The sequence below is a fragment of the Adiantum capillus-veneris genome, chromosome 29, assembly GCF_014529385.1.
Source record: "Adiantum capillus-veneris isolate H3 chromosome 29, ASM1452938v2, whole genome shotgun sequence".
NCBI lineage: Eukaryota > Viridiplantae > Streptophyta > Polypodiopsida > Polypodiales > Pteridaceae > Adiantum > Adiantum capillus-veneris.
This window is the reverse complement of record NC_140959.1, coordinates 21,753,990-21,826,078: the sequence shown is the minus strand read 5'-3', so window position 1 is coordinate 21,826,078 and position 72,089 is coordinate 21,753,990. Positions and strand designations below refer to the sequence as shown.

The window sequence follows — 72,089 nt, the reverse complement described above, 5'->3', positions numbered from 1 at the left end:
TTCCATATAGTACATGGGACACTCCTCAAGCATGTCGACTCCATAGGTGATACTAGAGTCTATGTCCTCTTCGCAATCTACATAAGTACTAGATGACTCGCAACCTATTTGGTTCATAGGTGTAACTCTTGGATGAGGGGGTTGCGGTCCTAGCACTGGAGGTGGAAACGGTGTGGTTTGGACCACATTTTGGGTTCTAGGGACCATGTGCTGTAATGGCAACTGTTGCTCCATGGGTGGGGTAGGCATCAATGCAAGAACCCGAGGTGAGTCTGCCCAAGCTATAGGCGGTCTATTTTCCATGATGCATTTAAGCATTAGGCAATCCTTCGCTTGATGGCCATACCTACCACACACGTTACAAGTCCCGTTAAACTTTACTCTGAAAGTAGGGCATTCACTCGTAGTATGTGGGCCCAAGCAAATTGAGCACCATTGCTACTCCCTTCTTGGATACATATGAGTGTTTTGTGGAGCACGATTACCCCTAAGGCTTTCTTGGATGGCCTTGGTGAGATCTGCCAAAGTCATCTCAGATATCGTTTGCTCTTTCACGATTGGCTTTATCTTCATTGGCTCATGCCCTGATTCTTGCGAGCTACTAGACTTCGGCTTGGCAGACACTCTTTCTCCTGCAATCATTAAATTATCCTCCAATTGGATTGCATTCATGGTGACTACTTCCCAAGTAGTGATACCTCTAATGACTAGGCCATTATAAATACTTTCATGTCGTAGTCCCCTAATGAATCTATCGAGCAATTGGTTGTTGTTGAATCGCTCGTTTGGATTGCATCGAGAATTCAAATTCTTTAGGCGACTAATGAAGTCTCTCACAGATTCACCTTCTTCTTGTTGGGCTTTCTGGAGCTGAGAGGCTACACCCCAAAGTACTCCCTCTCGTATGTATTCTTTTAAGAACAGTCTCCTAAGAGTAGAGTAGATCGTTTTCTCTTCTACTCTTAAGGTTTTATACCAATCTCCAGCCTTTCCGCTTAGGGTCAAACTCAAAGCCCTACACTTATGTAGCTCATTGTGCTCTTCCAAGGAATCGCACACATGTTCAAAGACTTCCATATGCTTTCTAGCATCTCCGTCTCCACTAATTTCTGTGTGAGCTTAGCTACTTGAACTGCCTTGCTCCTAGGCTCTCTATCAGGTGCACTACGCATGTTTTCCGCAATAGAGCGATCGATAGTTTGAGCAAATGCTGCCAAATCTCCTATTTGAGCAGGTATAATGGGTGTATGTGCTCCTGGAACCACATGTGAGATGGGAGTTGGCCTTGGCCTTGGCATACGCGCGGCTCTTGGGTCCCATGTTTCGTATGGTGGTGTACCAGACGGTGGACCAAAGTTTACAGGCGTGGCCCTAGGCATAGGGGGTGCCTGATATGGCATGTTATTATTAAATGGCATGGCTCCACTTGTATAAGAGCTTGGATAATTCCATTGTGGATTGTAAGCTCTTGGAATAATTGGAGGTGTAGGAGCTACATGAGGCTGAGGTACGACAGGTGCACATGATTGATACATACATGTAGGTATAGTTGGGGGTACTGTGCTACTAGGCATTGGCGCAGTATTAACAAATGAACTCCATGGTGTACTTCTTGTCATGCTCACCACTGGGATATGCATGGTAGCAGTAGTGTCATTAAGAGAAAGATGAGCTATATCTGGGAAGGTAAAGCTACCACTTGTGGGCTCAGATTGTACTGATGCTCCTGGCGAAACAACATATGGAGGATCAATGGGGCTCACTGAGGGAGTCTCCATTTGTGATAGAGTTGGTTGGTTGGCCTTTCCCATATCCAAGAATCTCATTAAGCCTGTTGAAGGCATGTTGATCCCTGTGTTCCGTCTTTCTAACTCGACAATCCTATGGAGGACATCACAGACTTTCTATTGTTGCTCATCTATGCTAGCAGCACCCGATGTGGATTGTAGAACATCTAACCAACCCACATGATAGGTGTGTCCTGTGTACCGATCAGTTAAAGCTTCCGCTTGTAGGTCATACTCCCAATTTTCGTTTAGGATATCCCATCTAGGCCTGGCGTGCTGGAGGTTTCCCTCAAGGTGGAAGCATTATTGCTCCCCATCGCTTGCCCCTCCGTGACTGCTACCTTGGGAGCACTCGGTTGCTCGGCTGGCATGATTGTTGTCATAGGAGCCTTTGCTTTCAGGGCTCGACTTTGTTCTAGCCTTCGTAGGTTCTCAATTTCCCTCTCCCTTGTTGCTTGCATATAGCGTTCGATCTCTTGCACTTCGGCAAGACTCCTACCATCGGGTAGTAGAACCTCAGAGGGAGATAGTCCTAAAGGATCAGGAGGTGCAGTGGATGGAACATGCACATGCACACTCTCAAGAAGCATAGGGTCTATTTTAGGCATGAATGACGAATTTACTTCCCCACTCCCTTCATTTATTTCATTAACCGCATGTTCGGAGCGAGTAGCTCTACTAAGGGTCTCTTTTAAGCGGCTAAACACGCTGGACCCGGGCCGTGAGCCCATGGCATGCATGTCTTGACTTGAACTATCAGGGTTTGGTGTAGGATACCCCTCCATGACTTCGTAGTCAGAGGAAGAATCACTAGACACGATATGAGGATCTTGGGTCGCGCTACCTTGAGTCCCGGCCGAAGGTCCAGAACCTAGGGTGGAGGAATAATGGGTGCCCCAAATGTGGAGATCCTTTCAGTGATACAGGTTTTGGAGCGAGCCCCCGACATCCCCATAGTTTCGGCATTGACATAGGATGTATGTTTATGCGGTTAGTGCAGTATTGGTGTGCATCTGCTGACCCACCATTTTTGGCATTGTTGTCATCTTTATGTGTATGCCTTTGACAGTGTTCAGTTGGTCAGAGACACTCTTCTAGAGTTGGAGACATTGACAGTGACAGTTCTTTGAGATTTTATCTTGCCGGTTTAGCCACTTTGATCAGCATTTCAGTTATTGTACACATTTTTTTTGGGTTCAGAAGTCAGTTTTGCAGGGGAGACTCTGCCGAAATTTTTCAGGTTTTCTATCATCTTGTTTAGTGCAGCGGATCTATTACTTTTGTTCCTTGTCAAGTGATGGCTTCATCATTGAAGAACTCTTTGTTCAACATTGAGAAGTTAGATGGCACTAACTTCCCATTTTGGAAGGAACAAATTTACAATGTCTTAGTACAGAAGAAGCAGATCCGGCCGATAAAGATGAAAGGGATAAAGCCTGAGGATATGGATGAGTATGATTGGCAGGATTTGGATGAGCTTGCCAGGTCCACCATCATGCTGACTTTGTCAAAGAATGTGTACTTCAATGTGAACATGGAAAAGACTAGTTATGAGTTGTGGAAGAAGTTATGTGACCTGTATGAGAAGCAAAGTGCAGCATCACAGGTTTATTGGCTGAAAAAGTTAGTTGATTTGAAGATGGATGAGGGGACACCCATGTGCAACCATCTCAATGAGTTCAACACAATTTTCAGTCCGCTTTCTGCGCAGGGAGTCAATTTCGATAATTCGGTCAAAGCAATGTTCTTGCTAGTTACGTTGCCAGAAAGTTGGGATACTTTTTGCAGAGCCATAAGTAAATCAACACATCCTGATGGTTTAACATGTGGTGATGTTGAGGGCAGTTTGCTTACTAAAGAGGTTAGCATGAAGAATCTTGATACTTCTCCTGGTACTAGCAATGCTCTCATTGTTCGTGATCGATCACAAGAAAAGGGCAAGCAGAATCAGAGAGGAAAATCTCGTAGCAAATCACGTGGCCGAAAAGACATTGAGTGCTATCATTGTCACAAAAAGGGTCATATGAAGAAAGACTGTCGAAAGTGGAAACAAGAGAAAGGTAAAAACAAGAAGTTGGAAGAAGGCAAGACTAAGGAAAACAGTATAAAGATTGAAGAGATCAACAATGTTTTTGTTGAAGATTCTGATGGAGACATTTATTTCACATCTGCCATGGATTCAACATTTTTGGTTGCCACTGATGACTATGATTTACAGGATTGGGTTATTGACTCAGATGCATCGTTTCATGTGACTCCTCACAGAGAGTGGTTCAGTACATATGATGCAGTCCGTAAAAGTCGTGTTCATCTTGGCAATGATTTTGCTTGCGACATAGTTGGTGTCGACGATGTGCAACTAAAATTTTAGAATGGTTCTTCATTCATGCTCAAGAATGTGAGACATTTGCCGAAGCTTACCAAAAGCTTAATTAGTACAGGACAATTGGATGACAAAGGATATTATTGCACATTTGGTGATAGTTCGTGGAAGCTCACCAAATGTTCTTTAGTGGTAGCACATGGTTCAAAGTTTGGGACTTTTTACATGCTACATGTATCCAATGTTAAAAACCATGTAATTTGTGTAACCAAGCAGCCAAGTGTTTTTTTGTGGCATCGTCGGTTAGGACATATGTCTCAAAAGGGAATGAAAATCTTATCTCGTTTTGGTTATGTGCCTGGCTTCAATTTCTCAGACTTTTCAGTTTGTGAGCATTGTCTTTATGGTAAACAAACACAGTCACCACACAAAAGGAAAGCACTCTGAAAAGTGAGCCATTAGAGTTAGTGTATAGTGATGTGTGTGGACCTATGCCTAACGTATCCATGGGAGGCTCATTGTACTTTGTTACATTCATTGATGACTTTTCAAGGAAAGTGTGGGTATATCCTCTCAGGAAGAAGGATGAAGTTCTTTCAAAATTTCAGAATTTTGTGGCATTAGTGGAGAATCAGTCTAGCAAGAAAGTCAAGTGCTTAAGGTCAGACAATGGTGGTGAGTATGTCACTAAAGCCTTTCAGAATTTTTGTGATTCCAAAGGCATGAAAAGAGAGTTGACTGCTCCATATAACCCTCCACAAAATGGTGTTGCTGAGAGGATGAACCGTACCATACAAGAGAAGTTACGTAGCATGTTGTCTAATGTAGAGTTGCCTAATGGATTTTGGGCAGAAGCGTTAGCAATTGTTGTCCATCTTATTAATAGATCTCCTAACAAGGCTTTAGATGAGAAGGTACATGAAGAGCTTTGGTCTGGGGAGCCACCTTCTTACAAGCATCTTAGAGTATTTGGCTGTGAAGTATATTGTCATGTTCCAAAGGAGTTCGAAGCAAGTTGTCTCTTAAGTCAAAGAATGCATATTTCTTGGTTATGGCAATCCTGGCGAGATGGGATTTCGGTTTTGGGATCCTGAAGCTAAAAAGATAGTTTGCAGTAATGACGTATACTTCAATGAAGAAAGATGCATAAAAAGCATGTGCATACAGTGGAGGTTAGGAGAGTTATCTTCCAAGAAGATGGAATTGTCCACAATAGGGCTGAAGTGCCTAATGTCAGACAACAAGTACATAATCCTCCTGCAGTACAAGATGTTGCTAAGGGACAACCGGCTTAAGCAGTTATTAGAAGGTCTACAAGAGTTTCAAGGCCTCCTGATAGATTTACTCTCTCATTGGACTACATTATGTTGACAGATTGCGGAGAGCCTTCCTGCTATAAGAAAGCCATGTCAATGGATGACAAGGCAAAGTAAGAGAAAGCTATGCAATCAGAAATGGACTCATTGCATAAGAATCAAACCTGGAAGTTGGTTCGGTTGCATAAAGGTAAAAAGGCATTACCATGCAAATGGGTGTACAAGCAGAAAATTACACCTCATGATAATAAACCCAAGTACAAGGCACGACTTGTTGCTAAAGGATTTGAGCAACAGGGTATTGACTTTGATGAGATCTTTTCTCCGGTTGTCAAGATGACTACTCTGCGGTGTGTACTTGCCTTGGTTGCTAAAGACGCCATGGAACTTAACTAGATGGATGTCAAGACAACATTCTTGCATGGTGATCTTCAAGAAGAAGTTTATATGCAGCAGCCAGAAGGTTTTGTTGAGAAGGGAAATGAAGACTTGGTGTGTCATTTAGAAAAGACTCTTTACGGTCTAAAACAGTCATCAAGGGAATGGTATCGTAAATTCTACTCGTTCATGATCTCTCAAGGCTACAACCATAGCGATATGGACCATTGCCTCTACACTAAGCGAGCTAAAGATGGTAGTTTGCTGATTTTGGTCCTTTATGTGGATGATATGTTAATTGCCGGGAAATGCAGGGATGAGATTTCAGCCTTGAAGTCAGAGTTACATGCAAACTTTGAAATGAAAGACATGGGTGAAGCAAGCCATATCCTTGGCATGCGCATTAAGCGAGACAGATGCAAGAAATTGGTCTATTTGTCTCAATCTGAGTACATTGCTAAAGTGCTCAAGCGTTTCAATATGGAGAAGGGGAAGGCATTGAGTACTCCATTGCCTCCATATGTGAAACTTTTTAAAAAAGATTGCCCTAAGTCTGAAGAGAAAAAGGCTGAAATGGCACAAGTGCCTTATTCATCTGCAGTTGGGAGTTTGATGTATGCTATGATTGCTACATGTCTTGATATTGCTTTTGCAGTGGGAGTTGTTAGCAAATATATGTCAAATCCAGGCAAGAAACATTGGGAGGCAGTGAAAGGGGTTATGCGATATTTGAATGGTATAAAAGACATGTGCATTTGCTTTGGAAGAAAGGAAGCATGTGTAATTGGTTACACAGATGCAGATTATGCAGGAGACTTGGACAAGAGAAGGTCCACTTTAGGATATGTTTTTGAATTCGCTGGAGGTGCAGTTTCATGGCGATCTCGTTTGCAAGATTGTGTTACCTTGTCTACTAAAGAGGTTGAATATGTTGCAGCTTCTGAAGCTTGCAAGGAAGCTATATGGCTTGGTCGGCTGGTGGGAGACTTGGGAATCAATGTTGAGATGCCTGTGCTACATTGTGATAGCCAAAGTGCTATACAATTGGCAAAGAATCCAGTGTTTCATGCAAAGACAAAGCATGTGGATGTGAAGTTTTTTCACTTCATTCGTGAGGTGCTTGAGGACAAGCGATTGCAACTTGCCAAGATTCACACCTCTGAAAACCCTGTGGATCTTCTAACAAAGGGCTTATCTTCAGAGCGGTTTGCACATTGTCGGGCACTCATGGGCATTGGGTAGATGATCATGGTCATTGTCTACCTGTATTGTATATATATACACATATATATATATATATATATATATATATATATATATATATATATATATATATATATATATATATATATATATATATATATATATATATATATATATATATATATATACATTGTCACCCCAGCTTAAAGGCACATTGTCCTTTAAGTTGGAGGTTGTTGGGGTGGTAAAGCCCAATGTGCCGCGCCTAAGTGTTGGGCGGCCAGAGACTACCGGGAACTAACACTGACCATTCATTCTACATAAAACAATAAGGACTCGTAACCCTAACACTATTGTGTTTGGACCCCACCCAAATCTTTGTCTCCTCTCTTCTTCTCTCTTCTCCATTGTTGCACACGCACACACGCTCTCGCACGCGCACTTCACTAAAAACAACAAAAGCCTCCCTAACCCAACACAACACTAAGGGTTTCTTTTAGAAAGCCAAAAACTCCCTAGCAGCCCATTGCCAAAAGTTGAGAAGCAAAATTAAAAGTTGAGTTGAAAGGTACACGGCAGGCAATAGTGTAGAAAAATCAAGACTTCATACAAAAGCATATCAAACAAAAACTCCGTAGTATCCCATTACCAAAAGTTGAGTAGCAAAATTAAAAGGTGAGTGGAAAGCTACAGGACAAGCAATAGTCAATCTTCAAGCAAGTCGTGTCTGACAGATCAAAGAGTATTAAACCTATATATTGACATGTTGTCAAGACACTCAAACTCTAACCAAAATAATTAAACTTAATCTCTTGAAATTTGTTTCCAATGCCAATTCCATTTAAAGGGCAATTTCACTTTTTGATTTGTTTGGATTCATATTCTCATATCTCTCCTCCTCATTAAGTTTAGTTTATATTCTACATCTTAACCTCCATACGTATGCATTTGGTTGGATTATGCATACAAGACTATGGGTAGGGCACGGCTTCCATTCCTTATAATTTCTAGGGAGACACAGTGCAACACAGTGTTGACTCTCCACCACACTTTTGTATGGCACTTTTGTGTGACGTACACTATATGTTGTACATTTTCACTCTATGCCTCATTGCATGAAAAAATGTTTAACTATTCACATTATTTGTATATAGCATAACACAAACAACGTCCTCTGCCTTGGTCACTCGAACAACACCCGTACACAATTAGCAAGTCAATAGTGTACTTCAATTTTTAGAGTCCGCTAATGCTTTTTTGTATTTTCAATTTGCTGAGGCTTCGTTTAGTTTAGTTTAACTACATGTTTTCCTCACTAGTAGACACTCAATGTCAGTCATTGTATGTGTTTGATAAATACACATGCACTTCTTTTTTTACATCTCGATAATGTATTCTTATATATTGCATTAGCAACATGCTTAATTTTTCTACTTTAGTGTTAGATGCTTGATGTCAATCGACGTATCTCATGTTATGTTCTCAACTTTCATGTTCGAAGTTTTTCAATTTGAGGACTGCAAAAGGGAGATCTTTTCATTTTTTGTGGAATTTTACTAGATAGAGCATATGCACTTTTGTATTCATGGCTCTTGAAGCTTCATACAATTTTCAGTCTAAAGGAAGGTCGTCATGCTCTTCTCAAGGCTTATCATCCATCTCTCTCTCTCTCTCTCTCTCTCTTTCTCTCTCTCTAGCATGTCTCCATGGCTAAGTATATTGCTTATGCTAATTAACAAACTGAACAGGTTATTATTTCTCAATGCTTATGTATTTCTCTTTTCCAACTTGAGTTCTTACTTAATCTCCGTAGATCTTACCATCCACGAGGTGTTTAAGGCCTTGAGATTGAGTCCTAAGGGTAAATTACAGATCAAGTTTATTCATAAGATGTTTTCCAATTCCATTCCTCTAATTTGATCAGAGAGATGAATTCTCAATCTCTCTTAGTTAATCTCTGTAGATTTTATCACCCACGAGGTATTTAAAGTCTTGAGATTGAGTCCTAAAAGTTAATTTTAGATCAAGTCCATTTCTAGAGTCTCCAACATCTTGTGAATAGACTTCATCTGCAATTAGCTTGTAGGACTCAATCTCAGGGCCTTAAACACCTTTGGGGTGATAAAATCTACAGAGATTAAGAGAGATGGAGACTCCATCTCTCTAATCGAATTAGAGAGATAGAATTCGATAGAATCTTGTGAATAGACTTGATCTACAATTATTTTGTAGGACTCAATCTCAAGGTTTTAAACACCTCGGGGTGATAAGATCTATGAAGATTAAGTAAAAACTCATGTTGGAAAAGAGGAATACATAAGTATTAAGAAGTAGTAACATATTCAATTGTTAATTAAAATAAGTAATATACTTAGCCATGGACTCTTTTGTTTGTGTGTGTGTGTGTGTGTGTGTGTGTGTGTGTGTGAGAGAGAGAGAGAGAGAGAGAGAGAGAGAGAAGGTGATGAGACCACCCTATTCCACTCAAAATTGTTCACAAACTACATGGAAATGTGGTCATATATAGACAAGTATGTAAACAAATATATAGAGGATAAAAATAGGGGCATCAAAAGAGAAACTAATCGATTCTATACACCCATCAATATAGTTGTAATATTCTATCATTGCCTTATTTATTTAAGCAAGTATAATGCATTAACGTACTTGTTTATATAAGTTCAATCAAAGAGATCATCAACAAGCTAAAAATAGAAATTGAAGTGCCCAAAGACCTCATGATTGTAGAGGATGCAAATCAATTATTGCAAACAGACAACCATCAAGTCTTACATCTTTGAGATGCTACACTATGCCTACAACATTTTCCTCGAGGACATAACAGACAGGACAAACAATAAGGGAATCACAATATTGGCAAACTTTAAGAAAGATCTACAAACACATATCATTCACTGCAAACAAAAAAATGACATAGCACCACAACAAAAATCTTTACAAAACACGATTTTAAAATTTTGATCTATACTCCTACAACAACGTCAACAACCAGCATATAGGTTATATTGACTTAATGCTACAATTGGAAGCACGGAGAGCCCTGCAAAACAGGAAAAAAACAACATGCTGCAAGCCATAATCGACAAAATTGTATACCTGACAAATAACTTGTGCACCATAATCACTGCCATACACGAATAGAGAGGGAAAGAGAGCAGGAGAGAGCAAGAGAGCACATGCAGATGCACCTCCTAGAGTGGAGTGCTACGCTGGCATGGTGAGAGAGAAGGGAGGAGAGGAGAGAAGAAAGACACGAACACTGGGTGCAATCTCCCCCCGTGCAAGAGTGACCATTTCCCTCTTGCGCATATTTGATTTATAAATTTCTTGAATGGTCAAATTGAGTACAAACTGGCCGGCCGGTCATAAATGGCCAAAGCTCATAAAAGAGCATTTGAATAATAAAATGCACATAATATATATTCATTCACATAGGCCTAGCTCGGTCAAGCCTTTTCCACATGTCAACTGCAGTAAATACAAAATATCAATTCCATTACACTTAACTCAATGTTCGTGAGCTATATGAACTATGGACTCCATCATTCTTAAATTCCTTATTGTGTCTCATGCTATCCTCACTCTTATTGCACATAATAGGACAATGCGAGCCAAGTATTGTTGCTCACACATGACAATCCAAGCAACAAGAGACAACGATATCGGATATACTATCTACTCCATCACATGCCGATAGAATAGATGCAAATACACAGGCATCACAAACAACTACAAAAGAAGAAAGGTATTACACACTCAAAATCCACCTTCTAAGATGTGTAGCTATGTTCTGTACTACCAACCATTTACTGAAAACTTTATTTTTGAAAAAAAACATTAATAAAAAATTTCATGTAGCATGTATACTAGAAAAAACATTCATTAATAGATAAAATAGCACAAGTTCTCTTGGTTACAATGTTTTGCAAGATCACCCATTGCAGTGTAAGAAATACATGTAAATAGGAAAGATCTAAATTCCCTTTACCCTGGTTGTGTATGCCTCATTTAAAATTAACATGATGTCATTACAATATCGTTTGTTTCTTTCATTCCCGGTCCTAAATGCAGTATTCTTTCAATAAAATGTCCTCTCATACATTGCTTATGTCATTGTCTATTTCTAAATCTTATGTTTGATGCTCTCCCTATCTGCTAATTAATTTACTTCATCATTAATACTAGTATGGCCGGCCGCCTTCAGCAGCCTGTGTGTGTGTGTGTGTGTGTGTGTGTGTGTGTGTGTGTGTGTGTGTGTGTGTGTGTGTGTGTGTGTGTGTGTGTGTGTGTGTGTGTGTGTGTGTGTGTGTGTGTGTGTGTGTGTGTTGTATGCCTGTGCCGTCGGGGCTACAGGGAACATCACTGGCTGAAGCTCCTTACGACACATGACCAGGGGAGGGGTCGGAATTCCTCTTTGCTTTATATATACTATAGATTTTTTCTACTTCAAATCCAAAATAGTTCTTCTATATCTATTTATACTCCTCCTTACTCACCTGATCCATAACAAATCAGTACTACGCTCTATTTTAGCTTCCTCACTAATTTATGGTCCTCTCATAAATTGTTGATGCTTCTAAGTTGCCAATTTCCTCTCATATGTGTGGTTCTCTAATTCAAAATGGTATATAAATTTTTAATTTCTTGCTTGTCATTATAATATCTTCAATTTCATGTCTATGAAATTCTTCGTCGTTATAATGTCCTATATTCATGTCTATCAAATCGAATAACCATAATGTTCATGGAAAATTTCTATATCTAGGCTTACCAAGAAAGACTAGTTGGATAGAAGGTGCACAAGATTTTGACTCTCTCAATCAAAGCAAATGCTGGACTCCATCCATGATACAAACCAAGCTCTTCGACAATCAAATGAGGTGGGCAAATTTCTTTTTGCAATTTAAATTTTACATTGCTCACATTGTTGGCAAGCACAAACATGTAGCCGATGCACTTTCCCGATGGCCAAGGGTAGATAGGATATCAATAGCAACTTACAATGAACTATATTTTATGATAGTTAAATATGCTTCTAACCCAGGCTTTAGGGATATAATAATAGCCTTTACAAATGGAAGAAAAAGAACCACTCACTTTAGAGGATGGTTATCTTCCATACCTCAATAGGCTATATCTTCCTCACTTTCCATGCTCCTCCCATATGCGGCGCAAAGAGGAATTCGAATTTATTCTTTTAGGAATAAAAGCATACTTGTATTGGCTTACCAAGAAACAAGGACATACAAGAGTTTGTTTCAAAATGTATGGTATACCAAAAGATGAAGTATGATAGAAGGACCATGGCAAGCAAACATCTAATTGTGTCGGATAGAAATCCTACCATGACCACTAATTTTTTATAGAGTCTCTATCAGAACTAGAGTAACCCTCTTATGTTGGCCTACTATTCCAACGGATGGCCAAAAGGAAAATTAGAAAACTAATGATCCTTGATCTACTAAAAGCTTCTGATTCGACGTAGATCAATGCTCAAAATGGGAGAAGTATTTACCCTAACAACAATATGTCTCTAATAACATGAACATACTTCTAAGGGGAAAGTACCTTTCGAGGCTAAAGACGGAAGATCCAAACGTCCCTTGTAGCTTAAGGTACCTAGGAAGATCTTCATTGAAACGGAGTATAGCCGATATAAAAAAAGATTCTTTTTAGAAGATTAAACAGGCTATATCCATCTATTAGCTAGGCAAAAGAGGCTCCTGCCATTAGGCATAAAAGAGCCTTATCCTTTAAAGAAAAAAAAATATTTCTTTGGGTCTTACTAAACAATTAAAGTTGCCCAACTATTGGCTCATATATATCATTTTTCATGAGAGCCTATTCGAGCCTTATTAAGGAGAGCCACCAATAGAGGCTATAAATGTAGACCCATTAGAGATCGAGGATGAAGCAAACGAGCTCCAACCCAATTTCATCCTTCGACAGGAACAAAAGGTATTAAGAAATGGTAAGATTACTGACAGTATCTTATTTAAGTTAAGAATTATCCTTTCAAAGATGCTAAATGCATGCAAAGAACATAGCTTAAGGATAATATGAACCTTGTTAATGATGCTTACAATGACACAAAAGAGTAAGCAAATGTAAAAGAAATGCATTTTAAATGATCCATGTTTTTGTCTTACAAGACTTTCTTTTTATGTTTCGTGCACAAATGTTAAGAAGTATGCATACTTAGGATCATGTTTGTGGTGACTACGTCTCCTAAACACCAAGTAGAACTTGTCACTCTACTTTGGAAGTATGATATGGACTAAAAAGAGCAGACATGCTTGCGGCAGACAATGTCTCTCAAGCACCAAGTGGATTAGTCATCCACTCTGGAATGATGTCGTAGGGTAAAAATGGATCCTCTACCCGCTAAGACCAATGGACTAACGGGTGAGACTTTCCCATCTTTACCTCATAGTCGAGGACGACTATGATTTCAAGAAAGAGGTAATGTCATAAAAACTAATATCTAACCAACCCAAATGATTTTCTCATATTAAACTGATCACTTAATGTGGGAGAATAAACGGAAACAAGGGTTAAGATATAGACATGTGCTTATAGATCTATCTCAACACGGGGCCAATGGTAAAGGAGCCCAAATGAGAGATGGTCTATCAAAGAGAAAGGCTAACCAATGGAGCATAAGACCTTAGGGTTAGCTTCATTGAAGACCTCCAATAATGTGTGTAAAAGTCCTTTGACCTTAGGTAAGCTAGGGCTGAGCTTGAGGTGGGGGAACCCGACCCAGCTGGAGGTGCTTGTCCTGCTTGTCATGCTTGATGACTAAGGTGCTTGAGGTGCTTGAGATGCTTGAGGTGCTCAATGATTGAGATGCTTGAGGTGCTTGACATGCTTGAGATGTTAGGGTTGCACTTGAGGTGAGAACCCAACCCAAGCTTAAAGTGCTTAAGGGCCAAGCTTGTGGTGGGAACTGGGCCTATGCATAAGGGGTTGAGGTGTCAAAAAGTCAAAGATTCAATCCCTACAAGGAGGGGGCGAGCCCTACATGAGGGGGGATGAGAGAGAGCACCCACACACTCACACAAGGCATGCATGGTACAAAGAAAGCAAAAGGGACACTTGTCAAGTTCCTCCTCATGTTGCCCTCATGGTGTGCCTAAAGCCTATTGGTTGGCCACCCAAGGGGTTTAATTAATTGATTTTGCATTTATCAAGTCCTCTCTCTCAAAGGGGAAAGGGGGACACTTATCTCAAGGCTACCCTTGCTGCTTGTAATGCCTCCTGCTTATGATTGGCTAGGCCTGGAGGGGTCCAATGAGCTTCAAGCATGAGCTACAAAGGGGGGGGGGGGGGGGGTCGACCCAAGCACGCTAGGGGGTTGCTTATGGGGTATACTCACCCACACACACTCACAAACACTCTCATGGTGTGCTATGCAAGGTGCAAGAGCTCCATCTCCTTCTCCAAGCTCCTTGAGAAGTTGAGAGCTACACCAACACTCTTGGCTATGGAATGCAAATCCAACCAAGAGCTATGCTTCAATGCTTAAGCTTTCCATCTTCTCCATCTTCATTACTATGTTATTATGTATGCTAAGCTGATGATAAGTGAGGAATTATTTCTTTCTCCTATGGAATACTTCTTCTTCCTCTTCCCTACCCTCATATCCTGCTAGCTCTCTCCACCTTCGAAGGTGTTTGAGGTCTTGGGACTGAGGCTTGGGATAGTTAATGCTTTCCACAAAGTGCATGTTATGCTTATTGCAAGAAGGCTAATGGTTTATTGCAAGTAGATTAGTTACTTAATGCAAGTAGATTAATTGTATTGCAAGGAAGATTAATTGTTTCTTTAGGCACAAGTTGATGTATAAAAGTATACATCCTCATGCACTCAAATGATTTAGGGAACACGAAGACTAATGATGTTCACGAGTTCTTGATTGTTTTCAAGCTAAGATTGATTGTTGATATTATGCAAAAGCTTGGTGTATGAAGCTTCCATCTCCATACTGCCAAAGAGGCCTCAAGGAACACAAAGATTGTATTGTACCAAGTCTCTCTTAATGAGAGAATCTATAATACAAATGCCTTTTGGATGGGGGACCGGCTCCACATAAATCCGGTCCTCAACTGTTGTCATATTCTTTAAAATCTCTCTCTCTCTCTCTCTCTCTCTCTCTCTCTCTCTCTCTCTCGCAAAAGTATTACTCATGCCTAGTTAATTAAGTGTTATGATTAAGTTGCTACTACCAATTAAGTTCACCATCTATGCTCTCAAAGTTGCTCACTCTAATTCTCTTAATTCCACTATTCTCTAAGTTCATAGGCCATTTCCATTACAATACATTTTAACGTATAAAGAGCTTCAAAAGTGAGGGTTCCTAGTGCTACATGCTATATAGGAATGGGAGTACATGTAGAAATGTCTCACATACAACATCTAGCTTGAACTTAAAAGAAGAGTGCTACCATACTATTGCATGCATATAGAATTGTCAACATAAGTCAAAGCTGTAAGGAAAAGAGCAATGTTTCAATGCAATTTGCTCCACGCATAACAAGAGATAGGAAATTGATACTTACTATGGTACGATACTCTTGCACACACATAAAAATGTCAGCAAACATTAGTTTCTTCAAAAAAAGAACGTATGTGATGCACTCTTATTTGCCCATAGGAAAAAATTGTTACCATTTACATGTGGTAGGGATGTGTGTGAACACACTTAGGACCGTCGGGGCATTTTTCCCCTCATTAGGAGGTTTTTTCTCTTGTGCATTGTATATACGCCCATCATTCTAGGGCTATCAATCTTTACATTGCACACTAACTAATACACTCTCTATTGTGTGCCTTGAGCTTCCTTCATCTTCTGCAAGTTGTGTGTGTTTTCTTGTAAGGTTGCGTCCTCCCTGGCTTAGTTGCCAGTGGCTCCAAATTGGCCTACTCACTTTCTCCGATTTTTATGAGCTTTGGCAAGCGTTCGTAGGTTGACAAATATTATGGGAGAGCTCAAAGAGCAAGGTCTGCTCAGTTGTTAGATTCGAGCTCTGTTTCCACTATAGGTAGTACTATGCAGGCTATTTCATCATTTTGTGCAGAATTTATATGAGTTCCATTTTTAGCATAATAGGTCCCTTACAGTCTTCTACGGTTTGTGCTTTATAGCACGTGTTGTTACCGCTTCGTTTCTCCTCTTTTCGGAAAGTTTTCACATCAGGTGTAGGCATTTGCCATGGTCGACAACAACACAGATGTGTTCAAGATGTTTGCTGGTGAGGACAGATTGGATGGGGACAATTACCCTATGTGGGCTTACATGATGTAGCATGTTCTTGTGTCAAAGGATGTCTAGAATCTTGTGTAGGGCATTGATGTACGTCTTAGTTCTGAGGATGTAGGCGATGTTGAGAATGTTGTAGGTCTTGTTGCAAGGATTGTTGTCTTTAGAGTTGTTTTTCCTATGACCAAACAAGCTCGTGGGGATGTAAAAGATGCAGAGGCTCATGCATTAATTGCGTTGTCTGTGAAGTACACCATTACTCCTCACATTCGTTCAACGAAATCTGCAAAATAGGCTTGGGATATTCTGGCTGGTCTTTATGCAAGTCGCAATGAGGCAAAAATTGCATTGCTGCGTAAAGAGCTGGACTCAAAGATTATGGATGAGGAAGACGATATGGACACTTTCCTTGTTGGTGTAAAGGATATCAATGAGCAACATTTTTCTGCAAGTGAAGTCACTTCAAATAGTTCACTTGTGTAGGCTGTTCTTGATGCCTTGCCAGTTCTTACCAGACTTTTGATAGTACTTGGAGACTTATGACCCAAGGAAATCTTGAAGTTGTCAAGTTTGATGCATTATGCACATTGTTGTTGCAAGAGTCGTTTTCCAGAAAAAATAGGACTAGACACGTGCAATTGAATAGGCCTTTATTGCTAATCAAAGAAAAGTAATGCAGCCACTTCTCATGGTTCTTCTGCGAGTGGAAAATTACATGTTTCTAATGCTTCTGCTGGCAGCAATTCGTCTGGAAATTCTAGTGATAGGGCAAAAGAAGATGTGTTGCCATTACTGTAAAGCTAATGATCACTTGATCAAGCAGTGTCGTAAGTTGAAGGCCAAAGAGGCTAAAAAGAAAGAGGTTGGTTCTAGTCTTCTCTGAAAGGAGACTGTGATGCTGATGTTGATGCAGAATGGGCTTTTAGTGCATAGTGCACTTATAATCTTGTTGTCCATGATGCATGCATGTCAGTTGCTGTAGATTCACATGTGTGGTATTTTGATAGTGGTGCTACAAAGCACATTACCTCACATCGTGATTTGTTTAGCTCGCTTGAGTCTGTCCCTCATGGGAATTTAGTTACTTGTGCCAACAATGCCTCTTATCCGGTTCAGGGAGTTGAAAAGATTGTGCTTATTGCTACAAATGGAAGTTCTTTCACACTTGATGCACTTTATGTACGTGGGATAAGAAGAATCTTTTGTCTGTATTTGCACTTTCTGGACTTGGTCTTATAGTCAAATTTGTGAATGATAGATGTACAATACATGATCTCAATTTTGGTGATGAAATTGTTGCATCTAGCATTTTATGTCGTGGGTTGTATAAGCTCACTTTGTATGACAAGTGTGGGCAGAATTTTGCAAATGCAATTGTGGATTCAAAGGCTATTTCAAATGCAAAACTTTGGCATGCAAGTTTTGATCATTTGAACTTGCCAGTTTGCTACGTTTGCAGAAATTTGATATGGTTGTTTCTTTGCGGCCTCTTGAAGCACCTGTCAAACATGTCTGTGAAGGCTGTATTTTGGGTAAGATGCAGCGTTCTAAGATTCCAAAGGATGGTTTAGTTAGGGCCACATGCACTTTGCAGCTTGTGCATCTTGATGTTTGTGGGCCCATGCAAACTCCGTCCTTGGGGTATTACCTTTACTTTGTGACTTTTATTGATGATTACTCCAGGCATGCATGGATATGTATGCTTAAAGTAAAGTCCAAAGTATTTAGGCTATGGCTGAAAATGTCTCGAAGTGTATTATGGACACCCTCCGTACCGATTGAGGGGGAGAGTATATGTCTCATGAATTTAATGCATTTTTGGCTAGTCGTGGGATAAAGCACCAATGTACAATGTCTTATATGCCTCAGCAAAATGGTATTGTTGAGAGGAAAAACATGTCACTTATGGAAATGGCACGATGTATGGTCAAAAGTCAAGCTTTGCCGCATTCTTTTTGGCTTGAGGCCATCATGTGTGCCACTTATGTACTTAACATGTGTCTTACGAAAGCTTTGCAGCTCATGACTCCATATGAAGCATGGCATAATAGAAAGCCTTCTATTGAGCACATGCATGTTTTTGGCTGTTTGGCATATGCTTTGGTGCCACAAACACAACGCAAAAAATTGGATGATCAGGTTGTCAAATGTATTTTTGTTGGTTATATTGCTGAAAGCAAAGGTTACATGTTGTATCATCCACAAACAAAGCGTATCTTGGTTTCACAGGATGTTGTGTTTGTGGAAGATTCTGTTCAGCCCTTGCTATCATGTACTAGAGACAATAATGTAAGCTCACAGGGCATTTATGACACTTTGTTGCCTCTTTTCAGTGGTGGAAGTTCGAATGTAAATTCCAATGAGGCAAATGTACAACCTATGGGGGTTTTTGAAAATGTTACAGATCAGCCTATTACTGATGCAGCTGTACGTGATGTACTTAATGAGGAAAGGGCTGAAAATGAGCAGGCTAGAGGTATGCCAAAATGGCTAGTTCATACATTGCGTGACAGTAAATTGGATGCACCTTTGTCTAGTCATGCTCGTTCAGGCTCTTTCCATGCATCTTATGCATCAGATTGTTATGCTTTGGCTGTGTCTAGCTTACATGATGTTAAGGAACCTCTGTCTTTTGATGAAGCACATAATTTAGAAAATTGGATGGCTGCCATGCAATTAGAATATGATGCACTTATAGAAAATGACACATGGACTTTATGTGATTTGCCTCGTGGCAAGAAGGCCATTGGTATGAACTGGGTTTACAAGTTGAAACGCAAGCCGGATGGTGAGATTGATCACTATAAGGCTCGACTTGTTGCAAAGGGTTATGCATTAAAAAAAGGCATAGATTATGAAGAGACTTTTGCTCCCACTTGTTGTATGACTACTATGCGTTTTCTATGTGGATTACTAGCTCATTTTGGTTGGGATGTATATCAATTAGACATAGTTACTGCTTTCTTGAATGGTGACATATTTGAGAAAGTTTTTTAACGCAGCCTCGCGGCTTTGTCAAGAAAGGACAAGAGGATAAAGTGTGCAAATGTAACAAAGCTTTGTATGGGTTGAAGCAATCTCCTCATGCTTGGTATGAGAAGGATGACACTCATTTGGTCAAACGAGGCTTTCGTAACAGTCTAGAAAAAAGCACATTGTATGTAAAGCATGAGGGTGATGTACTTCTCATTGTGGTTCTCTACCTGGATGATTTACTGATCATTGGACCAAATGAAATACATATTGCTATTAAGGCTGATTTAATTGCTACTTTCAAGATGAAAGATTTGGGGTTGTTGCATCATTACTCGGGTATACAATTTAGCAGTGTGATGGTGGTATTGACTTGTGTCAGTAAAGTTACATAGAGACGTTGCTATGTAAGTTTGGACTTAATGATTGCAAACCTATTGCCACTCTCATGGAAATAGGTTTGAAATTGAGTCTTCATGCTGTTGGTGATCTTGTAGATGTCACTCTTTACCAAAATGTTGTTGTTTTATCCCAAGGGGGATCATTGCCACCATACTTACATGCTTTTTCAGGCTCAGATTGGGCTGGTTTTTTTGACACGCGAGTGTTCACAAGTGGTTTAAAGAAAGTCAAAGAGGAAAAATAGGACACATGTCCCATATAAAATAATTAAATATTAAGAGAGAGAGAGAGAGAGAGAGAGAGAGAGAGAGAGAGAGAGAGGTGGACCAAGCATGAGAGGGGGGTATACTCTCCCACACACACATACACATTCTCTCATTGTGTGGAGTGCAAAGTGCAAGTGCTCCATCTCCTTCTCCAAGCTTGTTGAGAAGTGGAGAGCCTACACCAACACTCTTGGCTATGGAATGCAAATCCAACCAAGAGCCATGCTTCAATGCTTAAGCTTTCTATCTTCTTCATTGTTAACCCTCACGGCTCACGGACACCCTATCACCTACGAGATGGACGTTGTAACCTACGGTGGACATTGTATTATTTATTTGGTAGAGTCAGGTACCGGGCTTGTCGGTCCAATAGGAAAAGGGTAAGAGTGATCACCGATGAGAGGTGCACTCTAACTGGTACATTCAAGGGATTAGTTGGCTAAGCATGGGCGCCCAAGTGTGAATGGGGTTAGCTCATATAAAAGCCAACTAAACCTAAAATTCACTCATTTTCTCATTTGTGCAATAGAAGAGTGCTCTTGCTCCATCTCCATCTCCATCTTCTTCTTCTTCACCTCCTTGTGTGTGTGTGTGTGTGTGTGTGTGTGAGAGAGAGAGAGAGAGAGAGAGAGAGAGAGAGAGAGAGAGAGAGAGAGAGAGAGAGAGAGAGCGATCAAGCATTGCGGCGGCACGACGGCGGTGAAGCGGTTGAGCGCGACGTAGCGGCGTCTCCTTCTTCTTCGCGGCGAGGAATCCTCCACGGCAGGAGCATAGAGCGGTGAGTGACACACCATTGCCCTCTTTTGAGCTTACTAGTTAAGCTAGTTGTGTGCTTGGAGCCGTCTATGGCTCGCACACAGTGTTAGGAAAGGCCCTTGCTTCGACAGTGCGGCAAGGAGCGCACATTTTTGGTGCCGCTATCGGGGAATCGCCCTGCATTAAGCCCAAGAGGCACTTTGTGCTTCTCCTATGAGTTGTTTGTAGTAGGAAAGAAGAGGAAGAGGAAGAGGAAGAGGAATGAGTTATTTTTCTGCAAGTTGTTAATTTCTGTATTGTCTGCAAGTTCTATGATTTTTGCATAATGTTGTGTTTTCTGTTTGCACACAGTCTTTGCACGGTTAGTAGTCATTAGCTTGTTCACAGTGAATGAATAAGTAGGAAGGCAGTTAGCAATTTCTGATTGCACACAGTCTGTACACAGTTTTCTGTCAAGGTTTGCCTGCACACAGTCTTTGCACAGCAAGGTAGTGAGAGAGGAAGTAGGTGGACAGTTAGCCCACTGTCAGTAAGTAGTTAGCAGAGTGGTTAACAGATTAGTTAGTGGAATCCCCCAACTTAATAAAACCTTACCACGATCCTCGACAATAGGCTTTGCATATTTCCATCACAATACATAAATCGCATAAGATCTTACATCAACCACAGAAACCCTTTTCTATAACCGTTGCGGCGGTTTGTCTGATTTAACAGACCCTCAAGACCTTACATCAAATATGCATGTGACAGAGATTGCAGAAAGTGTTTGCAACGAAAACCTGTACGCGGAAGAACCGAAGAAGGTAGACCACCTTGTTGTCTGAACTAAATATCTCTCAAAACTGTGCAAAATTTGCAGAAACTTCGTTAGCGGTTGCTAATCGAGTTTCCTCCTCACAAAGAAGAAAATCGAAAATACTAGCAGAAATTTTGTGATTTGTTTCACTTTCTCACATATTTCATGGGTTTTTTTTGTTTACTATGGTTTGCAGCTAGCTAGTCTCGATTTTCAATCGGCTCAAAACTAAGGTGATGCAATCCTTTCCTAAACACTGATACCAGATTAATTTAACCTAACAATTTTAGCACTTTCTTATTGTTTTTGAAAGCCTAAAGAACCTGCTTTTGTTGATTTGCGGTGGTTTTGCTTTATCTTGACCTCTACAAAGTAGAAAGCCAAAATCGTGGGGCACCAATTGTGATTTTCTTCGGTACACCTGAATTTGAAAGAATTTAGAAAGGTGTTGATGGGGGATCGAGCTTGGGACGTGGGTAGTTCAGGCATTGAGTAGAATGTGGTTTCGAATGGAGTAGGCTTCACTGTGTGCCGAGGAGAGGAGAAGAAAGCCAGGCAATCGCTGGAATGAGCAGCACGATCGTCAAAGGGTACAAAAGGAAGGTGCGATCGAGCCCTTTCTTACGGTTTGGATTGCCGCTGATCAGTCTAACCGTGGTGGGTTTTTGGGGACTCGGCCATTTGGTGCAAGGCAGGTCTCTCTCTCTCTCTCTCTCTCTCTCTCTCTCTCTCTCTCTGACGTGTGTTTTATGTATATTGACATCTTTTCTGGGGAAAAATTGAAATTATGGGTTTCCCTCGTATGAACGGCTGCATTGTACTTCTGCCCAACCAGCTTCTAGTTATGGTTTCTTCAGAGTCATCAATGCAAACTATCAATAAGGTCATTGCTCATTCTACTATTCACCAAGAAGTGCGCATAGCTTGTCAGGGTATATGTGTTGAAGATACTACGGGGCTTGTCAGGGTATATGTGTTGAAGATAGTACAAGCCAACACTTATAGATTGATCCATCAACGAGCACATTTAGAAACTTTCCTTGGCACAAACCAACACTAGATTGATATGTCAAATGTTCCAGCTCATCTGGCACAAACCATCATTGGATTGATTTGTCAGAGATCTGCTCTATGTTTTGTGTTGTAGGTGTATGCATAAAATCTGTTGCAACAACGTGAGCTCATACAAACTCGGATGTCTTCTAAACTCGAAGGCTACATGAGTTAAGAGATGAATGTTTGCAGCCTCCTATCTCTGTAGAACTAGTGTATGTATGTCATATGATTGATGCTTGAGCATGATTTACGAAGTAATATTTGCTAATAGGTTTTTTTATGACATTGTAATGTAATAGAGGACAATTACACTTTTTTAAGAGGGGGGATATGTAACAATGATGCCGTGGACCATGGTAGATAACAGAGTGGATTGAATGATGATGCGGGAGAATCGTATGGATGGATCAACACACATGTCGCAAGGATTTTGGCGAAAACTGTAGGCTTTACGGACGATGATGTGACGACAATACCGACGCCTTGTGTTGACGTAACAAGCAATTCTCTGCCTTTTTCAATAAAAGCAACACACTGCTTTTATTATGAGAGTTTCTAGTAGAAGCTACTTGTAAGTAGCTTTTAGCAACAAGGACACATAAATACGAGCCAGTTTGCCTTTAGAAACTGAGATTTTGAGAGTGGTCTCTCCAAATAGAAAAATCACAAACAGGAGTGCATAACAATATCAAGTAAAATCAGATAAATCATAAATAGCCTTTATCACTTAGATAGAAGCCAATTGGAATAGAGGGAAAGAAAGAGAGAGATGAAGATCGACACCGTACTGGAAATAGAATATGGGCTGGTCCCTCCTCCCTTAAAGAGTAGCTTAAATTATTGGGGAGGAAGTCTTTACAAGCACATGAACTGAGAGGTGGGGCACTTATTCCGACACTTTGTTCTGATATCTTTTCTCGATGGTCTCGGAAGATTTTGCTTCTTCATCTCAGGGCAAAACACTTTAATCTCAAGAACTTTTGTTCCTTACACTGAATCCTTGAGAGCTGATGCTCTCAACTTTGGAAAGCTAAATCCAGTCGCAGGGTAGGCAATCCTCTTGTTTCCAACTCTATACTTAGAATCCTCTCCAGTAGAGACCATAGCCTCTACCCTTCTATCTTGCACATGAAGTCTCTTCTTGGGAATTTCTATTCCCTGATGTAAACTTGGGAATCTACATCTTTTGATCTGTGAATCTTAACCCAATCTTAGGGTTCAGCCACCCTCTAGGCTGATCTGTCTCTGTTTCCTTAGAGCACTTTTCTTGAGCTAAGGCTCTAGCAAAGTGCAGCGGAAGGTGTAGTGATATGGGAGGATGTCGGAGAGAGGGAGGAGAAGACGAGATAGAAACGCTAGAGAGAAGATGGAGAGAGAGAGAGTGGTTCAAGCCCTGCAGGGCAATGTCTACACACAAGAGAGGATACAAGGCTCCACAAACTGCGGTTACCTGGCGATTGACTCTAGGCTTCCTTGTTTCCTTTAGGGCGTTCATTGGTAGTGCTTCCTTCTTCCTCTTTGGATGGGCACCTAATGTGGCATATTGGTTAGTGAGAAAAAATTCTGACTTCTTTGTTGCAATATAAAGACAGCTAGCATCCAATCGAGCCAAAATTTTCTCTACATCTATAGCATGTTGTCCTGAGGAAGTGGAGAAAATGAGAATGTCATCCAGAAAAATAAACACGCACTTATCGACCAAGTAAATGAAGATACACATCATCATACGATTAAACATACGAGGTGCACCCATCGGACCAAACGACATAACAAGTAACTCGTAATGCCCGGGCTCAGTCGTAAAGGCAGTTTTGTAGATGTCTCGCTTTTTGATTCTGACCTGGTGGTAGCCACTGTTCAGGCCGATCTTCGAAAACATGATAGCCCCATCGAGACACTGCAAATTATACTCGATGTGAGGCATATGTATTATGAAACTTGTTCTTGACCGTCATCTTATTGAGGGCGTGCAATTCACACATAACCGTGATGAGCCATCTTTCTTACGAACAAAAAGAATTGGAACAGCTAAAGGACTTACATTGGGACGTATAAAACCCCTTTCCAAAACTCACTTAGTTGGCACTCTAGCTCCTCTTCATGAGCCTTATTCAAATGACTTGAAACTTGCTTATAGGTTGTGCTCCGTCCACAAGGTTGATGACATGATTCTTAGGTCATTTGGAGGAAGTGTAGGGGGAAGAATATCTTGGAGAAACAAGTGCTCAAATTTGGCAAATGACTCACCATAGTTCCTTAATGTAGGGTTGACATAGATGACCGCCACTCGGGCTCCTTGATGTAGCTCTCTTTTAGCCTGGATGTGAGAGATGAGAGGGAGAGAGGGAATACGGTTCTCGCGTCGAATGAGGACCTTTTGCGACATGCTATCATTGATGAGAAGCATAAACTTCTCCTAATCGACAATGGGCTTGAACCTGCGAAACCACTCAATGCCCAAAATGGTATCACATCTTGCAAGTTTAGAGACTACAAAATGACGAGTGAATTGGGTTTGTTGAATGATCAATTTGACATCATTACATTCTTGAGAGATGAAAGCGTCCATGCCTTCAGAGAACCCTTGCTTCGGGAGGGTGGGAATAGGAGAAGTCTGAAGACGTGCACGTTTCGCAAGATTCCCTTATGACATCATGAGAAAACAACACAATGATCCTTTGACCATTAACATGTTAGAGTTTAGGCATCTCTCCGGATTCGTCCGGTCGGTCTCGGTTTCTCCGAGAGATAGGTGTTAGGGAGTGAGGGCTGTTTTTGGCCGTGCCTAGCCAATGTGAGGTAGGTTTCTCAGTTCGGGTTGTGTCTAGCCATGTTTAGCCTTGGGTTTTGGCTCAGTTCCATGTCCATTAGGCTCCTGTAGACTAGGGGCATTTTTCCCAACCTTGGCAGTATTTTTCTCTGTCCCCCCCTGTCACAAATTGCTGATGTGTCAAGCCACTGGAGAACGGAGCCGACTTGCAGATCCTGATCGAGGGGCTGCAGAAGAAGATCCAGCCAACTTAAGGTTCTCGTCCGATGGGGCCTAAAGTAAAGCAGCCCACAGACACACATAAAAAAAGCGTAGAAGTTGATGACATGGCATCCTCTATGGAATTCCGCATTTTGCACTGGCTTGCTGACGTGGCAGATTTTATGGATTTTACGTTGGGCGGCTGCTAACGTCAAGTGTACGGATTTCCGCGTTTTACGGTGGCTGTTGACGTGACAGAGCTGTACGGATTCCTGTTTTTGCGCTGGCAGCTTTTGAGCACCCGCTTTTGGGCCAGTTGCTTTTGAGTTGAAAGATTTTCATGTAACTGCTTTTTATGGCCAAGGGCCTGAGCTTACTTTTGTTGTGCTTCATCTCTTGGAGTTGAGCCAAGCGTATCGCCTCTAGCGATGTCTTTGGATCACCAGCTTCCATGCCAAACTTGATCGAGTGGTCCAATCCGGCCTCCAACCTTTCCTCATTCGATTTCCTCAATTGTCCACCTAACTGAGACATACGGTTAGGGTACAACATCATAAGTTTACCTTGTTGAGACAAAGTCCGAAAATCCTCCTTCAATTGCTACAAGTAGTGTGGAGGCAAGAAGCGAGTCTTATGATCATCCTCAAACTCCTTCCGAGGGGAAACAAGGAGAGACTCGGAATAGATCGCCTTGTGGGCCTCCTCCTCCATCCACTCATCCTTTCAAGTGATGATATCACTCGTGAGATGCATGGAAGCCACGAATCAGTTTTCGGTCAAAGGTCCGCAAGTCTCGCAAGTCTTCGTACACCGAATATTTGATCAAGTGGAATCATCATCCTGAGTCCTAAGCAACTTGGGAGTGAGTTAGATTGTTAAGGAATTTATTCCCCGGCTTTTTAACTAATTTCGTTTATCATTATATGTAAAGTCTGTCGCCATGCAAGAGGGACATATTTTCTATTCGGTGCAGTAATTTCAAACCATGACTTAGCATATGGACGAGGGCGGGCTGTTTTTAATCTAGTTACAGCTCGCTCTCTAGCTTTCTGACGCTTGGACTCTAGTGTCGTAGATCTAAAGATCCTCATATTGAGACCTAGTATGGGTGAAACTGTAAAGCCTAAAAAGGACTTTACTTGCCGCACATTCTTCAGAAGAATTGGCCGATTTCGCACTTTATTCAACTTTTCAAGGTTGACGCGGATTTCATCGCGAATAATAATATGACCCAAATTCAGAAGCTCTCTCTTGAATAATTCACACGTAGAAGCCTTAGTGTCACGTGACACATCCCAACCCTATGTGTCCGTGGACAAGCTACACCACAGCAGGGTTCAGTCAGTCCGCTCAAGTTAGATTAGCAGTGATCTGGCACTTTTGTGAGTCTATTCGTAGACCGTGCATGCCCAATCACTTAGCATAGATGCATATCCTCCGGTTGCACACAGCATGATCATCGGAATTCCCATCAGAATCCATTAGCATCAGTTAGGGGAATTTTCCAGTGCATTTAGCCTATTTTCCTATTTATTGGGATTTTCACTTATTATTTTTAAGTGACTTTCCTACAAAAGTAGGTAGGGCAATTTTGCTAAGTTAATATATAAGCAAACCCAAGTTAGCACTTTCTGGCAGAAGAGGCAGCAGGAGCACCTTGCTCAACAGGCAACTTCTCAGCAAGACCAACCCCCGCGACTACTCTGGCGTTTTCTCCACAGAAGACCTAGCGTTTTTGCATCAGATCAGCCTTGGCGATTTGTGCACAGCAGATCAGCCCCGGTGTCATCATGACACAGCAGATCAGCCTAGCGTTTTGGCATTTGCAGAATCCCGGCGACAGAAGGACCAATTTCAGCCCCTGGCGTTTTTGGATTTCAGCAGCAAATTAAGACTGGCATCATTCACCTAAAGTGTAGCAGATTCAGCCCGTAAAGACCATCAGTTTTCAGCCCTAAGAAACCTCATTTTTCAGCCAAGAAAACGCAGCCAAAACAGTCATTTTCAGCCACCGAAACAGTCCCGAAATTCAGCGATTAGAAGATCTCAGATTTCAGCCATCGTCGTCGTCACCGTCGTCGTCATCGGCATAGACCAAGTTGCATAGTCCATTGCATACGCATTGTACACCTATTGTGCAATCAAAGAATAGACCACTCTCATCGACGAGAGTGGGGCCTTCGGAGGAGGGTTTTACAACCTCTCGGGTGTCGTATTTCTTCTCTCTTCGTCTCTCAGTCTCATTCACTTGCACGCACAATATCCACTCACTTTGTTCGTGACCACAACACTCTACAAGACGGAAAGCTCTCTCTTTCCCTAAGAACTAAAAGGAACCTTGAGCAATAAAGATCACTAATCTTGAGAAAATACAACATTCATTCCGCAAGTTGCATAGTCCATTGCATACGCATTGCACGACCACTCTCGCCGACGAGAGTGGGGCCTTCGGAGGAGGGTTTTACAACCTCTCGGGTGTTGTATCTCTTCTCTCTCCTTCTCTCAGTCTCATTCACTTGCACGCACAATCCACTCACTTTGTTTGTGACCACAACACTCTACAAGACGGAAAGCTCTGTCTTTCCCTAAAGAACTAAAAGGAACCTTGAGCAATAAAGATCACTAATCTTGAGAAAATACAACATTCATTCCGTTGCACCTAACACTTAGCATAAAGCTTCCCAGTTCTCAATACCTCGAGAATGGCGGTAGATCAAGATGTCATTGAGAAATACAACAACGAAGTTGCCTAGAAAGTTGAAACGGTGTCAGCAGATCATTCATCATCTGCTGAAACGTAGCTGGAGCGTTGGTCAAACCAAAAGGCAAGACCAAAAATTCATAGTGACCATAACGTGTATGGAAATCTGTCTTGGAAACATCTTCCAATTTGATCCGTATCTGATAATAGCCTGATCGCAAGTCTATCTTTCTAAAATACAACGGCTCCATGGAGCCGATCTATCAAATTGTCCATACGCGGAAGCGGATCCTTATTCTTGACAGTGAGCTTATTCAACCCCTTCTAATCCACGCAAAAGCGCATAGTGTTATCCTTCTTTCGAGAAAGAAACACAGGCGCTCCCCACGGGGATTTACTTGGCCGAACAAAACCCTGTCGAGATAATCTTTCAGCTTATGCTGAATCTCGTCCTCCTCGGTTTTACTAAACCGATAGGGTTGCTTTGAGAAGGGCTGACTACCAGCTACCAACTCAATGGCATGATCTACTCCTCTCGAAGGCGGCAAGCCAAAAGGTAGATGATCAGGAAAAACATCCTTGAAATCAGTCATGATTTCTCGGATCAGGTTGGATTTGTCGGAATCCCAAAGTTCAACAGAAGAACATGAAACATTTTTACGAAATTCAGTGACAGAAGTACGAAGCACTAATAAATTAAACCAAGCAGATAGTACACATTGATAAAAGTCAACATCAGAAGACTTTGTATCTTTAAACATTTCCAAAGCAGTAACAATTGGTATTGCAAAACGATTATTTACAGAAATCTGATTACAAAGCGAAACAGATACATGAGGCATGTTCTGCTTAACAAAAACAAGAGAGTGATGTACATAGTCTATATACAACGAGTCTTGTTTATCATAAAACCATGGAATTCCTAAAATAACATATGCTCTGTCCAGGCATACGATGTGGAAATTTAGGTTCTCTTTGTAATCAGCTAGCTTGAGCGACAAATATGGAACCATCTAATTCCACATATCCGTATCTTTGCTACGAGCCATCTTCACGCGATACTCATGCTCACTGTCTCGCGTTTGCAGGTGCAGTTTTTGCACCAATTTAGCATCCACAAAATTGTGTGAGCTTCCATTATCAAGGAGTACGGTCACGTTGTGACCATTGCTCTTCCCGGGGAAACGGAGAAGATTGTGCTTATCTAACACTTTGGTGCTAAAAGTACAATTAGTGTATGAACTGTGCGCTAAGTGTTGGATTTCAACTTGAATTACATCAGAGTTACTAAAGATCTCGTGAATTTGAACCAAAGGACGACCCTGCGGTTTCTTGGTCTTCTGTAACAAACTTGGACACACCCCAAGTCTAGATTCTGTCACGACACGATAGAGATTCACTTAAAATATTTCACAAATTACTGAGTCGACACGGCCCGACATAGTTCCGTGCCAAGAGAGATTGGCCCCAAAGACGGGCGCCCCTTTGGTATTTCTTTTTCTATTAATCTTTGAGCAAAGAACAACTCTCGCGGGTCCTCGCTCTCAGACTCTACGTCCAAATGCTCTAAGAAGTGAGGCCCTTGGGGCTTATTTATTGATACAAAGGGATGCTAAAAGCAAAGCCCCCAAAAGTAGTAAACTTAAAAGCAATGCTTCCAAAAGAAACTCGGCCAAAATTTGCCAGCAAAAAGTAGTCATCGCAACCGGCGGAATTCCATACGGTTCAGCCACGCTAGCAATCAGGGCGTTTTATGGCCGTCAGTATAGCAGTCAACAGAAATCGCGGCCGTCCGTACAACAGCTACGTCAGCAGGTTCTTACGCTTTAATTTCATGCCTAAGTGTCCCTTTTGGCCCTTGACAATTGTCCATAAATTGGAACAACTTGATAGTTGGTCATGCCACGTCATCAGTTTGTGACATACCTTCCTCTTGAAAGAATTGTAATCGCCCTCGATTACGCCTGCAAAACAGACAGGCCATAAACCGTTTTAGTAGATGCTGACTCTAAGTACCGACGCACTAGACACGACACATCTAGCACTTGTACAAAGACGACAGTCACATCACTGCACATGACATCGGAGGACTTCACCTGACAAATCAATCACAAAAAATTCATTCCAAATCTCAGACCATGAGTGCCAGCAACGTATTTAGTAACCGCATCTAGATCCATCCTGGACCTCACTGATACTGGATTAACTATCCTTATTGCGATCATGTCTATAGAGATTTATGAGACCGAAATGCTGCAGTCATTTCGTCTTTCAGTTCTTGCACTCAAACAATTCACATGAGAGTACGAATCATTCATATTCAATTTCGGGAATTCCATTCCATTAAGTCATACAACAGAATACTGTCAACACATCAGTATCCCTGAAACCCAAAGGGATATCAGTGACTCTATTCAATCCTGGTAATTTATGACAAAGGAGCAGAGTGACTCCCCTCTTGTGCAATCCCTCCGCACTAGATTCAACCCTACTGATCTGCGGGATCTCTCGGAGTAGATGCATCTAAACCGAATGCTTGAAGGCAAAGTTCCAAAATCTGAGGAGTATCTGCTAGGTCCTCCTTCTCCATCCACTTCGCATCTAATGCCTGATAGTTCTTGAATTTAACTAAGAACCGCCGAATCACTTTACCTTTCACTTTTCTTTCCTTGTGTGCCAAAATATGTTCAGGAATGAGTATCTCCTTGCTCTCTTCCACTTCGGCTTGCTCATCTAGCTCCCCATCAACTGACACCTCACCCTTAAAAGGTTTCAAGAGACTCACATGGAATGCATTGTGAATCTTCCAAGTATTCGGCAGTTTGAGTCGAAAGGAGACGTCATTTATCTTTTCTTTAATTTGGAAAGGGCCATAATACCTCATGCTAAGCTTTAGAAAAAGCCAGTCCTTTCCCTTTCGTTTCCTTAGGCGTGCCTTTTCAAAACGTAAGAGCACCCAATCATCTTCCTTTAGTTTCAAGTCTCGTCGATGTCGATCTGTTGCCGTCTTATGTCGTGCTTGAGACTTCTCTAAAGCCTCGCGAACCTTAGCAAAAGCAGTGTCCGAGTCCCTCGTGTACTGGTCAGCTTCAAAAATCTGTCTTTAGTGCTGAGAAAGGGTGGAACCTTCTGAGCACCTTCTATTATCAAATGGTGTCTTCCCCATTGACGAGTGAACCGTGTTATTGTAGGCAAATTCCACCAAAGGCAATTTTTTTTCCCATTGAGTCTTCTGATTAGAGATGTAAGACTTTAATAAATAAAAACAATTGAATTTGCGATCTCAGATTGCCCATTTGTCTGCGGGTGGAATGATGACGAGAATTGCAACCGCGTGCTAATGTTCTCCCAAATAGCCCTCCAAAACAAACTCGTGAATCGTGGATCTCTGTCGGAGACGATTGTCTCAGGCATGCCATGTAACCGAAATATCCGTGCAATGAACAGTCTCACTAAATGGTCCGGCTTGACTGTTTTCTTCATTAGAACGAAGTGAGCTTGCTTGCTAAATCTATCAATGACAGCCCAAATGCCATCGTGCCCACATTGTGTCTTCGGGAGATCAAAGATGAAATCCATTGCAATACTTTCCCAGGGGCGGGTGGAATGGGTAAAGGCTGGAGTAATCCTTGTGCCTTAGGCATGTCAAACTTGACCTTCTGGCATACTAAACAACTGCGAACAAAGTCGTCCACATCCTTCTTGAGTCTCGGCCAAAAGAAATAACGCTCTACCCCCTTCAAGGTGGTGTCGATGCCGCGGTGACCCGTAAAAGATCGATGCTCTCGGAAAATCCTAGTCATCATTTGGTTGAAAGTTGCTGGAGCATTGGTAAGTCCAAAAGGCATCACCAAAAATTCGTATAAACCAAAGCTTGTCCGACAGGCTGTCTTGTAGACATCTCCCAAAGTGATTCTGATATGATGATATCCGCTTTTCAAATCAATCTTGCTGAAACAAGAAGATCCCTGAAGTTTGTCAAGAATATCATCGATCCTCGGAATCGGGAATGTGTTCTTGATGGTGGTTTTATTGAGAGCTCTATAGTCAATGCACATTCTCCAAGATCCATCTTTCTTTAGTACCAGTAAAACCGGAGAACAGTAAGGTGAAGTACTAGGCTGGACGAGACCCTTTTTCAAGGTCTTTCACTTGGTTCATGATTTCTTCATTCTGGGTTTGGCTAACACGGTAAGGTGGCTGGTTCAGTGGTGTGGTTCCAGGGATCAGATTAATGGTGTGGTCCTCAAGACGCGATGGAGGTAACTCGCGTGGCAGGCCTTGTGAGAAACAGTCAGCATGCATGTGCAGAAATTCTTGTCGTTCTATGTCCAATTCAGACATGTTCGTTCGTTGTTCATCATTCAATTCTTTCAAATAGATCGAGTAAACAAAATGACTGGATTTCAGTAATTTTGAAATGGCCGAAGCCGATACTTCTCATTGGTCAAAGTCGCTTTCTTGGCCCGATAGTCAACCACGGCGTTGTTCTTATGGTACCAAGGGATTCCTAGGAGGACGTCAGACCCTTCCAAAGGCATGATGTAAAAGTCCTCGTGCCTTAAATACCCCTGACAATGCAAACAAAGTTTGCCAATGACAGGTGTAATGGTTACATCTTGTCCGGGCGTCGCTAGAACTGCCTCAGCCGGTGGCCCCATCCTGTCGTGCGTAATCTCGAGTTTAGCCGCCAATTCAGGTGAAATGAAGTTGGCCTTGGCTCCTCCATCAAAGAAGATGAGGGCTTCTTGATCTTTTACTTTACCTCATGCGCGGCAAAGTTTTGTACTTTCATCCATCTGGCTTGGGGTTAGTTCCCATGCAATCCGGTACCAATCCTGCTTTCATCTTGCCTTTTTTGACACGTTCCTCCGCTGCTCTAGCACTCTCAGGCGTGTCTTCAGTCTGTCCTCGTTATGCCTTTTTGGGGCACTTGGTGGAGATGTGCCCTTGTTCCCCGCAACCAAAACACTTCCCCTCTTTGAGATAGTCGGCTCTCTCTTCCGCAGTCAGGCCGAGTTCTTCTTTCTATTATCGTTGGTCGAGGTCTGTGTGGTCTTCTAAGTCAAAACTTCATCAGTGGGGTAGGCCAAATTCCCCAAATGTATCGAGAATCCTCGTTTAACATGTCCCATTAGTTGTTGTATAGACCCAGACTTTTGTTCAAGGCAGTAATCTCGGTCTCTGTAGGGAGTGCGTAGCAAAACCGCTCAATTTGTTCTTTGAAAGTGACCACCTTAAACGAGGAGGTCGGTATGCGTCCAAAGTGTCACCCTTGGTCATTCAAAGATGGTTCCAAGCGGTTCTCACATCTCGTTCGTACTCCTAGGTCAACCAAGAAGAAATAAAGAGCCGTTTGAACTTCAACCACTTGGTCGGAGCTTCTTTCCTTAGAAGAAGAGTGGACCACCATGTTCGTGCATTTCCCTTTAAAAACGATGCTGCCTCCTGATCTTGGAGTGCTCTGAGTAACGCCTCCGGAGAAGGCTATATCAAACTGCTGAATGAAAGCTAATTTGTTGTCAATGTTGTGCTCCCAAGGATCCATGTTGAATACATAACATGGCACAAGCCAAACAGGTACATAAACAACATAAGTGATAGACATTGGACTCGCCTCCCAGCCATAGAGTCTAATTGGCTTGTCCCTGAGCCTGGGACTCCTGGGCCTTTAACTACTCTAACCTAGCACCACACCTCACGGACAGGTGCCTCATATCACCAGCTCACACCCTAGCTTGGATGTCTGAGTAGGCACTCTCAGGGGTCTAGTCAAGTGTGGTGATTATACAAGATAGCTCAGAAATGAGCCCAGGGTGCTATTTATAGGATTCTTCAACCACCCCTTTTAACCTCCCTTCAACTACGGGTGCATTCATAGGGAGGACCGGTTCACACCAGCCAAAAATAGCTCAGGTGCCCATCCTAATGTCTCAGGGAGGTAACACCTCTCAAGGGCCCCTCACTCCATTTCAGAATGGTGTTTGATTCTCAATGCAGAAGTATGACATACAAGAGGTAGTGCCAAACATTCCTGCAATTGTGTACGGCTAATATGGTCTCCATCTAATGCTTTAAGCTCCGCACAAAGACATCATGGATTATGATTGGTCTCAAATTGATGAGTCTTTTTCATTAGTATAGCAACTACACTTTAGCTTCCTTTTCCGCTCCGCATCCGTGAATGTAGGAACACTTACTCATGCTACAATTACACAGGAATTTTTGACGTTTACGTTGTAGTGAATCTGTAGCCAGATTTGCATCTCTTGATGCAATGGACAGAAGAAGAAGAAGAAGAAGAAGAGAATATTAATGTCATAGGAAACCATCCCAAGAGACCTTAAAGATCTATTCGATGAGGAGAGTTGAACTCAAGATGTGTTATTCAAGATGGAAATGGCATAACCAATCTACCACACTTGGGTGATAGAAATGTTATACCATTTTCCTCTTTTTATTAGCGTACACACACATACACACGCACCCAACAGAGAGAGATTAGATGCCATGTTTGTCTTCTAGAGCTAGTTAGTGAGGAGCATACTGATGATCCAGGAGGTTTCATGTTTTTGGTATAATATTCATTCTCAATGTTGTCATTTCTCTGAAAAATTCCCAGCTCATTATGCAAATTGAAAGCTGTCTGCTATGCTGCTGTGAGAGTACTTTTCAGACACCTGTATTATCATCCAGTATTGTTGGTGTGACCTGCTGCACGTTGGCTGCAATTTTCATCTAAATTCACATTAAGAAAGGCATGTTTTTTTGCTCGCATTCAGTATTTAATTTAACCATGTGTTGTAAGCTGTAGGCAGGCTTGAGTTTCGATGAAGGAAATGTGACAAGTAGCTTACTTAACATTTATTGTGTGTTCATGATCTGTTTGCTTGCTTCTGAGGGTACTTGGGTGAACATTTAGTGTCTTCAAGATTTGTGTTTTAAAGGCGAATCCTTTTTTCTTTTGGTATTCCATGTTTATTCGATGTGTACCTTTTACCCTGTAGGCAAAACAGTTAATATGGCAAATCGAAACATTTCCTTTCTTATTTGACTTTTAGTTTAGTTGCTTGAATTATCTCTTGTGATTGCTTTCATCCCTTACTTTTTTTTTTGTTAAGAAATTTGGATGCTAACTTTACAGATAATGAGGGCTTCAATTTTGATTCACCTAAATCATTTTCTTGAAAGTGTCTTTCAAAGCTAAGTGTCTTTTTAAAGGAGTAATGTATCGGTTATTCCCCCGTAAAGAAAAAGAAAAGTCTGTAATGACAATGGTATAAGTTTCTGGTTTTCTCATGGTATGAGAATTTGGAGCTGCAGGCGAGACGTGTCTGATATTCTTGACGAACAAGGATGGGAGAGAATCAAAGAGACAGAGGGACTTACTCGTGAGGGCTCGATAGGCAACATGTCTCGCAAGAACAAGAAGATTGATTTGGAGGAGGAATTGAAGGTTTACTTCCCCTACAATTTTCGATGCCACAGGAATACAAATAGCTATTAGTATTAAGGAGTTTCCAAAATGTTTTTTTTATTGTAAAGGGAGAATTAAAGGTTCCTTGTTATAATTCCCTCGTTTGATGTTCTTGGTTTAGTGCTTTTGATTTGCACCAAAGGTACCTCTTAAACATGTGAAAGGCTAGCTTCTTGATCTCAATAGCAGGCTGAGAACTAATCTGATTTGTGGTGGCAACACTTAGCATTTGTCCACGAAAAACAGTGTTGTTTAAGTGGTTCGCTTGGAAGTGGCAAGGGAGGTGAGGGGAGGTCGTCTTACATTGTGTCTCCAGGACCCTCCTGGTGGGGCCTCTTCTCTCTCTCTCTCTCTCTCTCTCTCTCTCTCTCTCTCTCTCTCTCTCTGCACCCCCCCCCCCCCCACCCACACCCCCACCTTCTTCGCATTTACCATGTAACTTGCATCCTAGCCTCCCATGGATCACCGGCTCCCATTACCACTTTTGTTACTTTGTACTTTTGTCCTTTTCCGATAAGTGGAGGACACACACATGTACATTTGATGAACGTAAAAAGATCTCTATCTCTCTCTCTCTCTCTCTCTCTCTCTCTCTCTCTCTCTCTCTCTACACGCTTCCAGGCAGCCCCATCTACATCGACGAGGATGCAAGTCGAGCACCGCCGTACCTGCATGCCTCAGATATTACAGGCGAGGAGAGAGGGCCGAAAGGCCTTCTACAGAGATGGTCGTATTTTCGTGGATGGTAACCCCATGAAATAGGGGCACGCGGCCTATGGGACGCCGTTGCGACCGGAGATACTTCTCAGAGGAGCAGTGTGGAACTGCAATGGGTCATTGTGGACTCACCCCGACAGACTGGAGGAGCTTATAGAGGACCACGACTTCATTTGCATCACTGAGACCCATGAGAGTCCTGAAAGGGGGCTACCAGCCATTGTAGGCTTCAGATGGGAGTCAGTCTTTCGAGCTACCACTCGCCGCGGCACTTCACGAGGATCCGGTGGGGTGGCCATATTATTTCGCCGTTCCATCAGCAGTCATATACAGATTGTGAGCCGAGATGAGGAGGCGCGTTTTCTATGGGTACGCCTGGAGATAGACCACGAGCATTGGGTCTATATCGCCATTTGCTACTTTCCACCATGAGGCTCCTCATATGCGAGCATTGATGGGCATGCATGGGAGGGGGATTCCCCTTATACACCACTCTCAGATGACCGGAGAGGTCTTCCTTATGGGAGACTTCAAGGGGCGCACCCAGACCAGGCAGTGCGAGCTCTATGATATGGACCACCCAGAGATTATGAGCAGTTTAGACCCAGAGGAGATGGGGATTAGCAGACTGTCAGCAGACTCAGGGCAGGATACCACCGGGTACGACAGTCACCTAATGGAGCTTGGTAGCCGACATCATCTCGTTATTTATAACGGGATGCAGAGGTGGCCAGATTCGAGCGGGCTCACTTGCTTCCCTCATGGGGGGGGGGGGGGAGAGAGTACTGTCGACTACATTCTTGGGAGTCTTCTGGGGGCCCAGCTTCTCCGATCTTTCAGTGTCGGGAGACATCCTATCGACGCAGACCACACTTTCCTCACTTTCACACTCACCTCCCATTTGTCACACACACCCACCCCACTCACACAGCCACATACCACTATTCATTTTACACACGAGCTCTCTCATGTCTATGCACACCATCTCCGCACACATCTCCTATCTCTCGACCCACATGCCCCCCTAGAATCACTCACATCAGATCTTACCTCCATGATTCACACATCTGCCATTCAGAGCTTCCCTCACCACACACGCACACATGCACCCGACACAGGTTCCATGCCACGGAACAGCTGGTATGACGATGATTGCAGAGCATTACGACGTCAGCTCAGAGAGGATGAGGCCCGCGGGGTACTCACACACCGCCAGGCTCAGCACCAGATGCAGTCTCTCACCCGCCGTAAAAAGCGGGAATGGGAGGAGCAGCAGTACTGGGACTTATATCACTTGCTCATGAGCCGAGATAGTGCAGAGGCATGGCGCCACATCCGCGAGCGCAGGCCACCGACATCGATCGAGGACCCGGACACATGGTACCGCTATGCAGAGGACCTTTACCAGATACCAGGACAGCCACCGATACCCCTGCCACAGGGACCACGCCCCACCACTTCGTCCTTCTTCACATCAGAGATGGTAGCTCGAGCCCATCCGGCATCTACAGCATGGTAGAGCTCGAGACCAAACCGAGCTACAGGCCGAGCATCTGATTTATGGGAGAGAGACCTTGGCACCTTTCATAGCTCATCTCTTTAACCGCGCACTTGTGGAGGGATTTCCAGACTCGTGGACACAGCACATCATTGTACCTATACACAAGTCTGGAGACACCATGGATCCCAACACATACAGGACTATTATGATTGGCCACATGTTGGCCAAGCTCTATGGCGCGGTTTTAGAGGAGGAGCTTAGCACCAGAGCAGAGGCAGTAGGCATCCAAGCTGCAGGACAGGCTGGGTTCCGCCCCACATACTCTACCATCGATCATATCTTCACGCTACGCTGCTTGATCGACAAGGCACGAGTGAGGAAGAGGAGGCTTTACTGTTGCTTTGTGGACCTTCGCAAAGCATTTGATACGGTGCCACGTGAGCGACTCTTCAGGCTACTACTCTCACTTGGGCTTGAGGAGGACATGATATGGGGCATATATACACTTTATGAGCAGGTATGTGGGCGAGTACGATGTCCAGGAGGCACTACAGAGACCTTGTTTAGCACCATTGGTGTGAAACAAGGATGTCCACTCTCCCCTACACTCTTTGGGCTCTACATTGATGAGATAGTGGATTTTATTCAGCATAGAGGAGGTGATGGGGTGGAGATGGGTGGCACCACAGTCCATATACTATTATATGCCGATGATATTGTACTCATATCAGAGTCAGCAGAGGGGCTGCGTCAACATCTATTTGGGCTTTATGACTTTTGTGCGCAGCGAGGGCTCTCAGTGAACCTTGGGAAAACCAAGGTTCTCATCTTTCATACATCAGCACGGATCAGACGAGAGAGCTCTTTCAGAGCAGCAGGGGGCAGTATCGAGGTTGTAGGCTCATATGTCTACTTGGGGGTGACTTTTACTGCGGCATCAGGGGCCTTTTCCATGGCACGGGCAGCCAGAGACAGACTGACCAGGGGGTACTCCGCACTCGCACAGATGGAGAGACAGTGCCACCAGGCACACTTTCAGGAGCCCCTATGAAGGGGTGGTTTTTTGACACTTTGGTTACACCGGCTCTTATGTATGGGGCAGCCATATGGGGACCTGCCTTGGCAGACTCGATCTGGCCTTTGATAGAGCGCCCATAGGTACTGATGATCTCCAGGATGATCCGCAGCAAGCCGTCCGTTCCACATGATATAGTCAGAGCAGAGCTAGCAGTCCCACCTATGCTAGTAGAGGCACTGTTTCAGACGGTTTTCTTGTTACGTAGATTATAGAGTATGGATAGGGACCGCATTGCCTATCGAGCACTACAGGCATCACAGTCGATGGCACTGGCGGGAGATGCCTCTTCTTGGTATGCACAGACCAGCGAGTGGTTCACTAGACATGGGCTTGATAGATTGACTACCACCCCTCCAGTATGACATCCATGCACCTACTTATACTCTCACTCATCAGGAGAGGAATAGGATCATCAGGCAGGAGATTTTGCATATTTACATTGAGAGGACATGGATCAGCCCCAGGCAGCCACTACCGACGAAAATGCTCCACTACCATGAGCATTTTCTCCAGATATCAGATCAGGGCTTCATAGACACCCCTTAGTATATGCAGCAGTACATGCCACATCACCTACGGGTAGCCATCGGCCAGCTCCGAGTCTCATCACACCAGCTTGAGATTGAGCGGGGCAGAGCTAGAGGCATACCACGAGAGAACCGGACTTGCCCAGTGTGTCAGACAGAGGTGGAGACGGAGGAGCACTTCATGCTACGATGCCCAGCTTACTCAGAGCTTAGACAGAGATTTGGGATTGAGGGCACTCTCCAGACATGCATGAGGAGGAGAGACCAGACTCATGTGGGCCATTTCATCACAGGAGCACTCCACATATGTGATGAGTCTACACGACCACGACCACATGACACTGGAGGTGTTCAGCAGACGATCACTCAGTTTTTCCAGAGAATGACTTCAGGGGATCCCACACCGCCGCCGCCGCTGACTTGGCTGACACTTGAGTAGGCAGAGGCATAGCGAGCATGACGCCGACCCCGGGAGTCAGGATACCGACGGCCCCTTCTATACCAGCAGGATATACTGAGGATCCGTACACTTCATGAGCAGCAGCTGGAGAGGGCCCGCTCCACCACACATTGGAGCACCCACTTACATCGGGTTTTTTAGCCCCTCCCCCCCATGTACCACTTTTTATACCCATCACCCATTACACACTACTAGCCAGCTCTGATACGGGTATGCCCTCACACTTTTACTTTCACTCAGCACGAGGTAGTCATTTTCTGCTGTGACAGAGCTACATCCATAGCCATATATTCATATGGTCATTATCTGCGGTGCCAGAGCCATACCACCACACATTACCATCATACCACCACACTGCACATCCCGGTTCTAGATTAGCTTTCATTTCAGCATTTTATTTTCAGTATTTTCTTTTCCGGACACCCGGACTACCACTAGATGTACATTGATTTGTCTCATAGGCCGACTTCGGCCTTTAGAAGACGTAAATAAAGCTTTCTTTCTTTCTTTCTCTCTCTCTCTCTCTCTCTCTTTAAGGTCTCTTGGGATAGTTTTCTACGACGTAAAAATTCTCTTGTTCTCTCTCTCTCTCTCTCTCTCTCTCCTATCACCCAAGTGTGGTAGATTGGTTATGCCATTTCCCTCTTAAATAACAGGTCTTGAGTTCAACTCCTTGTCGGCTAGATCTTTAAGGTCTCTTGGGATAGTTTCCTACGACGTTAAAACTCTCTTCTTCTTCTTCTTCTTCTTCTTCTTCTCTCTCTCTCTCTCTCTCTCTCTCTCTCTCTCTCTCTCTCTCTCTCTCTCTCTCTCTCTCTCTACACACACACACACAACATTTGCGAAACTTGGTTGCACTCTACTAAAGAGGACCTCCTTAATTAGAGGCCAAACAGGTACAAATGAAGAGTCATAGCCAGATGTAGGGTTATGTTTGTTAGATGTGTACTTACAAATAGTTATGATTGTCCAAACAATTGTGACCTTTCTAGGAGAGTTGTCCCTTGAAGAGACAACCGTTCACTTACGCAGAACTTTTCATGGGGACTCTTTTGGTGTGCTCATGTCCTAGTAGAATCTCTCCGATGGCCCAGTGATGTACTCTTTTGGCCTTCATGGCCGTCTATTGGCTCAAACAATGTCTATTGGCTCAAACAATCTCTGCCTGTTGTAGTGTGTCACAAATTGACGATGTGGTACTACTCTAGCCGAGTGAACAGGAGAAGGAGAGAAATGAAAATGAAATGAAATGTTATATTAACGTCTTCAAAAGGCCAAACTGACCTATGAGACCAGAAAGTTACAATGTGGTGGATCTGATACAAAGTCAGAGTCAGAGTAACAAGATGACAACAATGACAAAAATGAAATGACAAATGTCACAATAAAATACTATGGAATCCTAAACTACTAGGTGTGAACAGCAGCTAGCTGGGATAGCTAGATCACAAGAGATCCAGCATCGGTCGTTGGCGGATCTCATCAATCTCCTCCATGGTCAGTAGTCTGACCGGGCGTCGTGCATGTCGAGCCAAAGTGATCCGAATCCTCTGATGCAGCCTCCGTCGATGCTGTGTAGTCCTCCGCAGTCGTGGGCGTCTGGATCTTCCCAGCTCAGTCGCTCGGTCAATCAGTGTGCCTCTGGTGTGAGACGACGAGCTCTGCTGTGGTAGTAACTCCTTCGGGTGTCCAGTGGCAACTCTAAAGAAATCTGTGATCTGTCTCTGGGACTGGCTAGCCTCTCCTCTCATCAGGCTCTCTCTGTGTCTGTGTAGCTCGAGTCAAAACAAACCCAAGCATCTCTGATCCTCGTACTGCATGACTTTGGAGAATGGTCCAAAGCCCTCTCTGAACAAGCAATGGAAGCGGCCTCGTATCTCGTAGTAGACGGCATGTGTAGTGCAACTCTGTCTCAGGCTCGATGTCACACAGGGGGCATGTCTTGGCCTCTGCTGGTACTCCGTTGTATCTTCTAGTCTCGATCCGCAGCTGGTGTGAAGATGTACGTATCTGGCCGATAGCACATCGTATCCCATGAGACAAGTGGGTGTCCATGTATCTGGCCTTGTCACAAAGCCATCAACCGTAAGCTGGAGGAGATGCTCTTTGTAGAAAGCCATCTTCGTGCCCAGCTCCTGTGCTGGCTGTATCCATGTCCTCTTGGTGTCTAGCCGAGTCAAGTCCTGGCGGATGAGCCCTGTGATCTCGGACTATGTAAGAGTCAGAGAGGGTGCATCCAGTGAGTACTGGAAGGGAGGCAATCTGTCTATGCTGAACCCATGCGCGTGAAACCATGATGTCATCTCCCCATACCAGCATGCTGTATCTCCTTGCATGGCTAACTGTCGAGAGGATTCAAGTGCAAGGCGGGCATATCTGTCTCTGGGAAGTTCCCACATGCGGTGTATGAAGGAGACCGATCTGGTGAGCGCCTCAACCACTAGTGGGGGGGCAGCTAGCTCTGCTCGAACAATAGCACGTGGTACTGAGGCCTTGGCTCTATCGGGCCGCGAGATCATAGAGACCAGAGGCTTCTCCATGTCCCCCCATCCATCATTGCGGCCTGTCCTCCCGTGATGATCTAATGAAGGTCCCCAGATCTCAGCTCCATAAAGCAATGCAGAAGCCACCAGAGTGTCAAAGAGCTAGAGCTTCGTCCTAGGCTCTTGAAACTGAACCTGTGAACACATCCTTTCCAATCTACCCAATGCTGCATGGGCTCTGGTCAGTCTAGTCTCTGCTGCCCTCCTCAATGAAAATGCTGGCCCACTAAAAACCACTACGAGGTAAGTGTACGCATGTGTATACTCCACAGTCTCCTGGCCGTATGTGAATGCTGGTGCTGACCTCCTAATCCACTGTGGGGTGGTATTAAATACCATGACCTTGGTTTTACCAAGGTTGACGGACAAACCACTTTCCTGAGCAAACCTATTCAAAGCATCCAAGTGACGTTGCATCCCCTCCGGAGAGTCGGAGATCAACACAATATCATCAGCATATAACAATAATGGAATCCATGTCCCTGCCAGCTGTGCACCTCTATCACCATCTCTCAATGTAGTGAGAAACCTCATCCACATACATACCAAATAGAGTAGGAGAGAGCCGGCAGCCCTGCTTCACCCCATTAGTGGAGTGAATCGGTGTGGATAGACCCTCTGAGGTGCGTGCCTGCCCCACTACTGACCTGTATAATGCCATGACCCCCCAAATGAGCTGTGTGGGTACTCCCATGTGCTGTAATCTGCGCATCAATCTAGCTCTAGGCACTGTGTCAAATGCTTTGCGGAAATCCACAAAGCTACAATAGATCCGTCTCCCACGCGATCTACCCTCCTCAATGATGGCTCTGAGTGTCAAGATATGGTCAAGAGTAGAAAAACCCCTCCTGAACCCTGCTTGCCCGGCTGCGCGTATCCCCTCCCTTTTTGCCCATCTACTGAGCTGCTGCTCAAGAATAGATGCGTACAACCGTGCCAATGTGTGTCCAATCATGATAGTGCGATAATTCCCAGGCTCCATAGGGTCTCCCGACTTGAAGATAGGTACAATAGTAGATAGGCTCCAAGTATCAGGCAAGCCCTCACACATGGCACAGTTAAACATCACTGCTAGAAGCTCTGCTAGTAGATCTCTGGCATGTGTGAAATGCTCAGCCACTAAACCATCATGATCGTATGCTCTCCCAGTCCTCATCCGTCAATGGCCTTCCTCACCATCTCCGCGGTGAAAAAAGCACATGTGTGGGCATGGATCGGGAGGGTCGGGAAGGGGGGGCTGCTCAGGAACTGTGTACAGAGATGATGCGTACTGGCCCCAGTCCTCTGTAGAAGTGATGGTGGGGGGGGGGGGGGGGGGGGGGGGGGGGGGGGGGAGAGTGCTCCTGAAAGAGCCGCCATGCCTCACGTGAGTCCCGACTCGAGAACAACTTATATAGATCCTGCTCTAGCTGAGCCAAAAATGCCCTCTTCTTCCGCCGCACTAGGCGTCGGAAGTCAATCTGTGACTATCTGTGAGTGATGTCCCCCAAAAGCACCTCCCTCTGAAGTCTAGCTCTAGTGTCCCGGCATTCCTCATCATACCAACTGTTCTGGGGCATGCTCCTTGAACGGCGTCTCTGTTAGGCTGGGTATGTGGGTATGCCTCTGCTGCTGCATCATGTAGTGTTTGTGTCAATATAGTAGTAAGCTCCTCCAGAGGTCGCCCTGGCTCCTCTGAGAGAGAGAGAGAGAGAGAGAGAGAGAGAGAGAGAGAGAGAGAGAGAGAGAGAGAGAGAGAGAGCGGCTTGTACAAACCCAAGATTTGCACCGCAATTCACGGCGGGAAATGCTATGAAAAAACATGGCGTAAAACGGTGATTATTGACATGGTACTGGACGGAGATACTTTGTTTCTGAAGCGTTGACTTTTACAGGGCTTTGGCTTTTGGGAGCACCAGCTTTTGCTTTTGGGCCACATGCTTTTATAAGTGAAGTCTTGGGGGCCACTCTAGCATGGTAGTTGTAGAGTGACTTCCCGGCAGTTGTACTCTGTAACTTACCAATATCAAAAGTACCGTGTGGGGCCGTGACTTAGAAGTTAGGGGCTAGTGCATCTAGGTGGAGAACTCCGCTCTACGTGTCTTGTCTCTAGTGCTTTTTCTAGTTTAAGTGTTTTCAGTTTTCTAATTCGGTCGTGTGACCGTGTTGGATTCTTGTCATATGCAACAAAATTGAGAGACTATGTAGAATCTAGAATTCAGACTTCCACGATCCTTTGTTCTTTCCTTGCATTAATGAATGCAAATTTGTGTTATTGATGGTTTCTTTTAGATCCTCGAGAGAGAGTTAGAGATGAGGTAGAGATGTAGAGATATAAAGAGAGAGGAGAAATATGTACTGATGGGGTCCCAACCAACCCTCTCAAGGCCCCCCCACACTGTTACTATTGTTGTATTTGCTTTAGATTGCGTAAATGGAATGTACATGATGCAATACCTCAATGCAAGACTCAACTCGACTTGAATGGATGATGTGGCTACGGTACCTCTTCAAGAGCACCTCCGGGGCTGATTTGATGCATCTTGGTAATCTAGCTCGATTTGGGTTACGGATGGCCACCATGATGAAGAGCTAGGGGATGATTTGCACACTCAAGGCGAGAGAATCCAAGGGCTGAATGCTGGCTGCAAATACACACTGTGGAGATGGGCCAGAGATGGAGGGCGATGGCTGTCTGGAGAGTGCCATGCTGAGGAAGGCGCTAGCTGTCCACAAAACGCAAGAGGATAGAGCGATCCCGTGCTATAAAATGGTGGAGACGGCTGATTTCTTAGCGTTGGTAAAAATGTATTATTTAGTGAGAGGGAGGGTGCCTTTTAGTCAAGTAAGTTGCTTTAACTTATTTTGCTCATCCCTTGTCTAAAAGCATTTTTAAGTGAATAATGGTTTGTTTTATCGAGTTTTGTTTAGTTTTTACTTGTTTTCTTGCGTCCCTTGCTTTTGTATTTTTGTGAGTGTTTTATCTAATCTTCTTTTAGTTCGTAAGTTCATGCTATTCTGACCTTATGAAGGTATATGCAGTGAGAGGGAGGGTGCATTTTTATAAGGGTTTGGTGGCCTAGAGACCTGCAGATTAATAATCCCCTACGAGTGCACATTTGCACAAGATAAGTTTCTGGCTCGGTTAAGGCCATAACTCACTACCCAGTCATGCGTTTGACACGAGTCTTGAACTGACGCGTTCCCGTAGACCTAATCTACATGCTCGTGTTGTTGGATGCCCATTGAAGTGCAACAACAATTGTCAAACACACGTACAAACCATTTATGCGAGAGGGTTTCAAAATCGAGAAAGACTATATGATGGACTTGTCTAGACATGCAGATCCTGCGAACAGGCTCACAAAATTGTATGAACTAAATCCCTTAGACTGTGTAGATAAACCTTGGCTCTGAAGACGTAATAGTAGCATGCCTAGATGGCACATAGAGACATGCATGTGACAATTGTACCGCCTTGCCAATGGCTTGCCAATCACAGTGGTGCTAGGTAGATGTTGATCTTGGGACTTGTGGGTTATAGGCCCACCATGCTTCCACAAATTGATGACGTGGCTAGACCCAACTGGACAGAGAGAAAAAGAAGGAGTCATCCAACAACCTGTACGGCCCAAGATTTATGGCGGAAAACGCAAGCACTTTGGACATGGGTGCTTTCTGGCTGAAATTCTTGAAAGCAATTGACTTTTGAGGGCGCAATTTTTTGTACCAGTTGGTTTTCTTTTTTCCCCCGAGAAAAAGATCCTTCTATTAGTTAATGAAAATTGTCCATAGGGCTACAACCACCTCTACAAGAGAGGGCTACAACAATCATGATGAGGAAACTCTCCCAATGAAAAAACAGCATATGTACAATGAGGCTAAATCAAGAGATGGGAGGAGGGAAGAGCCACACAGATGGACGGTAGTGCCACTTGGTACAGGGCGAGCCTCGAAGATGCGGAAGCAGCAGGCCCGCCAGATGAACCAGAGTGTCAGGCCACTAATGAGCTCCCAACACTCCTCTCTCTCACTGCACCACTGCTGTGGAGTAAGCTATGTAGCAGGTTGGAGTGTAGGTCGACCCCCCTGCATCACTATCATCCTGTTGGTGGAGGATAGCTCAAACTGAAGTGCCGGGCCCTTGAGAGTAGACCAAGCAGCTCCCCATGTGTACTGCCAAGCTGTGGAAAGAGCTGGCATCAGTCGAAGAACACGAAGCCACACCTGGTTGTGCCAAAGGACAGTCCCAAAGACAGTGACACTGACTCTCCACAAGATGGTCACAAGCTGCACATGTGGTTGAGAGACCACTATGTACAAGCGAGCTCCCAACTGCTGTAGCTCGGTGTGCAACCAGCCATTGGAACAAAGTGACTCGCCTTGGCTGTCTGGAGTCCCAGAACCTCTCCCAAAAAACTGCCAGGAACTCAGTTGTGAGACCCTCCTCTAGCCAATGAGGTGCTGCAGCAGGACGAGCCTCTCTCTGCGCTGCCAGTATGTGACGTCCCAATCGAATAGTGTACTGAAAGAAAGGGACACCTAGATGGTCTGCTGAGGAGGAAGGTCTCGAAGCGCAGAGTCCAGCAAGACCCTTTCTGGGACGCGAAGCATCGTGCTCCCCCTCCTCTGCCTATCAGTCACCGTAAGGATCACTGGAGCATGGTCCGAAAAAGAAGTCCCTACCAGAATGCCAACTGTACCACCCAAGTCACTGAAGTGGTCACTAGTGTAGAAGCGATCTATCTTAGATAGATTCACACCTCCCACTCTGCGGTCCGAACGAGAGAAGGCCAAGCTGTCTGGGGGCCTCATGAAGCTGGAATGCTGCCACGCATCTAAAACCCGTAGAGTCATACATAACCTCTCCCAAGCTGCCAGCTCAACTCCATGCACAGTAGTATGGCTACCACCAATCCTGTCAGAGGGTTCCTCCAACATGTTGAAGTCACCCCCTATGAACCATTGCTTTGCCTGCGGCAGAGACTCAACAATCTGAGACCAAAACTCTGCATGTGCACTCGCCACATTGGGCGCATAGATGTTCAGGAAGCCCACGAGACAACCTTGAACCTGCATAGTGATCCACCGAGCTCTGCCTGGCACGATAATCCTTCTGCCCACATTGGCCTGTTGCATAGAATCCGCAATAGTTATACATACCCCGCCCTGGATGCCTCCAGGTCCAAATGCAGCTGACCAAAAAGTCTCATACCGTCCATGCAAAAGATGACCACAACGTCTAATGCGGCTGTCACACAGATGATGCTCCTATAGCATAAGGTCAATCTCTCCTCCCACAAGGCATCGTTGAAGCTCCTAACGTAGTCGGCCCCTCTGACGCTGAAACTGGGGTCCACCTAATCCCTGTATGTTCCATGAGACGATCCTCATGGGGAGCAAGAGAGAACTGATGCTACCGTAGCAGCTAACCGTGCTATCTTCGAGGCTGGCTTGGATGGGGAGTAATCCGCATCCGAGCGTCCTTGAGATAGGTGTGATTGCAGAGAGTGTCTAGCCCAAGCCCAAGTAGACCGATCCGTACGTAAAGCAACCTCCTCTGTCCAGGAGTCCTCATGTATGTGTACATAGCATGGCGGGCTCTGCGTGTCAGCAAAGAAGTGAACCACAATGTGTCTACATCCTGCTGCGTCTGGAGGTGTCACAACAAACTTGGCTAGTGGCCAAAGATTCTGAAGCAAGTCTGTAACCCCTAGGTCTCCCATGTGATGAGAGAACTCTAGGGCCCGTGTCTGCAGCCACTCCAACACTGAGTCTATAGTCCACTCAGCCTGGTCCCTGCCGCATAGGGAAAAAGAGAAGCCAACCGCTATGTCCAAGGCCTCTATCCCCCTAGCTGCAAGGAACATAACGTGAACTTTGAAGCAGGCTACCTCAAGGTCTGGTGAGGGGTCACTGAGAAACCATGTAAAGTCGTAGGCAAAGAAATCCCAACGGCGACGAATGTCGAAGCTCGTTAGACCACGAGGAATTGCTGCAAAGGGAGACGTCCGCACCAGAAGAGGGGGTCGCAAGAAAGGCTGTCCCTCTCTCGCTAAGCGACTCGTGGCAAAGGCATTGCCAAGAGATCTCCTAGCAGCCGAGGAAGGCCCTGCCCCCTGGGACGACTGCGGGATTGGAGCGGGAGGGGGTGAGGGAGCAGGGGGACCTCGTCCTGCTGAAGAGGGTCGAATTGGTTCTCCATGGGAACCCACTGATGCTGGGCAGGAGCCTGAGGACCACTCTGAGTGCTAGGCTGGCGCGGTGGCCCCTGCTGACGCCGACCACGAACCTGCTACTAGCCCTCCTCCGCTTGAGCCCCAGGCTCGGAGGGTGGCTCTGCCTGCGTACTCTGTAAATCTGCCTGCTGCTGTTGACCAGCCCTTGGCTGGGCCTGTGGTGTGGGTCGGGGTCTCCTCCGTGGACATGCCTTCGCAAGAGGGCCCATCTGTCGACAAATGAAACATTGATTTGGGAGGCCTGAATACTTCACGCTCTGTCTGAACCAACCCCCACTCACCCGAGGAAGTAGGATGACCTTGAGGAGAGTGTGGGTGTCCCTAACCAGAACACGTACTGGGGGAATGCTGGCCGCCTTGGCAGCTACTGAGGCTGCCGTGCGAGGTGTCTCCAGGACATTCCCAATCTCTGAGCCTATCCTGGACAAAAGTGGTAAGTACTTTCTCCTCAAACCAGGAAAGCAGACGGATATGGGAAGGTCTGCCTCCTCTACCAGATATGGTGAGGAGGGGGGGGGGGGGGGGGGGGTGCGGGCAGCAGCAGCGTGCCCCGAAGGAAGAGCCAGTTTATTAGCAACTTGGCCAATTTCATTTGTATCAGTTGGTTTTGGCCATGTGCCTTCATAAGTGATGCCTTGGGAGGTCACTTGTAGATCAGTGCATGGATGCACAATTGCAAAGACTCGAGTCGTACTATGTGACTTATTAACATAAGAAAAGGTACCATGTTGGGGGCCTTACTTAGGGGCTAATGTATTTGGGTAGAGAACTCCGCTCTATCGTGTGTCGTCTCAAGTGCTCTTTCAAACTCAAGTGTTATCAGTTTTTAATTTCAGTCATGTGTCTGCTGGATTCATCGTCTTGCCAATGGCTTCCTAGTTACAATGGTGTCAGATCTTCAATCGAATGTTCTTCTACGGAGGATCCAATGCGGCCATGGATTTTGATAGAGAATATGACAGAGAAAATGAGCAGGAGGCTGAACATGAAGACAAGGAATTGGAAGACAAAGCAACAGAGGAACCTGAGAAAGAAGCTGAGAAGGAGAAGGTGATCATGAGAAAGTTCAGGACGAAGAGGTTGAGCGAGACAAAGCAACAAAGGAACCTGAGAAGAAGCTCAGAAGAAGAACATAAAGCAACAAAGGAACTTGAGAAGAAGCTGAGAAGAAGAAGATAAAGCAAGAGAGGAACTTGAGACAGAAGCTGAGAAGAAGACGCTGATCATGAGTAAGTCCAGGACGAGGAGGTTGAGTGAGACGAAGCTCAACCTAAGGAGCCTGCAAGGAAGGGTGCCTCCGATGAGGAACCCGACCTAGTAGACCTTGTTCTTGTCGATCACCGATGATAGATGGAGGTGCAAGTTTATATGGATTGACGACTCCTTGCTTGTGCACATGATCCTCTTTATGCCAAGCATATACAGACTCGGCCAATGACGGAAGTTTACTAGAAGTGGCAGAACACATTGAACCCTAAATCAAAGACGCCAATGAAAGTTAAAGCAAAGCGAAAGCCGACAACTTCTACCAACAAAAAAGGGTCAAATTCTTCTAATACTCCTAAAGATTTACAAAAAGAGAATGAGCGCCAGGTGTATAGGTAGCTGGTTAGTGTGGAGCATGCTCTAGGTACCGAACCTAAAAGGTCAGTCGTTTCACGGTTATTTGGAAAAAAAAATCCAGCTTTTCCAACATGGGGTCAAGGGTGCTTCTCCATGCATTCAATTTTCAGAGTACTCGTAGAGTGCAGATGGGAAACATCAAAGGGATGCAGTTGACGAGGAGGAGGAGGAAGACACTAAGGAGGAAGAAAATAAGATTCGGAGACCAGGTAAGAAGAGAGCAGTTGTTACAGGTTTGGACACTCCAAGCGAGAAATCAATAGCAACACATGAACAGAAACTGCAAAAATCATTGAACTTGACGAGAGAGAGAAAGAGAGTGGACATGGGACGTCGGAGTTTTGAGCCAAGACGCATTGGCCCCAAAGATTGGCGCCCCTTTCGGTATATCTTTATTATTATGCTCACAAAGTACAATTCCCGAGGGTCCAACTCTCTCTGAGACTATGCGTCGAGATGCCCCCAGAGAGTGATGCTAGGAGTGATGAGCGCGCGGCGGTGTGTGCAAGTGAAAGAGCACGTGAGGAAGTACAATGTGTGTGTAGAGAGGGGAGGCGAAGGCCAGCAGGAGAGGAAGCGCTAGCAGAAGAGAGAGGGCTCACGAAAACTCAATAAGTGAATTTTGGGTTTTCCCACTTTTATTATAAGTGACCTTTAAAAAATGTGCAGGTTCAATATGAACCTGGACAAATTATAAAAATGTACAAAAAGGGGTTATTTAGGCCTTTAACCCAACAAGGAGCACTTATAAACAGTATAAGGGAAGCCCAAAAGCATCAGATCTTAAAAGCACTCATCCCCAAAAGCTATGGTCCCCAAAATTCACGCGTAAAAACTGCAAAATCTGCCAGTGCAAATTGTGGAAATCCGTACATGTTCGGTGCAACGGAATTGCAATGGTGAAAATCTAGGTTTTACACTTCCACAAATCCTTTTCTTTCTTTCCTTGCGTTAGCGATTCCTTTTAGCTTCAATGATGGTTCCTTTTACCTTCCCGTAGAGAGAGGGAATGAGAGAGTGCGGTAGAGATGTGTAGAGGGGGAGAGAAAGAGAGCGACACCCGATGGGGTCCCAACCAACCCTCTCAAGGGCTCCCCACACCGTTGCCGATGTGGTATTTGCATTTGATTCTGTAAATGGAATGTACACACATGCAATACCTCAAGTGCAAACTCTAATGACTCGAATGATGACTGTCGCCACGGTAATTGCTCAAGACAAGGCGCCTCTGGGGCTGATTTACTGGACCTTTGGATCCTTCTCAATGTGGGATTGTGATGGCCACCAAGGGGAAGATTTGGGGCTGAATTGCGCTCCCGATGTGAGAGGAATGAAGGCCGGAAATGGGTAGTGCTCTAAGGGCAGCTCAAGCCTCCGGCGCATCTCCTCAGTCACAAGACAAGGCATCTGTGCCCAAACCTGCTCTTTGCATGCACCGTGATGCTCTGACTCAGGCTCTGCTAATAGCAGGTTACTGTAAAAGTCAATAGGAATTGTACGCATATCCTCTGGCTCTGAAGCAGCTGACTCGTCAAGTCTCCTCAACTCGCTGACACTGGTGTGCGCATGACGAGGTCCCACTACCTTAAAGAAGGACCCAGTACCCCTGCACCCAACCTGAGTCCACTGAGATGCCTGTCGATGAAAAGCAAACTCATGACGCCTCTCCTCTATGCTGGCAAGCTCTTGGCAAGCCTGCTGCAACTACTCCTCCAACCAAGGACTGTCTAGGTGCTGTTGCTGCATGATGCATCCTTTGCAAGGAAGCAACGCCGAGTCGGAGATGCTGCTCCTCCTCCCTCGCTGCAGCAAGGCGGGCCGTAGACTCCTGGAGAAAGAAACAACTAAGCTGAGCAAGTCCAAAGGCCACTCTATCAGCAGGAGAGTCCTGCATGTCCAAGCCCTTTGTCCAAAGAGCCATCACTCGCTCTCTGAGCTTGAGTCCAACAAGATTCTCTCAGGGATGCGTAGCATCGTGCTCCCCCTCCTCTGTCTATCTGTCACCTTGAGGATCACTGGTGCATGGTCCGAAAAAGATGTCCCAGCCAAGATGCAAACTGACCCACCCAAGTCACAGATGTGGTCACTAGCGTAGAAGCGATCTACCCAAGATAGATTCACTCCTCCACTCTGCGGTCAGAGCGAGAGAAGGCCAAGCTGTCTGGGGGCCTTTAGTGTTGGGACTTGTTGGGCTCAGACCTTTGCAATGCTTTTCAACACATCTTGCACACAGGAGAGATGCTTGACAACATGAGTGAGGGCTTGATCTACCTCATTCCGAGGGAGGGTGGCTCCTTGGATGAGATTCTGTAGTGGCAGCCCACCACCATCCTCAACTCAGCCTACAAAATTATAGCCAAGGCTCTGAGTTTGAGGATTCAGCCACCTCTAGAGAACATTATACATGGGACCCAAACAGGTTTTGTCAAGAAGCGCAATATCCTTGACAACATCTTCACTTTTTGGGAGGCATCTGCCCTCGTGCGTCTCCGAGATGAGGATCTGGTGATACTTCTCGATTTTGAGAAGGCCTACGACAGAGTTGATTGGGACTTCCTGGAGGGTACTCTACGTAGAATGGGCTTCTCAGATGCTTGGATCAAAGGTGTGTCGGCTCTCTTCAGACGTGCACACAGTTAGGTGCTTTTGGCAGGGGGTAGAGGAGATCGTTTCATGCTCACACGCTTGGTCAGATAGGGCTGCCCTCTAGCCCCCTTCCTCTTTCTGTTCTATGCTGAGGCGATGAGCAGATTCTTGGTTTCACAGCAGGTCGGTTTACGTGGCTTAGCTCCCTATTCGGGGCGATTAGCGACTTGATGCTGAGTTTGCTGACGACTCAGCTTTCTACTTGGAGGGCCAGGAGGCCAACTTGCACAGGTGTGAGCAGGCTCTTGAGACCTTTTGTTGTGCATCAGGTGCACTGATCAACTAGAGGAAGACGGCGGCTTCCTGGGTTGGCAGTGCTCCTACGCTTGATTGGCTGCCAGGTGAGGGTTTTAGATGGATTTCCCCAGGGACTGCAGTTCGCTACTTGGGTTGTCAGGTTGGCCTGGACTTGTCTCTTGAGCAGCAGATTGCTCTCCTCCTCTTGTCCATCAGGTGGAAGTTGCTACATTAGAGTTCGGCACAACTCTCTTTGGCAGGCAGAGTCCTAGTGGCCAATCAGGTGTTGTTGGCTACTATGTGGTACATTACATCTTGCTGGATCTTCTCGAGTTCCTGCATCAGCCAGGTAGAGAGGCTGATCAGGAACTTTCTTTGGTCAAGGCGCAACATTCAGACAGCCCGGGCCAAAGTAGCATGGCAAGTCATCACTCTACCTTGTTCTTAGGGGGGGGGTTGGGGATCATAGACCGAGCACAGTAGAGCAGAGCCCTTCTTGGGAAGTTTGTGGTCAGAGGACTGCTTCCAGGAGCCCTGGAAGGAGTTTTTGCTTTAGCGGCTTAGAGCTTGAGTGCCTCAGGCAAGAGGCCCTCGGAGACCTTCCATCAGATGGATCTTTATAGAGATGCGCAGAGTTGGGGACTGGAGGATCGTTTTGCTGTGAGTCTGCTTCGCTTTTGGGAGCAGTTGCGGAGAGGCTTGGAGCAACACCAGACCACCTACACGTAGGAGCACTTGAGACAGCCCCTTGTTTGGAACCCCATGGTCAACACTCAGAGAGGCCACTTGGTTCGCAGTAGGCCTCATGTTTCTTGGGGTCCCATGGCAGAGGGGCCAACACGCACTCTAGGTGACTTGGCTTTAGTTCTCAGGTTTCCCAGAGGAGTTACAGAGCATCCAGCTGCAAGGCATGAGAGGGGTGCAGAGCTTGTGGCAGGACATCACAGAGGTAGTACCAGTTGAGTGGCTCACACCTTTAGAGACAGCAGCTCCCAGATGGATGGGGGCCTTCAGCGACTGGAGGTCCTTATCGCAGTTCGAGGTTACTCAGAGACTGTAACCTCCATGTTGTTCGGGATAGAGGGTGAGGGTCGGCTACATAGAGTCTTGAGTAGAGGCTCCACAGGTTGCAGAGTGTTGTTTTCAGAGGATCCGAGTAGTGGGCATCTGCGGGAGGACTTGTGTCATTGATCGTGACCCAGCAGCTCTTGAGATAGGCCACTGGAGGCTTTGGGCTTGGGAGAGCTGTCCACTGACACGAGTGCAGTGGGATCCTAGAGAGGGGTTTTGGAGGGACCCTTTCTCCTCAGCCGACCATCCAAGGTCCCTTTCTTTCAGTACATTGCTCGACTAGGATGTCACATACTGGCAGCACGGAGAGACGCTCGTCCTGTTGCAACACCTCATTGGTAGGAGGAGGGTCTCACAAGTGAGTTCTTGCCAGCCTTATGGGCGAAGTTGTGGGACGCCAGATAGACGTAGCGTCACTCTGTTCCAGTGGCTAGTTGCACAGAGAGCCACAACAGTGGGGAGCTGGCTAGTACATAGTGACCTTTCGGCAGCATACGCAGCTTGTGACCATCCTTTGGAGAGTTAGCGTCATTGTATGTGGGACTGCCCTATGGCACAACAGGTTTGGGTTTGGGTCCTTCGGCTAATGCCAGTTCTCTCCACAGCACGACAATACACTTGGGGGGCAGCTGCTTGGTCCACTCTCACGGGCCCTGCACTATCCTCCACCAGCAGGATGATAGTGATACAGGGGGGTCGACCTACACTCCAACGTGCTACAGAGCTTACCCCACGGGAGTGGAGTGAGAGAGAGGTGTGTTGGAGCTCGTCTGTGGCCTGACACTCTTGGTTCATTTGGCGGGCCCGTTGCTTCCGCATCTTCGAGGCTCACCTTGTGCCACTAGCGGAAACTGTTGAGATTTCTGGCTGGAGTTGATCCATACTCTCAGGGGACAGTTTGAGAGACTTCAGGGTAGCTCTGACCGCATGCGGGAGCGCAGAGAGGCGTTCCTTCGACTCTGGCGCCCTGGGCCTTTCTTCACCATGGTCCGGGGTGAGCCCAGATGGCACTACCGTCTACTTGTGTGGCTTTTTCCTCCTCCCATCTCCTGATTTAGACCTCATTGTACATATGCTGTTTCTTCATTGGGGGAGTCTCCCCTTATGGTTGTAGCCCTCTCTAGCAAAGGTGGTTGTAGCTCTATGGGCAGTTTTATTAACTAATAGAAGGATCTTTTTCTCAAAAAAAAAAAAAAAAGTCTTACCAACTTACACAGTTTTGTCGAGTGGCCTATTTTTTAAGACCAGTTACCACCAACTTATGGGACCCCGTCCGATGGGGCCCAAGTGGCTCAAGAACCATAAAATAAAGCAGGACACAAACTCACTTACCCTCTTGCGTAAAGACCGATGACGTGGCAAAATTGTAAAGAATCCCCACAGAACGCGCTGACACGCTGACGTGGCACCTGTATGGATTTCCGCGTTTTACATTGATGACATGGCAACTGTACGGATTTCCGCAAAACACATTGGCAGCTTTTGGGGCCAGTTGCTTTTAGAACTTGAAGCTTTTCATGGCCAAGGGCCTTTAAATATGTGCAGAGGGCTCATACTGTGACACTCTTCCGGGTGAAGGTGTAGAGTGTGATACCAGCATTGTATTGAGTTCAAGCAACATAAAGAAATACCGAAAGGGGCGCCAAGGTTTGGGGCGAGTTCTCTTTTGGGGTGGAATTCTGTCACTCCCCGTCTCGTGTGTCGAGCATCTCTTTCAGTTCCGTATTATTTGAAGTGCTTAAAGCTATTCAATCTATTCTTTTCCGTTGGGACGTGGTGCCCATCCCCATTCCAGTGGTATTAGAGCTTCAGGTGTGTGCTTTTCTGAAAGCATACGGTCCTACCAAAGAGCAGACAGAGCAAGTTGGTGCTTCCAAAGTTTACACGAAATTTTATTAAAGAATATTTATGTCCTGACCCTCGATTGATTAGCCACTCCCACCCTTACTCCATCGTGTATCGGGTGCGCTCCCCTCTTCATTGCTTGGTCTTACGGGGCATAAGCCATAAAGAATCCAAGACCAGATGGCGTTCATGGATTCGGCAGAGTACTTGCAGTTCTCCTCGACGAGCTTTGCGACATTCTTTCGCGGCATCCTCAGTAGAATCTTCCAATGTTGCAAAGTTTTCAACAGTTCCTGAATTACACGTTACCTCCTCTAATGCCCTAGGTGATCCGGCACCAGAAAGTACGAGAGCTTCCAACGGCAACCTTCCCAGCCGTCTGCTCCGATTGGGGGAGTCTTCAGGAATATGATGCAGCCATCTGACCCTTATCGAGTGCAACTGCCTTTGCCACCACCGTTGTCCCTACCTCCACACCACCACCGCCACCAGGCTACAATGGTTGGAGCTCATATGGATACCCTTATTATCTGTACCTAGGATACACAGCTAACCAACCCAAAGATTTCAAGGATGGTGGCATGGCAGTCAAATTTTTCACCTTTTTGGGAATGAAAGATCGAAAGAGAGCATTGCAATTTCTACAACAATTTGACAACTTCTATGCTTTGGGAAACTATATAAAAGAATCCAAGATTTCCCGAGCAACAACATTTTTTAAAGATAATCCCATGCAGTGGTGGAGTTCAATCGCGACGCAACCGCATGCTCCAAGGACCTGGCAAGCTTTCAAGACAATATTTGCATGTAGTTATATGACTTCTTTCTTTGAAGTCCGGATCGTGGCAGAATGGGGTAACTTGAAAATGCTTGCCACAGAGACCATGGACGACTATAACCAAAGGTTTCTCAACGTCTACCTTTCGGTGTCGTTCTTTAAGTTTATTTCCTTGGAGTACCCATGCGAGCGATACACCATTGGACTACCATCACCATTGCAAGAATATTGCCTCTCCAAGCAAGTCTCAACTATGCAAGAGCTTATGGACCATGCCTCGGTCGGCTACAAATTGATGAGAAAGGCAAGCTAGAGTTTACTACAGAAGTAACTCCGGCCAGTAACCAAAACTCCCGGTAACAACGAACAAATTTTCGAGATTCTCGTGAAAGTCAACCGCAAAGGCCTCGTTCGACGCCTCAAGAACGAGACACCTTATTACAAGAAGGGCGATGCTTTGGATGCTTTCAAACAGGGCATAACTATTTTGGTTGTCCCCAACGCACTGACAGACCAGCGGAGCCGACGCCTGTGCTGACAGTCGACAGAACCCGAGGACCATCTCTAGCCAAACGAGCTAAAGAGGCCATTGGACTTGTACCTGACATCTATGGCATACGCCTTGAGAGTACAAATGAATTGTGTCGCGCATATGGCAAAGTCAACGGCTTGAAAGCCCTTATTTTCTTTGATCCAGGAGCTACCGAAAACTTCATCCATCCAGAATTTTTGTAGATGGACTTTGATTATGATCCACAGGGTGGCGAAATCAAAGCTGAGTTGGCCATTAGTCAGACCCAGAAAGTGGTACCTCTCATTGGTGCTCTCTCAGTGACCATCCAAGGATATCACAGAAAAGCCGATTTCCACATTATGAAGTTGGGCAAGTGTGACGTTCTCTTGGGCATGCCTTGGCACGACAAGAATGATGCTACACTCTTGATCTGGAACCGAACCATTACCGTGATGCAGAAGGACAAGCTAGTCGTCCTCAAAAGATCAGTCATCCGAACAAAAACCTGAATGAATTATCTAGTTGTTTTAAATACTTTTGAACTCTGGTTGAGGAAATTGTTTGAAATGGATGGTATTTGTTTTAAACTTGTCTTGGTGCCGATTTGAATTGTTTGACTCTGGTTTTAATACTGGTTTCAATAATTGTTGATTTACTCTCGGGTGGAGTACCGAAGAGAATTGATATTTGAGAATGCTTGCTCATACTCATGGCCCGGACCCTCGTGGTTATTTACGGGGCGAGTATTGAATGTTTGAAAAGTGTTGTTTTTTACTCGTGGCTCGAACCCTTGTGGTTATTTGCGAGGGGAGTATTGAATGTATGAAAAGTGTCGTTTTTACTTGTGGCCCTGACCCTTGTGGTTTTTTTTTTTTTTGAGAGGGGGGTGTGTGTGTGTGTGTGGTATTAAGAAGTCTGAGTAGTGGTTACTCTCAGCACTTCCAAACCACACATTCCGGTTTGGGGATTGTTTGGTTGTAAAAGGCCTCTATATCTCATGGCCCGGACCTTTTTAGGTTATTTGCGGGATGAGTGATGAAGGAGTCGTTGAACAGCTCATGGCCCGGACTCGGATGGTTATTTGCAGGGGGAGTGTTCATTGGCTGCTTTATGTTTTTATGTCTTGTAACATGCATATGTGAGCATTTGTGTTGCATTGTGATGTGTCAACCACTGAAAATATTCGTAATTGGATGAGATTGCCTTGGTATGCAATTTTTTTGCATCAAGACATCTGTTGGAGATCAGCGCAATCTAGGGGTGATGGCTAATTTTGCGACGCTGGAATATCAAGACCTTCGATCTAGAATGAGAACATACTCCTTAATGGATGAGATTTTTTTCTGGGAAGCCAACGATCCAGGATATAAAGAGCTCCAGTTTGGATTGAGAAAACTGATTGTCCCTCAGAATGTCCCTCTGAATGATACTCGGAAATTTTTGAGCTAACTTGAGTTGTTTTGCAGATATGCTGTAATCGCGGACGATTACTTTCCTTCAAGAAGGGGAGATGTCACAAACTGCTAACGTGTCAAGCCATTGAAGAACGGAGCCAACTTGCAGATCCCGGCCAAGGGGCCTAAACCCTAACAAGATACAGTAGAAGAAGTCTTACCAGCTTACAGAGTTTTACCGAGTGGCCTATTTTTAAATACCAGTTCCAACCAACTTATAGGACCCCGTTCGATGACTCAAGAACCATAAAATAAAGCAGGACACATACTGTAACAGACTTGGACACTCCAAGTCAAGAATCAATCACGACAGCACCAAATAACCACTTCAAAACAATTCACAGATCACAATAGATTTACATTGGCCTGGCGGAGTTCCGTGCCTAGAGATCTTGGCCCCAAAGACTGGCGCCCCTTTCGGTATTTCTTTATGTATCAATCAGTTCAAAGTACAAGAGAGCGGTTAGGGTTTCACTCTCAGGCTCTGCGTCCAGATGCTCTGCCAAGTGAGTGCCCAAACCTCTTATTTAAAGTTTACAAGGATGCCAAAAGCAGAGCCTCAAAAGCTTCAAAATCAAAAGCAAAATTTTCTCTCTCATACAAGAGGGCTTTAGTAAAATAAAGCAATGGAATCTTCTCTCTCTCGTTCTCTCCTTGTATTTGCATAGAGAAAAGCAGTCTCTGGTTGTCGTAAAACGCGCCGCAAAAAGCGGGCTTCATCCGTACGATGCTACGTCGTCATGCTCAGCGCTTTATCCGGAAATCTCAGCCTGCTGCTAGGGTTAGGGTTAGGGTTTAGGACAGTTTTTAGGGTTAGGGTTAGGGTTTTTGACAGATTTTAGGATTTGCAGGTTTTAGGGTTAGGGTTTGCAGAATTAGGGTTTTCAGCAGCTCGGCTCCCGGGCAGACACGTCCGGGAGACTGATGACATGGTAGAGCTGTACGGAATCCTCGCAAAACTCGCTGACATGCTGACGTGGCACTTGTACGGATTTCCGCAAAACGTGTTGGCAGCTTTTTGGACCAGTTGTTTTTAGAACTTGAAGCTTTTCATGTAATGGCTTTTCATGGCCAACGGCCTTTAAAGATGTATAGAGGGCTCATACTCTGACACTCTTTTGGGTGAAGGTGCACAACGCGGTCCTTTAAGAAAAGGATACCTTGCATGCGTTCTTGCCAAAGATCGAAGCCTTGACCATCGAACCGTTTGATTTCTCTCAAACTTTTAGTGTCAGATGCGGAAGAGGAAGAAGCCATCTTAATTCAACCACAAGTGTGTATACAAGAGAGATGCAATAGGCTGAAAATCTCAGCAAATAGGAGCAACCACAAGACTTTGCATACGATAGACCACAATTTCTTTACATGAAACTGTTCAAATCTGAATTTTCAGCTGAAATGTGCAATTTCAATCACCTGTACTCAGCTTTTCACTCAATTTGTCGCGACAAACATCAATACATGTGATCCCACAACTTTGGTACACCTGCGTATTGCTGTTTTGACCTGTAACAACCTGTAAATCACCTGTTTTGACCTAAAAACAGCCTGTTTTGGGTTGTTTTGGCAGTTTTGGTGACCTTTTCGACCCGGGAAGCAAGGGGCTTCGCGATGGAAGTGAAATTGATCGCGGGAGAGCAAATTTAACTTGCTGTCCCGCAGACTGCACAGGGCTGTTTTGAAACCCTAGGGCTCTGATACGAGTTGAAAGCGCGAAGCAGAAGGTACCGGTAGGTGCGCGTCGCGATATAGTGCAGGATTGGGGCAAGAAGCAGGAGGCAAGGGTGCACAGAGAGCTAGATCTGGCAATCGAAAGCAGAGAGAGAGAGAGAGAGAGCTCGTACGATTTGGGCAAAACTCAATGAAGTAAGTTTTGGGCTTTCCCACTTTTATTAAAAAATGTGTCCAGGTTCAATGTGAACCTAGACAAAGTATAAAAATGTACAAAGAGGGGTTATTTAGGCCTTTAACCCAACAACAGTTTTCTTTAAGGGTGATTCTGGGCTTATCCTAGATTCATCTAGGTATATATAAAGTTTGGCCTACATTGAAGAATGTACATGATGTTTGTAGTTTTTGGGGATTGTGCTCTTACTACAGGTAGTTCATTAGTCAGTTTGCAAAGATTGCTTTGTTGTTGCACATCCTGACTAAGAAAGGGATACCATTCATTTGGAGACCTTGAGATATTGCAGCTTTTGAGAGTTAAGTGGAAGATGACTACTTGGCTAGTGTTAAGTTACCATACTTGCAAAAATCTTTTTAGGTTTGGGAGCGGTCTTAATGCAAGAGAGCCTTGTCATAGCTTATGAGAGTTGGATGTTAGCAATTATTCATGCTTTGATTCAGTAGAGGCGTCACTTACTCGGGCAGATTTACAATGTAGTATGTACGCAGATCATCGAAGTCTACGATGCTTCTTGTCCCAGAATAAGCTTTTAGAGAAGCATATGAGATGGGCGAACATTTCAAGTTAGTATTTTGAAGGGAAAGAAGAATGTCATGGTAGATTCATTGTCTCGCAAGCCACAGATATCCGTTGTCACTTCATCGTATCATCAGCATTTTGATGTGATGCAGGAGAAGTATGCCACAGATCCAGATTTTGGTGCGATTTTTTGATAGGGTACAAAGTTGGCAGATGGTGTTTGGCTATTCTCTCAAGGAAGGCTTTTTGACATGCAAGACCATGTTGTGTGTGAGGCGTGGTTTATGGCAAAAGGTGTTGACGGAGTGTCACAGTCCTTTTGTTGGGAACAAGGGCATAGAGGCGACATTTAAGGGTGCTGAGAGATACCTCTATTAGCCACAACTCAAGAACGACGGGGACGAGTTTGTGGGTACTTGTTGGGTATGTTAGAAAGTGAAGTATGATAGGCACAAAGTGACAAAACTCCTATTACCCTTTACTGATTCGAGATCGACCATGGGAGAGTATATCGATGGACTTTATCTTTGATCTTCCCAAGATTCAAAGTGAGCATGATGGTATTTGAGCTATTGTGGATAGAATGAGCAAACATGCTCATTTTGTACCAGTGATGAAGACAATGAAGGTCGATCATTTGGCAGAGTTGTTTGTCTCGCACATCTTTCGGTTACATGGGATGCCAAATTTATCATTTCTGATAGAGAACCCCATATTTAACACTCTATTTGGAGATCAGTGTGTGAGAATGTGGGCACTCTGCTTGAGTTCTTGCCCTCACAGACAATGGACAAGCAACGAGTACCAACTTAGTGGTATTAGACTTGTTGATCTTGGAAGATATGTCTCAGTGGGAGAAGTATTGTCATTGGTGGAATTTGCTTACAAAACACCGTTCACACTCCGACGGGAAAGGCACCATTTGAGTTTGTCGAGGTTCGAGGATGGCAAAAAAGTTTTATCCACTTTGTGCACCAAGGACAATTTTTTTGAAGTAGATCATGTTGAACAAGATCTAGAGACTGCTTTTGCCAAGGTTAAGGAGGCTTTACAAAAGTTTCAGACATGGTAGGAGAAAGCAGTAGACAAGCATCGACGTGCCTTGCAGTTGAAGGAGAATGATTGGGTGCTTCTTCATTTTGAGAAGGCACACCTTAGAAAGAGGAAGGGTAAGGAGAGGCTTTTCTTAAAGCTAAGTATGCGATACCATGAGCCCCAAGGTGGAAAGGTACATAGTGTGCGGCATGTTTTAGGTGCGTACAGAACGTACTATCGTACTGAACCACCTCTCAGGTATGTACCATTTGTAAAAAACCCATGTTTTAGTGAAAAACCCATAGTCTCTGTGCTACTGTCTGTGAAGATCTCTGCAGAAACTTGCTCTTTGGAATCTGGAAATCGTTACGTGCAATAAGTTTTTAGTTGTAACCCTTTGCTATTAGGCTTCCAGACCATCCAAATGGCTCGCGTTCCCATTTCCCACCGTATCACTGCAATTTTGCCCAAATTTGCCAATTACCACCATACGAAACCGTAGCGTACGGTTGTACCATATGGTAAGGTTCCGTACGTATGTACGGATGCAACCGTGATGGGTCCTTCTAGGTTTCGGAAAAGATCAATGATGAGTCCTACAGATTGAGGTTGTGAGATATTTGGAAGATTCACAATGCAGTCCATGTGAGTCTATTGAGCCCTTTCAAGGGTAAGGTGCCAGAGGATAGGAACCCAGAGGAGCAGCCAGAGGTAGCAGAAACTGAGGAGATTCTTATATCTGAGTTGTTCCTAGCGCACAAGGAAACGAAAGAGAAGGGTAAGTTGGTCCATGGGTATTTGGTCAACTGTAGGCATTTTCCGGTCTTGATGCAAAGTGGATGGAGGAGGAGCCCCTGGTAGATACTTCTCAAAGAGAGCGCTTTACCTTGAGGCATTTGGTTTAGCTCCCAACTATTCCAAGAGTGCATGTCAAATCAGTGGATTGAATCTAGTGGGGTGTGAGCTGCACAAGAGGGGAGCAACTCCACTCCTTTGTCGTAGATTATCCACAGGAGAATAGAGTCAATCAACCTCTCCTTGAAATTTTGGGGGTGTTGACATTCTGATAGTACTCTGCTGAGTGACTTTAGATATGCGCAAAAACAGTTACCATAAGTTGTGGGCTTGTCGTTGGAATTCCTAAAGAAGTGATTGATCGAAGTACTCTTGCAAACATGTGTTTGTTTGAGTGAGTGTGAAATATCTACATCATTTTGTCTCTACTCATCCGCAGGGGTGATACGGATGATTGATATGATGAATTTAGTGCATCTAGACGTCATGTAGAGATCAATGAGATTTTGCTAAACGTTTCATGTCATTTGTGAATATGACCCTAGTGCATCAAGAGTTCTATATGGACGAGAAGATTGAATATTGATTTTAGTACATGAAAAGTTCCGAAAGGATGAGATGGTTGGATAGTGATCTATGTGCATCAATAATTCTGGATTAGATGAGATGACTAGTTTCATTGTTTGCATTTGAGTGTTCAGTGTGAACTATGTGAATGTAGATCCAAAATTTAGTATGGATTAGGATCATGCGTGCTTTGTGAATGTACTGTCTTGTGGGGATGGTCATTGGCACGTTTGCATGAAACGAAGTTATGTGAATACGGAGTGGCGACATTTAGTACATCACGACATCTGTAAATGATCAATGCGGTTTGGATGTGATGGGTAAATAAGTCACAATGATAATGGTTCATGTCTAAATTCCAACGTGGATATTATTAAAATGTGATTGTGAATGTTGAGTGATTTATGTCTTTGTGTTGTGCATGGTTTGAAGTGGTCAAATGCATGTAAGCATAGAGTCAGTGTCTTCTATTCTTTGTCTACTACCTATTTTGTAGGCGTAATCGAGGGCGATTACTCTTCTTTAAAGGGGGGGGTTCACAAAAGTGAGACATGGCACTAGAACCCCTCGGCAAATAAAGAAGAGAGAGATCGTGAGCTTGATGATGTGGCATCTCGTAAATTGTGGCGGGATTTTTGTGATGTGATATGACCGTCTTGGCCGGATGCTTTACCAATGTAAAGCCAGATTTTGAATTCCCTATTTTTAAGCAATTTTTTTTTGGGTTAGCGCCCTATTTTTAAGCAATTGCTTTTGGGGTTAGTGCCAGCTTTTTGTATAAGTTGCTTTTGGGCTAGGCACCTTTAAATATGAGTGTCAAGGGTCAGTTTTTCAACTTTTAGTAGATCAGTGCATGGTTGCACATCTGCGGAGTGACTCCCCGGCAATTGTTCTCCGTGGATTACTTAATATAAAAAGTAGTACCAAAAGGGGTGCTAAACTTTGGGGCCAGTGCTTCTAGAAGTGGAACTTCGCCACTTCGTGTCTTGACTACAAGTTTGATGTTCTTTTTTTCAAGTTCAAGTGTTTGCAACTTTGCTGTTTTGGTTTAGTTCGGTGATTGTTGCAGTAATTTATTTCCTTGTCAGTGCCAAGCCGGTTAAAGCCAGCGCACGTAGATAGCAGTAGTATATGTGAGTATGTTAGTACTGATTCACCTGGGAAATACGCCCAAGGCAAGCAAAGTGATCTTATTATCAAAGAGTGCAGGAAATAGTGAGAGAGAGAGGGAGAGAGGTATGTTTTTGCACGGGTGAGAGTAAATGGTGATTAAGTGATGATCACACCCGCTAGTTGCCGCTCGCAATCGTTTTTTGAAGGTTGGCGGGGAGGCTAACCATGCCCTAGAGGTCGAACCTCTCTAAATGGGGTGCAAAGGTGTGTAAGAAACTTCCCCAAAATGAGAGGTTTGGTGCCTTGTTTAGTTCTCGTAGGCTTCAAACGGTGATTTTGCCATTGGCCGGCCATTTGCTCAACAAGACCGTCATCCACTTAAGGCTGTGTCCTTGAGCGAGCCCTTGCTGAACCAGTGGTCTAGTTCTCAGGTGCGTGAAACGGAAGAATGTCTCTGTGAAAAAAAACTCAAGCCATTCCATGCATGAATAATCAATAGACTCCATTAACCATGAATAATAAATGCTCGTAGAACTATTGTTGTCTTCCGTAGAGGCCAAAATGGGCATTCATTATGGAAGAGACAATCAAGCACATTACTGACCATGCAACCATGTGACTACGGCCAACAAGCAACCACCACACATGAGAATCTAAGCAAAAAAGTGAAACGATGAATACACCATAGAATCCCACCATTGGCTAGCATTTCCCTCCCTTGGTTTCCTCTCTAGCTAGTAGCATCCCATACTGCCCTATGCAAGAGTTGGGAGAACCTATCAGGTTGGACCATCGAGACCCCATGAGCTCTAATGATTTTGTGCACATTGCCATGCCATATGTTGTAAAGTAGGACATGACTCTAATGCCAATGTTAGTCCCTCGCCTGATCCATCTTGCACACATGACGCAGCACAAGCTAAACTTACCCGCACAGTCGTGTAGGCTTGGTGTTGTTCTACGGCTTGGAGGTGAGCTTGATGTTCGTCTTCTATGGTGTTTATATGTGAGTTTGGCTTGTGCTATGTCATGTGTCTGGGATGGATCTGGCGAGCCACAAGGGAAATGTGTCCGGTCACCTATAAAAAGGCAAGGCCTCACATGTGACAATGACCAGTACTAGCAGAGTGCTAATGTGGAGAGCCTGTGATGTTAGGTCTGCACGAGGTCACCCCAAGAGAGTGAGGCCAGATAGTATGGGACACACTGTCTTATAGGTGCATGCCTATGTCCTCGGGCCCCAGCTAGGGGTGCTGTAGGATGGTGGCTATGGTAGGAGCTTGGAGCATAGTCACAGGGGACGCCCATTTTTGGGCTTCCCGTCCCCACTTTTCTGTCCCCACTTGCTGTCCCGTCCTCTTTTTTACACTAAAAATCCATTTGAGTCCCGTCCCCCGTCCCCACTCCTCGGGACGCATCCCTTGTGACTATGGCTTGGAGGGTTCATCTGATGTGTATCTATAGGTGGTTGAGGTAGCTGCGAGATGCTCCCTTGTTTGTTTCAATGGGATTGGATAATGAGCATGGTTTGTATCATTTGAACTAAAATTTTCCATGTGCTCAGTTAAACGTTTTAGGCGCTTGGTCTTTTATGCGGCCTTACCGTATGCCAATTGTTTGTCTAGAAGAGGCTCAGCATACATTCTGAGTGTCTGTTGGTCTGTACGATGACAGGTGATGCAGGAGAAAATGGATCTTGACTCTTTTGAGTACAAAAGGATACCAAGGCCTGAGGCACAGAAATGAACAGTAACATCATGACATTGAAAGCCTTTTTGCCTGCCAAGCTACGGAAAGAAAAGGAAACAATTCACAAATTGGCGTATGATTCCTTTCCAAAAAGTCTTTCTATACCTATATAATTAGCTGAATTCCAGGAGGTTTTCAAGCCAAAGTTGTATATTGTTCACACTAATGAGCGATGGTGCATTTTTCAAGACATGTACTGGTTGCAGATTTTATCGTTTTATTGTAGACTTCCTGGTGAACTGGACTAATGCTGTTACAGAGTTTGATTGTTTTATCGAGTGGACAAGTAGGCGAGACTTGTGAGGAATGTTGAACAGACTCATGCTTCCCATGGCACTCTTTTGATTCTCTCTCCTTGTAGTATACTCCAGATTGAGTCCTATCATCAACTTATCAATTAGCTATAGTCTTTCATTTTCAGTCCAGTTTTTACTTTTTGGGATGACAGAGGATTTGTACCGTACGTGTACATTGATTCGTCTCATAGGCTGAGTTTGGCCTTTTGAACACGTTAATAAAATCTTTTTCTTTCTTTCTTTCTAGGCACTTGCATCTTGAAGCTTTTTGCATCATGTGCTCTGACCAGACTTGCAGCCTGCGATTGCCTTTCGTATAGAAAGTGGGGTATCAAGCCTATCTTTCAAAGAACATTGTCCAAGAGCAATTCTTGAGGTTTTTAGAACGACTGTTGACCAGCCACCTTCTGCATTTTGAATGGCTAGTGTAGTCTTGTGATTGTGTAGAGTTCGGCTTTTACGGGCCTTTTCGGTGTATGGAGCCCCACTGTAGCAGAAAACATTTGCTTTGACGACCTTACTCGAGTGGACATATGTGAGAAGGCCAGGTGGGGCTATGAACACGGAAACAATGCCTAATTCAGGGATTTTGTGTTGATTCTCAATGTTTTTGCTCCCTCTGATGTCCTTACCGTTCATGTGATTTTTTTGATTGAAAACATCAATACGTTTAGTCCGTGCTGTTGGTAAGGTGCACGAAGATTCCTCTGCAAGACACACACACACACACACACACACACTCTCTCTCTCTCTCTCTCTCTCTCTCTCTCTCTCTCTCTTTGTGTCCTTACTGTTTGTCGAAGAGAAGTCAATGGACCGTCTTAACATGTGTACACTCTCACAAGACCTGAAGACGAGTTCTTCATGGTAACAAAGAAAATCAGTAGTCTTGAAATGTTTTTATGGAGGCATGGGTCATTAGTTTCTTTAACATGAGAGTAGCACTATCTCTTTCATCTCATTCTTTGAATCCTAGCTTTCTATGTTGTTGAAGATTTGACCACTTGAAGCTACAAACGCCGCTATTGCCTGCCTCTCGTTTTTGGATTTGAGACGCGATTGAGTCAGATTTCCTTGTCAATTATTGCACTAGTGGCAGGGAGCTTATTATGTATTGCACAGATTGATGATGCTATTCCAGTAGGTTGGAGCCACTATTTGCAGGACAAAATGTAGCTGCAAGTTCATTTGGCAATTTATGCAGGAAAAAAATTTCAAAATGCAACTTGCTTTATCAGATATATGCAATTGAATCCTCAAATCATATGTACTGTCTTGGTTTTAGCCTATAAATTACTTTGGATCATAGCTTTTCAGTAATACCACAACAAATTATGCAAACGAGAAATTTACCGTTTTTTCCCGACCATTTGTAGGCTTCTGAGGACATTTTTTAATCTGTCACTATCTATTGACAAGGATTAATAAACATGATAAATACATGTTCTTTAAGAAGTTATAGGGCTTTCATGAAGTGTTTGAGAAAACGGCGTAAAATTGAAATGGTCAAATATTCATTTTGACGTCATAAACTTTTGTTTTGGTTTTCTTCTTGTAATTGAATTGCATAATGAACAACCTCAGAAATTTAGTTTCTAGCTTTACAAAATAAGTCCAAAAAGTTGGTAGGACAATAAAGCATTTTAGTGTCTTAGGACTCTCAGAACTAATGTTGAGCAAGCCTTTTTCTTTGAGGATGTTGGCAGTTTGAAATTATTGCTGTCAGGGGGGCTTTTGTTATCTTTGTTTTTGTTGGCTTGTGAAAATCAAGGATCTCAATACAAAATGCAAAAGTGTGGTCTAGCATAACTTTCCAATGTCACCTCCAAACACAGCGCTCAATAGCTCACTTGAAGGTGCTTGATGTGCCCTTTCCATGATAGGTCTTGGAAAAGAATTCTAATTAGATAGTGAGGTTCATTTTTTTATATTTTTGATTTGGAAAATGTGGTAGCTACCACTATAACCATGCATCCACCCTTATACCAGTTTCCTCTTGAATAAGAGGCCTCGAGTTCAAGTATTATCAAATAGATCTTGTAGGTATCTTGGGATTTTCCCTACGATGTTAAATCATATTTATGCTACAAGGTCCATGAGATTCATCAATTGACTCTTCTAAAGCAATAATGAAGCGTCTTCATTTTTTTTTGAGAGGCCATCTTGCATTCATCTCACATACTACCTTGATGTAGGTGTGCTTTTGGTGGCTTCATACAATATTTTCTATTCCTTAATGACAGGCTCTTAGTTGCATTTGAGGAGTCTTGAATTTATTCAATAATCCAGATCTATATGTAGAGAGAGAGAGAGAGAGAGAGAGAGAGAGAGGGGCTTGAATCTCTACACACTCTCTCTAAAATTCCCTATACTAGTTATCCATGGAAGATGCCTTTATTTTCTCTCTTTAGAGGCCACAACTAGCCGATCTGTAATGTCCATCCCTCCTTCTGTCTTCCTAGGAGCCATGTCTAGTAGATTTGGACCTTGCCATGATGCATTCTCTGCAACCCTCCTCTCCCTAGGAGCGGTACCTAAGAGATCTCGAGCTTACCATGTTGTGCAGTTGTGCATCTCTTTCTCCATATCTCCACCTTTCTTCATACTTCTCTGCGTTCCTCCACCTTCTCCATGATCATGTGTCCCTCTCCATCCTCTTTCTCTCCGCCTCTCTCCATACACATCCCTCCCCACAGTCTCCATGCTACTCAAAATGTGCTCAAGTAACTAGGTAAACAAAGTTTTAGAAAAATTGAACATCTCTGTAATGTGCTCAATGTGAGCATCATCCATGGATTTTTCTTTGCTCTAATAGGTTTTTTTGCAAAGGATTTTGTAAGTTCTTTTTTGCTCCCTTTGTATAACATCCATATGTGGAGGCACTTCAACAAGCCATGGACCAATTCTAACTTAACTCTCAAGGAGATGCAAAAAAACTTGGAAGCTATCAGAGCCAACACCAAAGACATAGATGCTTAGCTTCTAATAACAAAAATAAAATGCAATAATGGAATTTTTATTGGAAATAGTGTAGCTCTATTTGGTGCCCATCACTTGATTGTATAGTCTAGTGTATGGTGTGATAACACCATGCATCCTACCTAAGGTAGTGACCTCTTTAGCCACTATAAAATCCATCTACATTAAGTTCTGTCTCACTGTTGAAGACAATACGTATGCTTCCAAGAAATGCTAAAAACATACTGAAGTTTAGTGTGATCCCAGCTACAAATTTTGAGATATGCCTCGCAATGTTTAAATTTCACGGTAAAAAAAAACCCACAAAATTTAGTGTAAAAAACTCAAAATATGGTCAATTTACCTCTAAAATTTCTCAGAAGTAGGCTTGCCAAATTTTTGGTGAGTTTTTTCAAGTACTCTCCAACCATGTTTGCTCCACTCCAATAGAAGCGTGCTTCACGATGATAGAGAATCAAAAGTAACTGTCCAATATAAGCCAAAGGGACATAAGGATGTCCCTGCCTATCTATAGCATTGATTGTCTGCCTGCCAGAACTTCTGTTATAGACCATGAAGTACACTTACCATTTCGGACCATGAGGTTCTTGGCAAGGCAATGCTCTTGCAACGCATGCACAAGTTGGTGCTTACAAACACCATATCATTGGCCTCTTTAGAGCCCCTGGCCGCATTCAACTTTCGCTGTGCCAGATTGTGTACAAAACAAGAAAAAATTCATTGCTCTGTTGCTTGGAGTTCTAGACAATAGAACCATCGTATATAAAACACGAATTGCATCGTTGCCCAATATCGTCTACTATGATGGGAAATAATGTAACTCGGATCTTAATTGAAAGCCAAAACCACACAAAACAGACCTTCAAAGTTCACGTGCACCCCCACAGAAACAAAGGCTGGACATTGAAGACACTACAATAAGAAGATGCCAAAACCATTCTACTATCTCAAAAACCCCCAATACCACTTGCAAGATGAAGAGTTCTACGTCTGCGCTCACTTTAAAATACAAGATTTTGTACTATAAATGCATGCCAGGACCCCTGGTGCCACCTCCAGGAGCACTCAAAGCAGAGCACTACCAGAAGGCAATGCAATGACTTCAACGCCTCTGAGAGTGAAAATTCAGAAGGCCATCCTTGAATAGACGAAAACTCTAAATCATAATTACGCAGTTGCTAGAGCTGTCGTATACTCTGCTGATCAGTTTTAATTAAAAAATCAAAACCCATAACATGATGTTTCCACATACCAAGAGCTAAAACAAGCCTCCCCAAAACTCCAAAGTCTTGCCCTTATCCCTTTCAGGTCTATAGCAACCACTCTCATTCTATAGCTACTGGAAACTCCAGAAAGCTCTAGAATCTGTTGCCCATTTGTTTCCTCATTCGCCAAGGAGACTGCCCATACCACACTCAATGCTGATATGGAACACTTTAGCGACACACAATCTTGATTGATGCTTTGGGCACGGAGACCGCCCATATCACACTCAATGCTGGTATGGAACACTTTAGCAACACACAATCTTGATCGATGCTTTGGGCAGTTTATGTTGATGAACGCACTCCTAGGGATAGATTCTCTAATTCCCAATCATCTCTTCTGCCACAAATTTTCCTGCTAAACCATAGTTAGTTAGCAACCACCAATATATGCAGCAGGCAATGTTACCATGTCCATCTGATATCCCTCATTTACAACGAAAGCACACCCTTCCATTTCAACATATATGCAAAACCAGTACATGCAACCAAGCGTACGTCCTGCGTACTAAAACCCACTCACAGTACAAACACAAGCCAAGCCGACACAAGCCTTCACAGTCTTGCATTGTACCAAAATTTGCCTTTGAAAGTACTATGATATTTACATTCGCTTCTCCAAAATGGGAAAAGCAAAAAATTTTACCTTGATAAGTTTTGGCTTGAGCCTAGTAAATTGTGCAGCTTCTGGAGTGTAAGTATAGACAAAGAATACTTGTTGCAGTCATTACCTTGTAGCAACAAGCTGACCGCAATGAAGAGAATGGCCTGATGGCACCCAATAATGAGCCGGCAAGAGCAAGCGTAAAGGGAATCTGACTCAAACTGGGGCTTCAGAACCTGGAGGAAACGCGCCAAAGCAGCTGTTGGCACGACTAATTGGAGCTCGGCGACTTGGGCTGCTGGGTGCTGACCGAGACGTAAACCGTACCTCTGTATTGCGTCGCAACATCCTTCTTACT

At 44.2% G+C, this 72,089-nt stretch overlaps 2 protein-coding genes across 3 annotated transcripts in view; one reads left to right on the top strand and one right to left on the bottom strand.

The window, feature by feature from the left end:
* The first annotated feature begins 21,937 nt into the window (after window positions 1–21,937).
* LOC147418882 (cytochrome C oxidase assembly protein) lies at window positions 21,938–66,916 on the top strand. Its single transcript, XM_086506018.1, has 3 exons — window positions 21,938–22,178; window positions 35,535–35,667; window positions 66,513–66,916. The coding sequence occupies exons 1-3, from the start codon at window positions 22,051–22,053 to the stop codon at window positions 66,582–66,584; spliced, it is 333 nt and encodes a 110-aa protein (XP_086362144.1). The 5' UTR covers window positions 21,938–22,050; the 3' UTR covers window positions 66,585–66,916.
* Window positions 66,917–70,780: 3,864 nt separating this feature from the next.
* Window positions 70,781–72,089, bottom strand: part of LOC147418881 (uncharacterized) — a 2,428-nt gene continuing 1,119 nt past the window's right edge. Inside the window, exons 2-3 of one of the 2 annotated variants that reach the window (XR_015187154.1) lie at window positions 71,859–72,089; window positions 70,781–71,482 (exon numbers count right to left, since the gene is read on the bottom strand). The exon at window positions 71,859–72,089 is cut by the window's right edge and continues 456 nt beyond it. Coding sequence is in view for 1 of the 2 variants with exons in the window: in XM_086505958.1 (XP_086362084.1) it covers window positions 71,948–72,089 (142 nt within the window). In the remaining variant the exon portion in view is untranslated. Of the gene's footprint in view, window positions 71,483–71,670 lie in introns of those variants that run through there. The other variant, XM_086505958.1, reaches the window with a different exon arrangement.

Coding starts and splice junctions, on each gene's coding strand:
- LOC147418882 (XM_086506018.1), top strand. CDS start 22,051: ATGAGCAGCACGATCGTCAAAGGGTACAAAAGGAAGGTGCGATCGAGC. Junction 22,179..35,534: donor GGCCATTTGGTGCAAGGCAG/GTCTCTCTCTCT, acceptor TTGGAGCTGCAG/GCGAGACGTGTCTGATATTC. Junction 35,668..66,512: donor ATTTGGAGGAGGAATTGAAG/GTTTACTTCCCC, acceptor GTACGATGACAG/GTGATGCAGGAGAAAATGGA.